Below are 72,089 nucleotides of genomic sequence, written 5' to 3'. Positions count from 1 at the left end.
AATTCAAGGCACTGTACAGTTGAAATAAATATGAAAATTTTGTAGGGAAAGAAAATGTATTTGATTCTACTGCTAAGATGCCCTAATATGAAACATAAAATTCCAATACTCCTCAAAGTCCCCATGCCATCTTCTATTCAAGTTTTTCTGCATTTCCTTCTCTAGAAAGACCCCCCCATTGTAAATGAGCAGGACCCAATGGGGCCTTCCCAGGACAGACCACCCCTCTATACAACACTTCCACTTGTCTCTTGTTTGTAGAAAAGCTTTAGCCTCCTGGGCCTTCCTTGAGTTCCAAAGAATAAACTTAATCAGAGAACTGAGAAAATGTAGAAATAAAGGAAAACGGTCAAGCAAGACAAAATAAAAATAGTTTAGTCATTAAACAAAGTCAAGGACCTTTAGTTCCTCTTCAAGGGCTATGGATAATATTCAGTGCTATGCCCTTTGAGCTATGTTGCAGATGCTGAAAAGCTCACCAGGTAGGAGAAGTTAACTGTACACGGCCGACAGCACATAGACCCCAGATCAGTTGGAACCAGAACATTGATGTTGCTGACTCCCGATTACTTCACCACCAACCAATCGGAAGTATTTCCCTGAGTTGATCACACACCGCACAACCCCACTCCTTTACCTTGTCATTAAAAGCCTTTCCCTGAGAGCCACCAGGCAGTTCGGGTCTTTTGAATACCAGCTGCCTGGACTCCTCCTTGGTGCCCTGCAATAAATGCTGTATGTTTCTTCACCACAACCCAGTGTCAGTACGTGGGCTTTACTGCGCACAAGTGAGCAGACCCATGTTTAATTCGCTAACATCATTTTGTTTTGTCTCCATGTTGGTGATTTAGCTGCAGACTCCTAAAGGATAATTCCTGGTCCATGATTCCTGCTTCCTAAGAGTTTCCTCCCAATCTTATCGTTTCTCTGATTGGGATAGTGTGGAGAATCACCCTCCATCCTACTCCCAATCAAAACCGCTTGGCTTCAGATTTTGAGAAAGCAAGGTTCTAATGAGGCCCTCTTGCAGGTTATGCTGTAATGTGCACAAAAATATTTGTATTATTATTTTTTTAATTTCACAGGACTTGAGTAATTTGAGCTATTTCAAAGATGCCAGAAACATTCTTATTACATTCTTTCCAGGTGTTATGGTTGAATGTGTCCTCTCAAAGACTACTGAAGTAACTAGTACCTGTGAATGTGGCCTTATTTGGAAATAAAGTCTTTGCAAATGAATTTAAAATGGGGTCATTAAGATGGGTTCTATTCCAATATGATTGATGTCCACATAAGAAGGGGAAATTTGGACATAGAGATGGACATGCATAGAAGAAGATGATATGCAGACAAGGAGAATGCCATCTAAATGCCAAGTAGTGCCTGAAGCTACCAGGAAATAGGAGAGTGGCATGGTGCAGACTCTCTCTCACAGCTCTGAACCCAACCCTTCTGACACCTTAATTTCAGACATCTAGTAGCTGCCAGAACCTTGAGACAATAAATGTGTATTGTTTAAGCCACTGAGTGTATGCTATTTTGTTACAGCAACTGCAGGAAACTAATACACCTCTGAATAAATGCTTTATGTGCCCCATTTAATTTTATTAGTCTCCCACACTTTTCAAGTAGGACCTGATAAATTTTTTTTAATTTAATCTACTTTTAACCTTAGCTTCATTCCTTCTCCACCTGATGCAGGAGAAACACTACTTACTATTTGAGGAATCATATTTTCCTTTTTTTCATCTTGCTTTGGGTCCAGTTTATTTTATTAATGTATTCTTTCTAATTCTACTTTATAAGTCTCTTGGAGTAAGAGATATAATTTTTGAATTCTGAGTGTGTGAAAAACATCCACTGCTCTTTACCCCTCACCAAAAAAAATCCCTAACTTCCCCAACTAGGCTAATTCCACTGAGAAGGTCATCAAACACTTGTCTAGAATTCCAAAAAGCTGGATTTAATGTATCATCTTATGTTTGGCTTAACTTTAGCATCTCATCATCCAAAAAGTCCCGCTTGGAGTCTGGTGTTCCCTTATGGCACAAGGATGACCTGCTTTCCAACTTAGGGTTCTATTTTTATTGTACTTTATTTAGGATTCTATTTTTTTATCATGAAACTGAACAAATGCTTGAATTTCATACTGATATTCTCAAACTTTTTCTGTTTCCAAATCTTACCTGATAAACTAGTTCAATTGTTCCTATAAACAAAGGACAGTGTTAGAGGATTATAGTTCTATACGTTTCTGCCTCCCACTCTTCTTATGGAAGGCTTCCCCTTTAAAAAAAAAATATATATGTTGCCAACATCTTGACTTTTCTTTCCTATATGAAATCTTATTGAATCCTGATCCAGAAAGAAAATAGCTTCAAACTTGCTAGTTTTTATTTCAAAGACAGTTAAGTATCGGCACATTATCTTTCTTTTTCCCTGTTTTATAGATTTCTGTTGTAGACCTTCACCTATTTTTCTAAGCAAATCTTGTTTCTTCTTTAGCCAAATTGACATGCCTTCCTTTGCTTTACTTTCATTTTAACACAATTTCAATTCTGACTAAAAAAAATAATAAACTGTATTTTAAACTCATTTCATTCTTCACTGTGTCTCTGTGCAATCTTAAGTGCAACTGACAAAGTATTATGAGAACAGTATTTTTAAATTATCACTTAGCCATTGTGCTTATAATAATTACAATATATTTTTTCGATTTCAGCTTAGTGGTATGATTTCTCATGGTAGCAAATCTCTGTTCCGCATTAACTGCTCACTGAACAAATCCACCCCACTGTGATGTTGATTTGTCCACAGACTGTGAGTTCCTGAAATCCACAATTGTAATCTGGGGGAATGTCAGAGCTAGTTTGAAAACATGGTGTGGGTGAGGACTACAGGTACTTCTGGGAATGCCACAAAGATTTAAAGTTTACTCTTATGACAGTGCCTTCCTCAGCCTTTAATGTTTTTCACAGATACAGAAGAATTTTTCTGAATTTCAGTTTTTCTCCCCCACTGGAATAATACAAATATGTATCTCATAGGATCATCATGAGAAATCAATAAAATAGCTCATGTAAAAAGTCTATTACAGAACTTTGTATATTTAAGTGTTCTATAGTTTTTATTTCCTTTTAGATAATGTTAAAGATGTCTAAAATTCATAGTAAGGGCGAAAAATGTTAACCATAATACAAAATAGCATACCTTTCAGCTGCGTCAAGTTCTTTGTTGCTATTAATATCTGCTCCCATAGGCTTCCCCCACATATTCTTTAGCCTTTTGTTTCAATCATACGAAAGAAGGAGCTCAGAAGCAGTTTCTTATTTCTAGGCACAGGTAAATACATAATTTCCCTAGTGTACTGTCTAGTTAGTAAAAACGAGGAAGAATGATGGATAGACCTGCTGGTAAATGCTCCTTTCATTCAGCATTATAGTCCTCAGTACATCCTTTCAACCAAGTGCAAGATGATATGCAGACCAGCAGAATGCCACCTAAATGCTGAGGAGTGTCTGAAGCTACCAGGAAAAAGAAGAGTGGCGTGGTGCAGACTCTTTCTCACAGCCCTGAACTCAACCCTTCTGACACCTTAATATCAGACATCGAGTAGCTGCCAGAATCTTAAGACAATAAATGTGTATTGCTTAAGCCACTGAGTGTGCAGTATTTTGTTACAGCAACTGCAGGAAATCTAGCATCTAACCTCAGCTGTAGCCGGTGTCTCTAGCTTTCTGAACAGGAGTTTCTCTGAGGTCTCAACCTGGGGAAACTGCTGGATTTTTGTGACAGCACAAACTGGACTATGAGGGTGGTAACATGCCCTGGGTGAATTTTGACCAATGGGCAATAGATACCAGGAGATAAATGATCCTCTTTGCATCCAAGCAGGTAATTTGGGGTTACATTTTACATGGATTGGTATATATATGTGTTGGGGGTGGGGCACAGGGCACATGAGTGCTCCCACCAGGACTGAGTGATAGTTGTCAACAGCATTTTCTTGCTCCATAATGCAATCTCCTATTAGTTGTAACTGCTCCCTGTTTCACTCTCAACAAAATAACCTGCACAAAAAAACATTTTTTTCAGGCTCTACTTTCTAGAGAAGACAGCCTAAGGCACCCCAATATCTTCCTGAAATTTAGTTATTTAAGCTCATGAGGGAAAACTGATGTGACATTGGCCACACTGAGCCAGCCCCTGACAACTTCTAACTACTTTTTGTCTCTATGGATTTGCCTATTCTGACTGTTTCATATAAATAATATCACAACATGTGGCATTTTGCAACTGGCTGCTTTCATGTAGCATGATGTTTTCAAGGATCATCTACATTGTGACATGTTCCAGCTTCGTTCCTTTTTATGGCTGAATAATATTTCACTGTATGAATATACCACATTTTTTAACCCATTTATCAATTAATGGACATTTGGATTATTTCTATCTTGTGATTATCATGAAAAATGCTTGTATAAACATTTGTGTATATGCTTTCACGCAGACATATGTTTTCAATGCTCTTGGTGTATACCTAGTAGTGAAGTTTCTGGTAACTCTAGGTTCAACATTTTAACTCTAGGTCAAACCATTTTACAATCTTATCACCAGTGTATGAAAGTTTTTCCACAGGCTTATCAATTCTTATTTTCTTTACGTTAAAATTTTACCCATTCTAGTTGGTGTATAATGAAATATCATTGTGGTTTTGATTCCCATTTCCCTAATGACATTGAGGACGATTTTATGCATGTATTGCCCATGTGCATACCTTCTTTGGACAAATTAGATGTATTATTTTTCTTTTGTTGCCTGTGTGAGTCTAAGAAAATTCTAAGACACATAATTCTTACTGTGGTTGTAGTGGAGAAAGGTTTTTTTTTTTTCTTTAATGGATTTTGCAAAACATTTGGTTCCAGCCTTCAGAACAGCAGGGAAGACCTAGTGAGATTATGCAATAATAATAAGATCAATTCTAGCTCTTTATTATTTGAATATGTTTTCCATATTAAGAAGGATGATGGGACAAATTCATTATGGGCTTCTGAGAGCTAATATTCAGGCCCTATGGCTCTGTTCTTTTACAGAGAAGGCAATTAGCTGAAGATATGTGGCTTGCCTAAGATCACCCAGCAAGTTATTGGCATAGTAGGAATGTGAACACATGGACTCTCAGTTTCCCATCTGCTGCCTAGTTCATTTGGCTGCTTTGTTAGGAGTGGGTGTCTGTATGTATATTTATGTAGTGTTTTAGGAACAAGCAAAGAAAGTGGGATGGTTTGTGCATTGTTTCAGAGAGACACACAGAAGGGGAATGATAACAATTTTCTTTTTTAATCCACTAACAAATATATTAAAGGTGATTCTAACACTGAGAGAGAAGCAGGGTAAATAAATCACACCCTATTTCAAAGCATTTGAATATGCAATTCTATATTACTTTAAGTATAGCTTACCAAAAGCTTCGGATATGTTAAAATATGTACACTATGTGTTATCCATGGTGAGGCAAGTACTGGATCTACTATAATAGGTAGTTATAATAGTGTGATGCATAACAGGGAGAGAACAATGTGTCTGTCTTGGATGGGGTGGAAGCTGAAAATAGAATCTCCTTATTCACATTTACAGAACGCAGTGTGCTCAACAAACCTGAAAACATAATGAAGGGACAGGTGGAAAGTAGAGAAAGTATAACAAGGAATTACAATTAGAGAGAAGAAGAATTGAAAGATGCAAAGGATGATGGAAAATAAACTAACAGAAGGAAAAGAAAAATCAGTATGTTTGCATGTCCTAATTCCTGCAACTTAGAAATAGTGTTCAGTGCTTTGTTTGGGTTTTTTTTCTTAATTTCTCTTGGGAAGAGAGCCTTTACATTACAGTAATATGAAATAAAAAGACTATATGAATATTGGTGGACTGGTCATCAATTGTTATCTTCGAGAGAATGATCAGCATAGATATGCATATGAATTTTTTGGAAGTTGCCCATAACTTCTCATCCTTTATCAATCCCCCTCCAGTCCTGAAAGTAGGTTCACAAATACAGAAAAGGAAGATTGTGGTCAATCCATCCATGCAGAATATTCTCCTCCTTCTCCAAGTGATGCCTCTCTCCCTCCAGCAGTGTGAAGACAACAAGTGGGAGAATGTTAATTGTATTAATCATATTGTACAAATGTAGGGAAATGTGATCTAAAAGCAGAGAACCTAACAATTTATAAGTGATTCTGCTCTGGTGTTTTTAAGAGAGATCATTATATTCATTTTCTGCTTACTCTTTTTAGAGTAAAAATACATTCAGTGATGAAACCATTAGGATAGAACAGAGTACAGACTCATGTAAAACAATGCCAGCTATACTGTTTTAATATGTTCTTAATTTCAAAAACCTCAAAGTAAGAAGTTTAAAAGGCAGAAAAGCTGAATGATATTTATGTTGATTATTCAGAATATATTGCAGTTCTGTTAATGCATTCTTTTATTTTAAATGTTTTCATTATTCTCATCTGAAATATTTCATTTTAGTTGTGAACTGAAAAGTCCAGCCCTATAAGTCAAATTGAAGTATACTGGGAATTTCATAGTTGATTTTTATTTTTTAATAGTTACTGATGACCAGATACAAAATTAGAAATTTCTAAATAAATAATTACCAGTTTAATACCTAAAAATTAAAATTGAATAATTTTCTTGATAAACTTACACATTATACACTACACTTTGATATAGGCTAAAAATGTATCCTTCCCTATAAAGCAACACCCAAATTATCAGGAACCTAAATTAAAAACAAAAACTCTGTAGTTATGTAGCCATCATGTGACTCTCCTCGATTTTTGAATAAAAAATAAAATAGAGATGTTATCATTACATCTTAATCTTTTTAATTACTTTGATGAATAAATTGTTGTGCAAATAATCAAAATATAAGAAAGTTTAAAATGATAATATAACTTGGGAAAATATGATATAAAAACTAGACATAATGAAGGAAAAATTCAACTCAGCAATATGACTCAAAAATTAATAATTTGTTAGACTCTAAGGGATATTATTTTATGTGAAGAACTACATTCATCTGAATTAAGAATCCAAACTAATTTGTTGGAGGTCTTCCGCATGATCCCTCTGTATTCTCTGGGCCAACCTGTCATTGATATGTCGTCTCCAGAGAATTCTGAATACCTAAGGTATTACTTAACAATCTCCTTGTCATATTATGTAGTTTCTATTTTTACAATGTATGTGTCAACTTCAAGGAGTTTAAGGTGATTCACAAACTTTAAATTAACCAGGTGAGCACAAATTCCAAAAACATGCCAAAGGGTAGAAATGAACATTTATTTTTGTTGAGTTGTAGCATCAAGCGCAAAGAAGTGATTTGGCAGCAGTGACAAGTGACTTAGCATATGACACTTTGAGGGCAAACAGTTTCCAGGGAGAGTAGGATTCCAGAGTTTTTTTTTTTTTTCCCTGCTAGATTAGGGGCTATGGTGCTTCAATAAATGACTTTCAAGCCTCAGGCAGCTAAAACTCAAGAAAACAGAAGATAAGTGGATTTGGCAATGATGCCAGATGAAAGAGTAGAGTTGGACTCATGGTAGCCTATTTTTATCTATCCCACTGTCTGCTGTTCCTCCCTCGAGATCTTCTTTCTTTTTCTCTACCATTTTCTATCCAAGACAGTTAATGGAACATACAACATCAATAACACAAGTAATCTGTGAAGTAGGCACAAAAAACTCTCTCCTAACAGAGGTCTAGCTTTACAGCACTGTAACATAGGAATCAAAAGTACAGATTTCAGTCCCAATGATTTTTTTCTTCCCAGGGAAAGTAACTGGATATCATTTTTTTTTTAAATGGAAGAGTTGTAATACTTGATATACAAAATAACTTTTATCTATATGATTCCATTATTATATCCCCCTTAATTCACCCTACTTTTTCTACATTTCTTGTTATGATGTATGTTACAAGTTGTTTCACTGTTTGTTTTTTTTTTTGCCATCAGCTGCCTTCTTTACATTAGTCTTTTTAGCTATTGCATATCTCCAAATTATATTCTTGCATGTACTAGAACTGTAGACTTCTTTCTATGTAACATGCTAGATATTTTTATTAAAGTATACACTCTAATTTTCTAGTTATGTATGCATAAATTGTATTCATGGGATATATTTCCAAGGATTACAAATAAATACTTTCAACAATCACATACAACCTGGCAATCCACATCAAATATGAAAGCTTGTAGCTCTAGAATTCATGGAGGGCATTTACTAAATTTATACAAGAAATCCTTAAGTGAAATCCCTATGTAAGAGCTCATGGAACAAAACAGTTTATTCAGTAACGCCCTCCCCCCTATCCTGATGGAAGAGACAAAATTGGTCCAATGAAGAGATGGTATGATAATTGCTACAGAAATAACATATAATAATTAGAATACAAAAATTTAGTTAAGTTGCCAAATAAGAAATGACTATCAGTAGTGTAAGAAGAACAGGGTGGAAATCAGTAGTGTTTATTTATACGATCAATAACCAACTATAAATATTAAAACATCATTAGGCTAATAATAATACTAAAAATACTGTTTGGGAATTACCCTAAATAAGAATGCATAAGGCTTTATTGTTCAAAGTGTTAATACAGTTAATCCTTCAACAATGTCAGGTTTAGGGTCACTGACCCCCCTGGGCAGTTGAAAACTCTCTGTATAACTTTATAGTTAGCCCTTTAGAGCTGAGGTTCCACACATCTGTAGATTTAACCAACCACAGATTTTGTAGCACTGTAGTATTATTGAAAAAAAAATCTGTGCATAAGTGGACCCACACAGTTCAAACCCATATTATAGTTCAAGGGTTAACTGGAATTTATTGATAAGTGGGAAAGAAAGGATTAGCAATGTGGAGAAAAATAAGCTACTTTTTATTATTAAGCATACTAACCATACCTCCTATTGCTATTTCTTAATGGAAAGACAATGGGGAGTTCTAAACTATATGATATTTTAGCAGGATGTATCTTATCTCTCAATATGTTTGTTTAAATAAAGCCAGAATGTATGTATTGTGGGACTTGGATTTCTGGAATACAACATATAAAATTATGGGATTATAAAAGGAAGATATTTCACAATTGAATATCTCACATTTTTCAAGTTATGCCCTACTTGAATCTTTTAAAACTGCACAGGTGAAGTCTAAATAATGGTGTATTCTGATATACTAAGAAAGGACCCAGGGAGCTGGAAAATTCTCAAACATACATTTGTTTTATCTGTGCTTTGCTGGAACCCTTTAAATTATCAGTGAAATTTTGTGCTTAGAAAATCTATAATTACTGAGAATCTGATTTGAATACTTGACCCTTTGTGTTTCATGAAAATCTTATTAAAAGGACCTCAATAGAAGGCAAAGCATATTCATGAATAGACAAACTTAAGTTTACATATGTCAACTCCACTGAAATGTACCTATATTATCTAGGAACTTTTAACATATTGCTAAGAGAAACTTTGGGGAAATTCAGCTTATACCATAATCTGCAGAGCATGATAAAGTTAAGGATATCTATTAAAATTCCAAAATGGAGAGAAATATATATGTAAATACATATCGCTAGTAGACATTAAAACACTTAAGAAAGTTATAGTCGAGAAATGTGTAGTTTTTGTACAACAAATAACAAATAAACCAGAGAGAGTCCAGAAACAGATTCATGAACATATGGTTTTCTCAAATTTGATGAGAGGTAGTATATTGGAGTTGGGAAAATTATACATTTTTTAGTAGATAATCTGTGGAAATTTGGCTCAGTATATGAACTTTAAAAGTTGGATTACAAAGTTGGATAAAAAATCGTTCCACATAGATTAAATAATCAAATGCCAAAATAAAATTAAAGTTAATAACATAAAAATGCAAATATTTATATAACCACATAATTAGGAAGGTTTTAAAACAAAACCTTACAGTATAAACAATGTGCAAAAAATTGTCAACTTTGCTTAGGTACAAGTTAAAGATCTTTAATTAAAAAAAAACCTCATCACAGGCAAAGTTAGCCACTGTATGACAGACTGGAGATAATAGATGTGATGTTAAACAAAAGCAAATGATTAATGTCCATATTATAAAGGAACTCATTCAACTTAGCAAGCAAAGGAAATATTTACAAAGATAGGCTGAGGCTATGAATAACAATGATTAACAGTTATATAGCTATCCCTGTGTGCTAGACACTGTGTCAAGCATTGCATACATATTAATTTATGTAATACTCACAAAGTTATGAAATAGATATAGTTCTCCTCATTACAAATGAATTGATTAAGGCACAGAGAGTTAAATAATGTGTATGAATTTATTTTTGTCTAAGTAAGTGACGGAGACAGGATTTGTGCTCATGCTCTCTTGGTCTGAAATCTGTGCTCTTTATTAGTTTATTATCCTGTCTTTGAGAAAATACCCACCTGGCAAATGTGTGCATGATCAGCACCTCACCAGTAAATGTGGAGATGTGTATTAAAACAAAAATTGTATACCCTCTTCAAGTAGTAGATTAGCAAAAGTGTACAGGCAGTACACTGTGAAATGTAAGAATGTGAGGAAATTGGAAACTTTAAGCACTGCTGCTGTTCCCATGTTTGAAAAGGTGTGCTGGCAATCTGGAGGTATTCAGTAATATCTGGTAGAAATCTATATGCAAATATCCCACATACAGCAGTTAGTCTCACAGCAGAATCTGTATCCCTCAAAAAAACCTTTCCTACAGTTCTGTATGGAGCTATTAACAAAGACATTCACTACAGGGTTGTAGTTTCTGGTAGCACAAAGGTGTAGGCAAATTACAAGTCTATTACTGGATAGGTTTATAACTGTGAGATGTATCCATTATGCACAGATATGCATATTATATGTATGTGTATAATAAAAGAATAAGGTACATATAATCAGTTAAATTTATTATCAAAACATCAATATATCTCAAAAACCTAATGCTGAGTGGAAAACATAAGAACACAATATGGTTTATAGGACAATACAGCTAATGAAAATAAAAACTCGCATTTCAAACAAATCTATATAATTTTTAAAAGATATTTATACTCAATTCAGCATAATATAGATGGGTTGAAAATATATGCATTAGATACATTAGGAAGGTAACATAGGTGTGTGTGTGTGGCTTAGAGTATGGAATTATTCTTATGCGAAAAATACAATGAAAAGAAGAGAGCAGTTGAAAATTTAAGAAATCTTAACTCATTATCTTGAGCTTTTTCTGTGTCGCTTACAGCATTCATGTTTATATTTGGTTAATATAAATAAAATATAATATAATATGAAATAATGTGTACACTTAATATATAAATACCCTCAAGTCTATTTTCTGTTATGAATTGAAAGATTCAGTATCTTAAGTAAGCTTTTATGATCATATTAAAATCCATAGCAGATGTTCTTCTGACAATTTAAAATTTATGTGTATATACTATATTTTGCAGATTTATTTTTGACATAACTCAGCTTAAGATTTTTCAACCTGAAGTTGCTAAAGCACTGGTCTTTCTTTAAAAAGCACACTCACGAATCACACATTTATTTTAATGTGTGTCTAGTGTATGTCAATTTGATTAATAATAAAGAAAGCATGTTTTAAGGGAGAGAAATTTTAAAAAAGCTTTTCCAAAAGGAAAAACAAAAATATTTTTATTTTGAGGTACTAAAGGTTTGGCATTTTAATATAAAGACATTATGAAAATGAGATAGTAAAATATCTACAGTCTTAATACAATTGAATTTATAATGTATTTTTCATTTTAATGCTACTTGAGTGTAAACCGAATGAGACTGTTTAATCCCTAACATTGCCTCTTGAGAGTTTCCCTTGATTTTAGATATGATGTGAATGCTGGGTGACTCATTCAATATGATTCAGTGCCCTTGAGGAAGGTTGAATAGAATAGCTCAAATAGGGAAGATGAATTCCCTATAGTATCTCAGAATGTAGCATTTTTAAAAGCTAGAAAAAATTTTCCACACAATTAGCACAAAATCACATTGTCAGGGATTTGCCTTCAGGTCATTAACTAATATGCTCACTAACAACTTGCACATAGTGGATTAAAACCAAAAAAAAAGAAAAAAGAAAAGAAAAAAAAAATCTTTGAGTCAGAAGTGTGACTGATTTGGAATTAGACCGTGCTTACTGGAATTCTATCAATAGACTTCAGCTTTCAGTATTTCTCTTGTAACCTTGCAATGACATTCAAAAAGTGCATTTTCTACCTCATCTATTTCTTCAATATCTAAATGCTCTTTAAACAAAATTCATTTACCTCTTTTGCATATGATCCTGCTTTTATAATTGCATCATTCACAATAGAAAAGAAAACACTATTTGTGCTTTCTTTGTAAAGCTTTACACATGTTAACGCTGTAGTTGCACCACGCATAAAATCATATTCAATAACACTGTGACAAGGGCTAAAAGATAATAGTCTCTATGAAGAAAAATTGTCTATAATTCATGATGAATTATGAAAAATGTCCCCCAAGTAGTATGAAATTTGAAAAAAGAAAAAAAACTTTAAGGATAATTTGGGTGTGTTAATGTGTAAATTCACTCACTCTGGGTAAGGTGAAAAATTCTCTAAAATCAAGTCCTAAAGGACTTATCAATATTCCTTGGATTAACTTGATCTCTTGGTATAAGTAGGGCATGGGAATAATTTGGAAAACATCCTTGTAAGGGTACAATTCCATGTGGCAGAAGAGCCACTCAGTTCTTATTAATGTCAAGGGAGAGAACCTGAGGGATTTACATATGTCAAAACTAGAATATAATATCTTCTCAGTTCACAGGCTTTTGTGAAAATTAAAAAGAACTCACATTTGTTAGAAAGAAAAAAAGCAATGGAGAGATGTGAATGTAAAGAATTGTAAGACTCACTCACTACCAAAGTTAGTCACTTGTATAATTTAGTCTTGTGGCTGTGGCATATGGTTTAATTGTGCCTTGACAAAATTGCAGTTTAATTTCTCTGAATAGTTAAAGGTATGAAAGTTTACAGCTAGTTCAGAAATACCCTTCACAGTATTACTGATACCTCAGAGAATTTGTGCAGGTAACTGGGAGCTTGACACCCCCTCTTTGCTATCACCTTGCTGTCTTCATACAGACCACTGATTGACATCACAGCCATACCATCTGGCAACAGGCAGCAAGTTTCCAGTTCCTAGAAGTGAACAAAAGAAATCTCCTCCCTGCTAACTGGGGCTTTTCTCCTCTGATAGGCCTATCAGTCATTTTGAGGGTTTCTGGAGAGGGGCTGCAGAATAAATCCTTTTTCTATACAGATTCTAGACTTTCTTTTTCATGATGATATGCATTTTGTTATATTTATGATGTAATATACCTAGAAGTATATCTATATCTTATGTATGGTAGTATGGGCTTAAACGTATCCTCTAAAATGCATTGTTTGAGGTCTTAACACCCAGTGTTTGGAAGTAGGGCCTTGAATAAGGTAATTAAGGTAAAAAGAAGTCATATGGATGGGCCCTAACCCAATATGCCTGGTGTCCTTATAAGAAGAGGATATTCGAACACAGACACAGACCCATGTAAAGACCCAGAAGATGGCTCTCTAGAAGTCAAGGAGAGAGGCCACAGAAGAAACCAATCCAACCAACACATTGATCTTAGACTTCTAGCCTCCAGAACAGTGAGGAAATAATTTGTTATTTAAATTAACCAATCTGTGATTTTTTAAAAATAATAACCCTAGCAAACCAATATATATGAGTATAGATATATTATACATATTACACAGAGCTATACAGAAATGTGTTTTTCTGGTAGTGGTGGTAAGAAGTGGAGGATACAGCTAACTTTACCTTATCTGAGATATTATTGTGAAAATTATTAAGTGGTGAATTCATCTTTTAGTCAATGTATTAAATGACATTTATTACTTATTAAATTCCTATATATACACCAAATCCTGGACTCATGTTCTGCACTATATAAGAGGTTATATAGAAGTTTGTTCTTGGGAAACCAAATTTTTGGACATTATCAGGGAAGGGGATTTGGAAACACAGTGAATGTAGTTGGCTTTAGTAGCTGGCATCTGTGGATTTTAACTTCAAAATTTCTCCAGTGGTTAACTGCCTACAAGATCAAGATTGGTTCAAGAGCCATGGGACACAAGACTTGGTGCTCTTATAGGAGAAAGTGGTAGGGCATGAAGCCATCCAAAGAAGGATAGATTATCTCTAATCTCTCAATGATTGACTACCTCTACTGGAAAAATAAAACTAGTCTAAAATAACCCACTTTTCTAAAATTATACTGACTTTTTAAAATCATATGATTTCTGTTAAATGAGCTTGAAGATTTTCAGGTTATATTTGTCATAATTTTTCTTAGGTTGAGTAGAGATGAGCAGAATGATTTAGATGCATTTTTCTTTACTATAATTTAAAGTACTTGTATTTTTTATTTTTATATGTAAACAATCATTAATATATATCATCTTTTCTTCAGTCTAAACTAATATTTTTTTATAATTTTCATTTACAAATAACATAATTGTTTATTCTTTCATATAAATATAACTACCTATTAATTTTTTAAATAGTATTAATTGCTACTGCAGTTATCAGTTAACCATGATATTTTACTAATGATTGAGTAAAATGTATTTATATAAAGTAATTAATTTAGGTCTACAAGTAAATTTATTTTATTACTATTATAAATGTATACAACAGAATATAAAATGTCATTGTTTAACTGAAAATGCCTTTGCATTTTTTAAAATCTTGGAATTTTCAAATAAAAATCATAAAGTAACAGAGAAGGAAGACAAAAAATTTGGTTTATCAAATGCTTATTCTCTTTATTGCCTCAATCATATGTGCAATAAGCATGACATCAGTGACTAAAATTAATAAGCATTTATTTGGCTCTCAAGATCTATAGGTTAGTGATTAGACTATAGGTTAGTGACTCTTCTGGACTGTTCTTCTGGTGTAGGATGGTCTCACGCACATACCTGTGGTCAGATGGCTGTTGGCCTTTGATGCATGACTGCTCAACATGTCTCTTACCTTAGAGCAGATCAGCCCAGGAGTGCTTTGAGGGCAGTGGAGAAGTAGTAGCACACAAGGAGAAATAGGCAAGGGTTTTCTGGAGGTTCTGCTTGAGTCAGCTGATCACATCTCCTTGGCCAAAGCAAGTCAGGTGATTTAGCCCAGATTCAGTGTATAAGAACAACTGGATTAGGAATAGTGACAAAATAAAATTTTTGAAAGTTTTATTGGAAAATAAGTATGCTTGGGAAATTTAATCCCTAGTGCTTACAAAAATGACTTGTAGAGGTCTTTTGGCGTCTCAGTTTTTACAGCATCATGTGTTATAGATACAAATTTTACCTCTAGCTTTATATTCTAATCAGTCTAAATCAGAAATTTTTAAAATAACTTTTATTAGAGATATTACATTGTTTATTTGCCAATGATAATGATACTCTCTATAAACTGAATGGTTCTAGATATTTTGGTGAGGTGAAAAATACATCTATATTTATGTACTGTTATTGTCTCAAAGAGGTATTCAGGAATTTTAGCATTTAAAAATTAAAGGTTGGAGCAGAATCAAGGATAATACCAGATATTCTACTTTAATATTGTTAAGTAAACCTACTATCTCTTTAATTAAAAAAATCAATATGAATTTCAAAATTATACAAATCATGATTATTTGCTTTGTGCTGTTTTTATTTAGCAAAGTAAACAACCATAAATACTTTCTCTTTTGTTGATCTAATTGTATGTCTTTTGGCTTTTCACTCTGAATGTAATTTAGTTTATCACAGCACCTTCAGTACAAAATCTATAATTTCAGACAGCTCTAATATCTTCCTAGCATCCCTGACTCTGCTGTGATCTCCCTTTGGAGTCCCCTAATGAGCCATTTTCTCAGGATTGCTGTCTGGTCTGTTACAGTCCCTGAACATAAGGTATAGTATCCTGAACATAAAATAACTGTCTATCTACTCTCTATTTCTTCTTGAATTTGTGTACTTTTTCTGTTACTTTCATGCTTTTCACTCCTTATATATAAAAAATCATATATTAATTCTATTTTTTAAGGACAGCAAAACATTAATATGTGAATCTTAAGTAGTTTTGTAAATATTTAAAAATATATATTAATAAAAATAAAATAATGGTAAGAGTGTCTTAGGGGGAAAATGCCTTGCTTCATTGTTTCAATTATTATGCCTTTATTTCTGTTTAAAATGTGAATCAGTTTCAACAAATCATAGATCATTAAGTCTTGGGAGATTTCTTTGAAAAATAAATAACTAATGTTATAAATATTTGAAATTAGTTGGAAAATATTTTCTAATTTATTTAAAACAAATATTAATGATTATAAAATACCTAGGTTTCATTGTTCTAATTTTCAAGTACTTTGACTTGAAGTAAGTAGGTAAATGTTTATCAACCAGTGCTACAAAAACAAACAAATAAATAAACAAACAAAAGCCCTAATTTGGAGTATGCAAAATTCAAGATGCCAATGTTGTTAGAGAAGGCAGACAGCTAAATATGAGCAGAGAAAGGGAGATGCAGGCCAAATAGCAGGAATTGGACAAAAGGAGGGTCACAGGCCAAATGCAGGAAACCTTACATCATGTAAGCACCAGGGATCCATGGGCAGAGAAAGAAACCTCTTGACTGATAAGAAATCATACATCTGGGGGTGACAAGTGGCCTGGAGGCCAACAAAGAAAGGTGGGAGAAGGCAGTAATTTCCAGTGTCTGAAAGTAACTTTTTGCTCATTATGCCATCATTTCAATAAAATTAGCCTCGCAGATTAGAAGTATCCATCATGCACCGATGTCATGACACGTCTGAAAAGACTAAATAAGGACAAAAATCCCTCCTCCTTTTGGGAAGGTGGAGTTTGGATAAAAATCAGGGAATATAATCCCAAACCCTTTCCTACCCAATGAATATTCCACTGATTCATTTTTACACCCTATGTAACCAACGTGCCAGACACACTCAGGGCAGCAGCTCACCTGAGCCTACCCGCTCTCCCCTTGAGAGTGTACTGTACCCTTAATAAATCCCCACTTTACTTTCTTAACCTCCGCATCTTATCTCTGAATTCTTTCTGGGATGGGACAAGAACCTAGACACTGGCAACATCTACCAGAAACCATGTGATGTTACGAATGCAGAGTTGGAAAGAGATGTGTGCAATCATCTCTTTAAGCCAATTGTAAGCCACCTCTGTGAGTGGGCTCCAGCATCCCTGAGTCCTTGAATAGCTTGTTTCACATTCATCAAATAATATAGCCATAAATATAGCTGTTCTCTTAGCTCTTCTGACAATCAAAAGACCTACAGGGATTGATAATAAAAATTATTTATGTGGACATGGGCCAGGACAAAGTTAGGTATATTCCAGCAACTACAGTTTGCAAAGATGAAGTGAGTTATTATGTGTAAATATTTAGATACTCTAAGTATATAGTGTTACCACTATGTTAATAATAGCAACACCTTTGGTTCAGCTACTCCAAACATCAGGAAGTAAACAAGGAAACAGGTAAGATACAGACAAGGAAAAGACACATATTTACAGAGAATCAGGGTTGAAATTTTTCAGGTCAGTGCACTGGAGAGTGAGTCAAAAAAAGTAAAGAACATTTTCATGGGTATTATAAAAAAAACAGAATCTAAGCTGAACAACAAGAGAAGTGAGAATATGAGGGGTGAGAGTAGTGAAATAACACTGATGAAGTTGAGATGGATGTCTACATGAATTGGGTAAATAGGGAAGTGAGACAGTGGCATAGAAAGTATATGCAGGAAATGGGACAGTTTGGATTCCTGATTCAATGTACTTGGAAATCAGAAAGGTTTTAAGGTATGATGATGGGGATGGAGATTGACATGATACGGAAGAAACAGTTTTCTGAGATAAGAAGACCCAAGGGACTGAATGGTACGTTTCTGGACTAATCATCTATTTGCAGTTTGAAGTTAGACAGAACAGTAAAAACGGAGGGGTGGAAAGGTAATGTCTGAACCAGAGGAAATAAGAAGTTGGAATATGAAGTCCTATGTGGGATAGAAAGTGGTATCTTCTATCATATGCTTCATTGAAATCAAATCTTTCGTAGGAAGAAAAGTTTGAAAGTGGAGTGAGGAATGAGGAAACGTACACTAGTTCCATCTTTTCTGGTGCCTGAAAGACTTCACCTGAGAGACACGTGAAAGGAGGCATTATCACTGAGTCTATCCAGGTGAAGAAGACAAAAGGAACTCAAAGAAAAGAGGTTAAAGTTACAGTTGGTTTGATAAAACATTCAGGATGGTGGGAAATGATGTCAAACTGGGATATTGCAGAGGACATACAGAGCATAATGGAGTATAAACCAAAGTGAGGAAGGCTGGACCTGGGAGCTGGGAGCTAGGGTTTGTGGCCTTTAATAAACTGAGCTTAGTACATGGGTTTAGGTTTCCTAAAGAAAGAGAAATAATCTCTCATCTTTAAGAAGATATTTGGAGCATCCATGCAACTATTCTCTCCTGCACTGAGTGACTGTTTGCTGGGCTAGATGAAGGGCAATCCCAGTGGGAGCTTTAGGCATTCAGATGACCCTGAGGTGACCACTCTTTCTGGAAGCCATGAGGAAAGATCTAGAAATGAATAACAAAGAAACAAAATTCACATATACTGAAGTTCCTGCATTGTGAGCATCAAAATGTGCCCACTTTTTTCATTCAAAAATACTTCCTCTTTTAACACGTAATTTCAATGAAATTGATATCTAACAATAATATGAAAATGTTGAAAGGCATGCTTAAAATATATCCACATTTGATTAGTCTGTGAAGGTCACAGACATTAGAAAGAAGAATATCAATATAAATTGTTTTAACCCTTTCCTTAATTATGTAATTTCTACTTGTATAGTGTGGCCTTGCCAATCGTCAGCTTAGCGAATTCAAAGCGATTGAAATTCTGATCAGTGTTGTTCTATGTCTCCAGGTTAACCTGATCTGCTGCTGATGTAACTAGGAGGCAATAATGACAGCTTTCTCACTGGGGAAGAGTCATTGATGACTATATCTCCTCCATGAGAACAGCATTTCCTGACCTCACTGCCAAAGAGTGAAATATTTTTTCCTGAACACAGCAGCAGGGAGTTTCCAGAGGAAGGACTCCTTTTTGTGAAAAATAACAAATCAAAATTCATGCCTAGGCAACAAAACCACAGATTCATAAATCCATAGATCAAGCTGATCATTTTTTTGTCTGCAGATTTCTTCCACACCTTTTGAGGTAAAAACAATGATAAAGGCTTTGTCCGAATTGGATGACACCTCAGCTGAGCTCATGTCTCCGGACATCGCTTTTTAAATGTTCTCCAAGGCTGAATTTTTTAAATGGTGGCTATATAAGTTTCAAAGAACAGTGGTTGGTAAACTGTTTATTAGGCAGATAAAATCTCTAAGGAATAATCTTTATCTTCCTTTTCAGGCTGTGGAAACTTTAAAATCAGGGGACATGTCTCCTTTCACTTTTTTAAATTAAATGTATCTGTATTGCTTGGTAGAGTGCTAATTAAAGGTATTTGGTAAGTGTAGGTTGACTTTTTGCAGATGTGACAGCATGTAGGGAAAATGAAAATCTTTCCTTTACTTTTTAAATACTCTTGTTACCTAACACTGGGGAAGAATCAAAATGAGAATTGACCTCAATAAAATCCATTAAATGCTTTATGAAGTGCTCAAAATTTACAATGATGAAGTAGAAACCACAACGTCAAGACTCTGGCAGTCTGTAAGCTACTGTTGTGCAATTACCTGTGTTACTCTGGCAAATCCATGAGTCCGTGTGACTTAGTTTTTGCAGAAACATTTTTGTAAAAGAGCATTCAATTAGATCAGTTGTCAACATTAATACTTCCAACAAATCCATTTTATCCTCCCCCAGTTTGCATCAAAACCGAACCGTCCCACAGATTCACACTGCAAACTCCACAAGCCCTATTATACGTTTAGAGACCTTTGTTTTTACTCCCTCTTTTCCTTTGTTAATCCATTAGAGAGTATAAAACCCCTACCAGCAAGTAAAATGCAGAGGACACTAACCAAGAGGAAAAATAAAGTGGGGAAGTCTGTAAACACTCATTGATTTTTGGACTATCACATATTTTTAAAAATTCTTATTAGTATTTTATTGTCCACCTCAACTAGATTATTGGAATAAGCATATTCTTCCAAATCTTTTTTTCCCAATATGAAGTATGTCAAACTTTATATTTCACTATATTGTTCATAATTCTAAGAACAGGTTTTAAGACAAGTATTCCCTCTGTGCTGTTGTCTTCTTACAATGTTCACCCAATGTCTCTGAAAGTAAAGGGCAAACTCAGCTGGTCCTTTCAGTGTCACCTGTTTGAGCAATACATCTCTTCCATTCCAAAATATTTTCCACAAAGAGTAGTGTACAATTTAAGAAAACGTAAAGAAACATTTCTCTTGTTCCTTTTCTTTTTTCCACTTTTCAAGACTTTATTTAGTTTCCAGGACCAGAGACTGAGCATTGTACAATTCCAGGCTTCTAACTTCAACCCCAACTGTGGTACCTCACCTTCAAAAGTCTGATGTTTTCTTTTTTTCTGGGATGTCAATGAACTTCATGACTTACCGGTTACATCTTCAAATCACACCTCTGTTCTATTTTATTTTTGCGCATCTTTTCAACAAGCCTGTTTGCTATCTTTCCCCTGAAGAATCTTATTTCACTCCTCGAGGACCTTGGCCTCTTCCAGAAGGGCCTTTTCCTCCTCTTGAAAAGCCCCGTTCTCCTCTCTAAGAGCCTTGTTTTCCTCGCGAAGGGCCTGCTCCTCCTTCCACAGAGCCTGCTCTTGGATTTCTAGCGCGAATCCCTCCTTCATCAGCGTCTGTGCCTCCATCTTGATGGCGCTCTCCTGATGCTGCAGGGCCTTGACCTCCTCCTGGAGAGACTGGATTTCTTCTTGAAGGGCTCTTGCCTCGTTCTGGAAGGCTTTCTCCCGTTCCCTGAGAGCCCTGATCTGAGCCTCCAGGGCTCGGTTCTGTTGCCAGTAAGACTTTCTTTCTGTGTTTGAGGCACTGATTTTTTCCCCCAGGTGGTTTTTGACTTTCTAAAATCACGCTTTTCAACTTCCACAAGACCTGGTTTTGCTGTCTCAGGGACTGGTTCCCTTCCCGGATTAACTGGTTGTCCATCAGGAAGGCTTTGTTTTCTCTTTGAAGAGCTTTGTTTTCTCCCCAGAGAGACTTGTTTTCCTCTCTAAGAGCTTCGTTCTCATTCCTGGACACCGTATTGTCTCTCTGAAGAGTTTTTCCCACTTCACAAGGTCCATGTTTGAGCTTGTTTTGATCCCGTGTGCAAGAGAAAAAAGAGGAAAACAAACGCAGTATCTTCCCTCTGTTTGATTCAGAAACAACCATTGTTTCTGAGTTTTATCTGAGCAGAACACATAAACACTAAGTGCGCTGGGTTCAACCAAGGGTGAACAAAAGATATTTGCAACAGAAAAGGTCCTAGATTTGTTGAGAACTGGCTGTTGTTTGACTTGCCCAAGGAGTAAACACAGCAGTGTTCTAAACGAGGCTCAGCCAGGCCCACTGCAGGAGAAACCTATGGAATATGAAGACAAGTCAATAAATTAACTATTGGCTTCATATACAAACAGTCAGTTTAAGTCTCATCACATAAATGTGATAAATTAGTAATTCTAGATGACATGTTGAATCTAGATATTAGATCAAGGTACCGAATTGTCTGTACTGATTATTAATTAATGTACTGAATTATTGTCTGTGTGAAACTAATTTAAACACTGTCTGAGCCAAACTAGGTCTAATCAACTATTACTTTTACTAATATATTCAATATTTGCAATTAAATCACCTGTTACTGGTGGAAAAATACCATTATTTAAAAAGAGATCTTTCTTTGTAAGAACTAGAAATTTTTTTTTAAGTTACACTATAACTTTTATCACTTTTACTTAGACATTTAGTAGTATTATTACATATTTAAACAAATATTCACACACTTACATGTCTGTGGTCTCTGAATTCCCTGCAAGCCTGATTCGTTTTGGTGCTAGAAAACAACTAGGCAAGGTTTTATGTCATCTCTACATCTATAGTGATGTCATACAGTGTTGGGTGCTGTATACAGTGTCTGGCTGTTTTTTGTATGTATTTTTAAGAAAAAATATAATTTTAAAACTAAGATTATTTTGATGTTTTCCTCTATTATAAATTAAATATATATTTGGTCCTTGCTTTCATCTAAACTATTAAAATTAATTTAAAAGATTGATTTTTGTTATTAGCAAAATAACTTGTAATTGTTGTATCCCAGGAATTGACAAATTCTAGTAAATTCTGCATAATTAAAAGTGAAAACATTTTAAATGATTTTAAGATCACTGCTGGGTAATCATTATTAGGTAAATTTGTGAGTTATGCCAAGAAAAATAGCACTGGCAACATTATAATACCAGTAATCCTATCTAAGTTCAATTTTATATTATCCCATATATGTCCATAATTAGAATATAAAACAAAAGAGTATTTTTATAATTTTTTAAATGTAAACTTTTTGTTGGATAGTAAAATATTTTAATATTTATATATGACATAGCTATCACAATGTTTTAACTATTCATACTTGTATATTTATAAATGGTTTAAGGCATCAACTTGAAAATTGAATATATAATAGCATGTATAAGCCAAAACCACTTACATTAATAAAGATTTGCCAGTTTATTCATCATGCTAAATTTCTTAGCAGCTGTTTATATTATATCTATTTAACAAGGTTGAAAAAAGTGTTTTTTGGTCACACATTCATAACACTAAAAAAAATAATAATGGCATGGAATGAGAGTTAATGTAAAATTTAGAAGACCTATGTTAAATTTTTCAATTTCTTTGTTTTTTACTGTGTGAAAATGAAATAACCATTTGAACATCTTCATCTATAATTCAGCTGACAAAGTACTTTATGTGACTAGGCACTGGCTCCTTCTTTGTACTAGTGTTTCTGCTGTTTTGCTACTGCTACCATGGTAGCTGAAGATTCAGAAAGAGTTGCAAAGGCAAAGAACTCTGGGCATTCTACTCTGGGCATCATAATTCTTGAGGTTTAAGGGCAAACTAGGAAGCAAGGAGAAAATTTTGGTTGCCCTTGATCTCCTAAATAAATTGAATTCATAATTTAAATCTTTCCCTCAAATAAAATGCAGGCCCAGATGGTTTCATCAATGGATTCTTTTAAATCTTTCAGAAAGAAAGAATATTAACATTTCTGTGAACCCTTTCAGATGACAGGAAAAAAAAAAAAAAGAGGAAGTTGTTGTCTTGTTTTGAGACCACAGTTCTTTCCATAAAACCCTGGCAAGGATATTATAAGAAAGAAAGACGATAGCCTGAAGTATCTCATAAACACAGATGCAAAAATCTTAAGCAAAAGATTAGCACACCAAGTCCAGCAATCCCCCAAATAAATAATGTATCATCACCAAGCGGGGTTTAATTCATGAATGCAAGATTCAGTTAACATTGGGAAATCAATTAATGTAATTCACTGCATTAACAAAACAAAGGAGAAAACTTTTCATCTCCTGCCAAGATGAGAAAAGTAATTTCAGTAGAGTCAGAAAAAGCATTTTATAAAACAAAAATCAACACATTTTGGTGATTAAAACGAAAACCAAACCAACAATACTATCATCAACAATTTTTTTTAGCTCACTAAAAGCAGAAAAGAACTTCTGTAATTCAATTATGAGTATTAAAAAAACCAAAAACCTGCAGAAACATACCAGATGAGAAATATTAATAGATCAAAAATACATAAGGGTGCCCATAATCATTAATTTCATTCTTCACTGTCCTGGATTTTTTTTTTTTTACTGCTGCAAGAGAAGAAATAAACTATATAAGGAGGGGAAAAACATAAGCCTCTCACTATTTGCAAATAATATTTCAAACATTTAGAAGAAAATGTTAAATTATTATAAAAAATAGTTAAACTTTGGCTTCACTTTTAAAATTGAATAAGATTTAGCAAGCTTGTTGGATATAAGGGGGGCAATCTAAAATCAGCTTTATTTGCATATGTTCAACAAACAACTGGAGAATGACTTTTATCATTATAATTTACATTGACATTCAAAACAAAGCACCTAGAAATGAATGTATGCAAAGCCCTCTATATAGAAAATATGAACATTATTGAGAGAAATTACAGAGCTGTAAACAGCAAGAAGACTAGACCATGTTTATGACTGGAGGGTTCAATATTGGAAAGATGTTAAATTTCCTCAAATTGATTTCTATAGTCAGTGGATTCTCTGGAAAAATAATCCCCATAGTCTGTATAGGCACATGTGTGTAAATCAAAAAGTTGGTTCTTATATTTCTATTGAAAGGCCAGGAAAAGCCATGATGACCTTAAAAAGACCATCTTTTTAAAAAGCTATAGTAAATCAAATAGTGTCATGTTAATTCAAGGATAGGTAAATAAACCAGTGGGGCAGAATAGAAAGCTCAGAATCATATGTACGTATTCATGGACACCCGCTACTTGGAACAAAACTGAAAAATCTCAATAAAGTCCAGAGAAATAAACAATACATCTCGTATGATTTTATTTAAATAAAGTACAAAGTCATATGATAATATATGATATTACAAATCAAAGTAAAGAGAGTCTCTGAGAGGTATGGATATGCTAGAGATGGGATGCTAGTAGTGTCCAATTTTTAGCTCTAGGAGAGAATTCCATGAATCTGTTTATTGTCTGATATTTCATAGAGACAACCACATAATTTGTATGCTTTCATGCACCTATGAGTCACTCAATTACAATATTAATGTAAGAAGGCCACAGGAGAAAATATTCAAATGTAAGCTGATATAACTTTGTGTGATTATTTTTATAGATGTCTACCATTTAATAGCAGTGTTTATCTTAGGCAAATTAACTTTTTCTCTCTCCATTTCCTCAATTGTATAATGAGGAATTATTGATCATTTTCTTATGTGGCTACAATGAATTAAAATACATGTAAAAAACTTGGAAGTTTGGCCTATGATAAGTGTGAGTCACCACCACCAACACCATTATCATCATCATTTTTTAGTTTTCAAAAAATTTTACTTATATTGACAAGAACTTGCTAACATTTCTTTACAGTATTCTCAACTGTCACTGACATTTTTGCTACAGTACCTTGCTTCACAAAACTTACTGTTTCAAGATTTCCTAAAATTTCTGGTCAAAAAAATTTTTTTCCATTATTGGCAAATACATTATTTCAGGTAAATCATAAATTTCAAGTTGGTCTTGCCTTTGATATAATTTTTAAAAATTAAATAGAAGAAAAGGAGAAAAAGTGACTCCTTGACTATTTATTTATTAGTAATATTAGAAGATGCAGACTTGATTAAAGGAAAACAAATATCATGTTTCATAACAACACCATTCTACAAAGAAAGGAAAGTTTCCAAGCTTCCTAACTTTTTTTCTAAATAAATATTTACCAATTTGTAGATGAGCTATATGGTTTTAGACTTTTAATTTCTTTTAACCTGTTGACTAGTTCCATGTTCTATATAGTAATGTAACAACAATGCTGATATAACTGTAGATTGTTGAGTAGAGCAAATATAGTAAAGCTTTGAAGTCATGTCCTCAGGAAATTGCCTGCAACTGGTCAGGAATCATCTAGCACCATTGCACAGTTACGGTGATTTATTTTCTGTGCTTTTTTTCAGTTGAAGGCTTAGCACATATCGATTGCATAAAAAATACATTTTATGAATGGATTAAAGAAAAATTGTGGTGTTAACAAAATCAGTATTCTAGAATTCAAATGTCTTAACATTTAAACTAGCGCAGCCTGTGCCTTGGCTCTCATCACCTTCCAGATCTGTGACCTTAAAAATCTTTTTCGAGAGTGAGTTGTCTGTTCTAAAAAGCAGCCTAAATGACTCTTAACTAAAGTAAAATCAGAACTTTGAAGATAAACAACTACAGGAATGTCAGGACCACAAGTCCAGAGAGAGTAGGGAAGTGGAGGGTGAAGTCATAAAACCTTAAATTGTTCTTAAATCTTAAATATTATTATGTTCCATAAGTTATTTGCTCTCCCTAGATTGGGAAAATAGCACAAGGAAAACAAAAGACAAGCAGAAATCAAGCATGACTTATGTGGTATTATAGAGATTTTGAGGTACTTTTCTCGATAGCATTATTATGGTCAAAGTTGTGTCCTCTCAAAATTTATGTGTTGAAGTCCTTAGGGTTTCAGTCCCAAGTAATTCAAAATGTGGATGTACTTGAAGATAGGGTCTATAAATAGGTAACTAAGTCAAAATGAGATCATTAGAGTGGCCTCAATCTCATATGACTCGTGCCCTTGTAAGAAGAGGAAATTTGGTTGAGACAGGCACAGAGGGAAGATCGTCTGAAGATAAAGGGAAAAGACAGCCATCTCCAAGTTTCAGAAGAAATTAACTCTGCTGACACCTTTACCTTTAACTTCTAACCTTCACAGCAATGAGAAAGTATGTTTTTGTTTAACTCATCTAATCAGAGGTACTTTGTTATGACAGCCCTAGCCAACTAATACAATAATCATTTTTCTCTGCTTAATATCTGAAAAAATTGACCTGTGAAATTACATCCATAAGAAGAAATTGACCTCCAACAGGTTGATTTTGACCCTTCTATAGTACCATTTCACACAACCTTATTTGTATTTCCTTTCTGAGTCCCTGGTTTCTGACAACCAGTCTATATTCATTTTGGGGTCTACCTAGAAACCCAGCAATTACACTCTTGTGAGTAGGTGTTTTTAATTATGCACCACAGTGGTTGTTTTTTTCTATTGTCATCTATTAAACTGTTCAAGATTAAGAAATCTGCCTCCTATGAAGGTTTCTTTCTTCCTTCCTTCCTTTCTTCCTTCCTTCCTTTCTTTCTTTCTTTCTTTCTCTCTCTCTTTCTTTCTTTCTTTCTCTCTCTCTTTCTTTCTTTCTTTCTTTCTCTCTTTCTTTCTTTCTTCTTTCTTTCTTTCTTTCTTTCTTTCTTTCTTTCTTTCTTTCTTTCTTTCTTTCTCTCTTTCTTTCTCTCTTTCTTTCTCTCTATCTTTCTCTCTTTTTTCTCTTTCCTTCCTTCCTTCTTCCTTCCTTCCTTCTATCCTTCCTTCCCTCCTTCCTTCCTATTTAAGTATAGTTGATTTGCAATATTATATTAGTTTCAGGTATACAATATAGTGATTCCATATTTTTAAACATTACACACCATACAAAGTTATTACAGCATTACTGACAATTTTCACTGTGAGATTGTTTATCTTCAAAAGTCCTCTATTTTAATTGAAGTTTCTGTTTATTCATGCTTTGTAATAAAAAGTTCATGTTTTAAGTGAGTCTAAAATAATATAGTACTGGATACTAAGAAGGTTAAAGAGTCATAAGTAAGTTCACAATGTGATCAGTCCTGGAGAACATAACATGTACATTTGAAGAAAATGTGCATTCTGTTATATTTGGATGGAATATGCTGTTAATATCTATTAGGTGTATCTGCTTTAATGTCTCATTAAAGGCCAAAGTTTTCTTATTGATTTTCTGTCAGGGTGATCTATTCATTGATGCAAGTGGAGTATAAAAGTCCCCTACAATTATTGCATTACTGTCAATTTCTCTCTTTTTGTCTATTAATTTTTGCTTTATGTCTCTAGATACTCCTATGCTGGGTGCATTATTATTTATAAAAGTTACATCCTTCAATCTCTTTATCACTAGGGAATGCCCTCTTTGTCTTTTGTTGTAGACTTTGTTTTAAAGTCTATTTTTTACTGATATAAGTATTGCTAGCCCATCTTTCTTTTCATTTCCATTTGCATGAAATATCCTTTTCCATCCCTTCACTTTCAACCTGTGTGTGTCTTTAGCTTTGAAATGAGTCTCTTGTAGGTGGCATGCAGATGGGTTTTGTTTTTTATCCATTCAGCCTCTGTCTTTTCATTGGGACATTCACTCCATTGACATTTAAAGTGATCGTGGAGAGGTATGCATTTATTGCTGTTTTATTAATTATTTTCTGGTTGTTTTTACAGTTCTTCTCCATTCCTTTGTTCTTTTAGTATTGTCCCATTTGGTTTGATGGGGTTTTTTGGTATTATATTTGGACTGCTTTCTCTTCATTTTTTGTGTTATCTATGGTAGGATTTTGGTTTGTGGTTACCAAGAGATTCATATATATATCTATCTATATACATCTGTTTTCAGCTGATCATCACTAGGTTCACACACATTTTAAAAACTACATTTTTCACTCCCTCCCCCATGTTTATGCTTTTAATGTCATATTTTATGTACTTTTACTTTTGTGTATTCCTTAACTAATTACTGTGGTTATAGTTGATTTTGTGTGTTTTGTCTTTTAATCTGCATACTGGCTTTATAAATGGTGAAATTTCTCTTTCATATTTTTTTATTACTAGTTATGGCCTTTTCTTCTTCACTTAAAGCCAACCCTTTAACATTTATTATAAAGCTGGTTTAGTGGTGATGAACTCTTATTTATATTGTCTGGGGAGATTTTTACCTCTTCTTCAATTCTGAACAATAACATTTCTGGGTAGAGTACCCTTAGTTGTAAGTTTTTTCTCTTCACACTTTAAATATATCATGCCACTTCCTTCTGGCCTGAAAAGTTTCTGCTGAAAAATCAGCTGATGGCCTTATGAGGATTTCCTTGTCTGTGACTTATTTTCTCTGGCTGCCTTTAAAATTCTCTCTTTATCTCTAACTTTCATTTTAATTATGGTATGCATTTGTGTGGATCTCTTTGGGTTCATCTTGTTTGGAACTCTCTATGCTTTCTGGATGTGAATATCTATTTCCTTTCCCAGGTTAGGGAAGCTTTCAGCCATTATTTCATCAAATATTTAGTCTACACCTCCTTTTCTTCTCTTGTGGGACCTCTATAATGTGAATGTTAGTATGCCTCATGTTGTTCCAGACATTCCTTAAATTATCTTCACTTTTTAAATTACTTTTTCTTTTTGCTGTTATGATTGGGTAATTCCCATTATTCTATCTTCCAGTTTGTGTATGCATTCTTCTGCATCATCTAATCTGTGGTTAATTCCCTCTAGTGTGTTTTTCATTTCAGTTACTGTACTCTTTGCTTCTGATTAGATTTTTTTATATTCCATAACCCTTTGTTGAAGATATCTCTGTGTTCTACCATTCTTCTGCCAAATTCAGTGAGCATTTTTTTCACTTTGAACTCTTTATTGTGTAAATTACTTATTTCCATTTCTTTTATGTGGGGGATGGTAGTTTATATTATTCCTTCATTTGGAACAGATTCCTTTGTCTTCTTATTTTGTTTGACTTTCTGTGTTGGTTTCTATGAATTAGGCAAAACAGTTACCTCTCCTGGTCTCAAAGGCATGGTCTCATGTAGGAGTATCCCTATGTAGACTGTATATGCCCAGCAGCTTTGGTGAATGACTGGATCTGGAGCAGGTGCAGGCTGGGGCTTTTCCTGGGGCACAGCAGGGACTGCCACCTTGCCGCAATGGCTGGAGATGGATCTGGGCATGAGCCTGGGGGCTGCTAAGGCAGTCTTGGCAGTCTACCCAGAGTACCAGGTGCTTTTCAATCTGCTGCCTCTGTGCGGTACTTGAAGCAAGTGAACGTGTGTGTGAGCATTTTATGAGCAGAGTCTTTGTTTCCAACAGTTCTCAGGCTGTCCTGGACGCAAGCCCTGCTGGTTTTCAAAGTGAAGTATGGGATCTCACCCTCCAGGTGCTGGATCCTAAGTCTGGGGTGCCCAGCATGGAACTTGAACTCCTTGCTTGTGGGGGGCAAGTTTGTAATATCCCCTCCCATTTGTAAGTCACCACACCAAGCGTGTGGATCCTGACTAGATTACATCTTTGCCCTGCCTACCCATTTCAATGGTGTTGTTTCTTTACATCCATAATTGTAAAAGAGCTGTTCTGCTAGTTGTCAGGTTATCCTCTGAGTTTTTTAAATGCATAGTTGTAGTGTTAGTGTGTCTGTGGGAGGAGGTGAGCTTAGGATCTTCCTTCTCTGCCATTTTGATCCCACTTCTTCAGTTTCTGTCCTATATGAAGCTAACCAATTCAGAAACAATTTGAGTTTCTGTGGTGTTTTCACCACCTGGAATATGCAGGTATACCTCGTTTGTGGTTTCCTTCTTCATCAGGGACAAAAAAATGTATTTGGGGGCTGCTAATCTATTCCTACTTGTACAAGCTTGGCATTAACAATTAAAAGCCAGAACGTCTCTAGTACAGTGAAGTATATACAGAATTCAGCTGACACATCATAGAAAAGCAGGGGATGTTCTATGAGTAATTTTGTAAAAGAATTTTTAAAATGTAAGGTGGTGTTTTGCCTAAAGCAGAAACTTTGCTTCAACCATACCTACTTAGGAAATGTAGAAAACATGCAAGCTAAAGCCACCTGTACCAACTAAGGGTACAGTTGTTAGCTTGCCGGGATTACAGGTAATCTAGCCTTTGCAGAGGGTGGCCTTGAGGTCTCCATGCCTTTTGCTGGCTAACGTACTTGCAGTGAGATTTATCAGATCTAAATCATGGAGTTCAGCTGGCTATTAAGCCCTGTGAGCTCTTTTTTGCAGAGCGCTGCAGCACCTAACGTGGTCCTCTGTGAGCTTTCTCTGAGGTCTAAGCAACTCTGTCAAGCTTAGAGAGGTCCAGAGCTTACTCTGAAGCCCAGGCAATTTTCCTGAAGGTTATGTCTTTGTTCAGGTCCCTGCAGTCACCACAGGACTGGTTTAAACATCTTGCACAGGCCTCAGGAATAAAAAGCCAAATGCTCAACTGTAAAAATATCACCTGGATACACATTAGTATCTCCTAGGTTTAAAATATCTTGCCCACAAACTAAAACCCAACGTCCAAAGCCATATACATTCTGTACACATGGGCAGCCTTAATCACTTCCTTAAATTACTTTTTTGGTTTTATCTTTTAGAATATCTAAAGAGTATAAAAAGTTTCAGGTATCTGAAATTAACTGCTCAAAGCTGCAAATGTCGCAGGTCCTTAGAAAACATAAAATTCTCCTTTCTGTGGCTAAGAAGAGTGGTGATTATCCATACAAATTTGAGATAAATCACTTCACCCGCCCAAGACAGGATGAGTAAAGAGGTGCAGAGAGGTCCAAAAGTACACCAGCTGAGTACCTTTCAATGGATGTGAAGAAGAAATGCCCCTCCCCACCCCCAAGATGTAACAAGTGAACAGAAACCTACCACTGGGGAAAACTATTGATGGAAGAACATGCAAAAGGAGGTAATAAGAGCTTCCAGTTCTGTAACACTAGGGGATTAAGGATAAGTTACACAAACTCAAGAAGCTAAGGGCAACAGCCAGAAGTCCAAGGAAATTGGAAATAAGATTTAAAGTCGCCAGACCAGGCAACAACAGCCTTTTGCTGTATCTGTTTGAAAAGGTCAATGATGAACTCAGTTTTGGAGATCAATTAGGACACGGCCCAATTTAAATACCTCTTTTCACCCTTAAATTCCATTGTTGCCTTGCAAAACAAAACAAAACAGAGGACAATCAAAAGCAGTAACAACCCAAAACAACCACTTAATTTTAACTTACATTCAAAGAACATTTCCAAAATTATAAAAGCAAAGCACAATCACTGCAGTGGTTTGTTTAAGTGACTATCTAATTACTTCAGAGAAAATTACCTTTCTTCCTTAAAGCAGCAGAAGGCTGCCAAATTTTCTCCTGTTGTAGTGAGGGGCCTCATACTATTTGGCTTCTGGGCTCCATCTGCATTTGTCTGCATCTGCTTACCACCTCCTAGAACTCCTCTCAAAAGGAGCATGGAGAATCTGCAGTTCATGTCAGGGCACCCAGCCAGATTAGAAGTTGCCAAATATCAACATCAAATTTTGTGAGAAAAATTAAGTTACTTCAGCTTTCTCTCTACTGCAGCAATGATATTGGATAAAAGGTTATGTGGTTTGAATCTCCATTTGCACCCTACTGGGAAAAGATCATTTGGAAGTGAAAAATGTGAGGTTATGATGTGATTTGGACCTTTTACGGTGACCTAACCTTTTCAACTGTTTTTCTTGCTGTGTCTGGTTATCATGTTAGTGATTTTTTAAAAACTGCTTTTCTACAGTTGTCACACTGCAACATGGAGAGCAGAATGTGAATAACTTCACATATGACATTTTTAAGGGTTTTGTGGTTCTATCCACATCATCAATAATACATTTACTTGTGCACAAAAATTGCTGATGTCCATGTGTTTTTACTCTGATTATTGTCTTTCCAATAAGTGATTTTGAACAGATTTATGATAAAAACATTTCAAATTTGAGACTGAAAGCAATAAGAAACCTCAAGTGCCAGTAGTGAATGGGGAATTTGATTAATATTTTCAGTATTATTCTCATCAGTAAATGATAATAATAGTATATCTTCATAGGTTTACTCTAAAGTTTAAAGAAATTGATGTATGTAAAATTTTAAGAATTTATAGTTAGTGATGAATAAAATTAGCTACAATTATTACATTAATGCTTTTTTTGGATCTCCAAATAAAAATTGAACTGGAGACACCCATTCTCCTTTTCAGCCCTGCAACAATATTATATAATTATATTGTATAATATAATATTACATAATTATATATTGCATAACGTATATAATATATAATAGTATAATATAATAAATATGTATATTATATATATACACACACACACACACACACATATATAATTTCTCTGCTCCAAACTGATGTTTCAGTTTGTTTGGTGTCACTGCAGGCACATGGACTTGGTTTTGAGTGCACATCTAACACTGGCTGTTTCTTAAGTAAATTTAATTCAAAATAATCAGTATGCCAAAATGGTGCATTTTGGGGCAGCATATTCTGCTCCCCTTCAGACACTTGATTACTATGGAAAGGCAGAATTTCAGGCTTTGGGCTACAAATCTGACTGTTCTCCACGATGAGTTCCCACCTATCAAATGGACACCAGAGTCTTAGAATTGGAGGGATTTTTCAGACTTTACTAGACTCCACTGAGTAGAGTTTTTTTGGTTTGGTTTGGTTTTGTTTTGTTTTTCTTTTGTTTTGTTTTGTTTTTTTCCTGTTTGGCTACTAGGTATAATTAGTTGATATCTCCAAAAATTCTTCACCATTGTATATTTGAGTATATATAGGGTTTTATAGTATATCCCAGGAAAGAGGACTGATGCAGAGTTTGAGATGGAATAAAATCAGAGTATAGATATGCCAACATGCTATAAACCAAGTGGCTCAGCCATTAAATAATAATAATGATGATGATAATAGGATTTATTTTATCTATGAGTGTAAGCAATGAGTTAATATCAGAGTGATGGTAATGAGGGAATTAATCTGGTAACTTTATCATTCAGAATATCCCTTAGGTTCTTAACTGTGTCCATGAGTGTGACTGTGTGTTTTCCTTTTCCTTTACATACACTGATGAGCACACTGTTCACACTGTTTCCAGAGCATAGTTTCTTGTCTCAAGCAAGAAAGAATTCAAGAGCGAGACAGAGTAAAGTGAAAGCAAGTTTATTTAGGGAGATACACACTCTACAGAGTATGATCCGTCCCACTCAGAAGGGAGAGCGGCTTAGAAGACACACACTCCATAGGCAGAATGTGGGCCACCTCAAAAGACAACAGGGAGAGAGACTCAGAAGTCCAGGAATATTTAGTTTAAAGTAAAAGAAGATACACCTTCCATAAACAGAGTACAAGACATTTCTCAGAAGACAAGAGAGAGAAAGTGACCATTTGGTGTGGGGTTGTTAGTTTTTACGGGCTTGATAATTTTATATGCTAATGAGTTGGAGGATTCCTCCAACTATTTTGGGGATGGTGCAGGGATTTCCAGGAATTGATCACTGCCCATTTTTGGTCCTTTAAAAGTCAACCTGGGAGCTGTCATGGCACCCGTGGGTGTGACATGAGGCTCAAGGTCCACTGGAAGTCAAACCTTCCACCATATTGGTTCTAATCAGTTTGTCCTAAGTTGCTGTGCCACACCTTCAGTGGTTGTGCCCTGCCCCCTTCCCTACTGTCTCAACACCTCATTTACTCTTTAAATAAATTTTCTCAATATTCAGGGGTAGCATCTCCATGGGAAACTTTTATCATTTATGCAGCCTTCTCTAAATGTTAGAGCAGGCAGATAGCTAGAAATGAGCAGAGAAAGTGGGACACAGGGCAAATGGCAGAAATTGGGCAGAAAAGAGGGTCACAGGCCAATTGCAGGAAACCATACATCATATAAGCACCAGGGGTCCCTGGGCAGAGAAGGAAAAGCAGGGACTTTTGGGCTGATAGGTGGTCACACCTTTTGGGATGATGAGCAGCCTGGAGGCCAACTAAGAAAGGTGAAAAAAGGCAGAAATCTACAGTGTCCAAATGTAAACTTTTGCTCAGTAAGCCCTCATTTCAATAAAATTAGCCTTGCAGATTAAAAGTACCCGTCATGCACCAACAGACTAAATACATACAAAAATCCCTCCTTCCTCTGGGAAGGTGGAGTTGGGATGAAAATCAGGGAATAAGACCTCAGACTCTTTTCTCTCTAATGAACATTCCACCCATTCATTTTTACACCCCATGTAACAAACTCAGCCAAAGAAACTCGGGGCAGCCGCTCACCTGAGCCTGCCCACTCTCCCCTTGAAAGTGTACTATCCATTCCTTAACAAATCCTCACTTTACTTTTTTAACCACTGCATCTTGTCTCTGAATTCTTTCTGGGATGGGACAAGAACCTGGAAACTGGTTACATCTACCAGCAACATAAATATATGCAATTAAGGAAAGATCCAAAGTTATTTTCAGTAAGTCATAATTAATATAGTTCACCATTTTGTTAGCCACAGATCACAGATCTTATGGCCCTCAGAATTAGAAGATCTGAGACTGCAGAACGGGTCTCCCAGAGTCTCAATCAAGAGAAGAGATACACAGAGGATTTTCAGATAAAATATTGCAAACATTTCTCTGCATTCTTTCTAAATAATTTCCATCCCACAAATTCATATGATGAAAGGGGCAGAAAGACAGGTTCATTGTGCTGTCTTGTCCAGGTCCCGTGTCTCCACTCATGTTTCATAATAGGCTACAGCATCAATTGGTTCTGCATTGTGCTTTTAAAGAATTGAGTTTTTATATTTACATCTCAATGAAACTGTAGCCCTAAAAGTGAGATGCAGCAAATATCCTATCCTAAAGCAATTGTTAGGGCAATTTAAATAATAAAGGAAATTAATTATGTAAATGTCCAGCTATTCCCACCATTCAGCCTTGATGAGCTTCAGCAGAGAATAGAAAAAGTTGTCCATCTTTCCTTTTTTCTTTTAATACCCAATGAGAATAATATTCACAAAGGCTAAGCAGTTCAATGAAACTGATACACTTCTAAAAATAAATACCTTGGAGTATATATTGTATAGAAATGAGTACATGAGTCTGACATATTTATAAAAAAAAAGCATAGCTTTTTAAGGGTTAAAGAAATGGAGATATACTTTTAGCAACAGAAGAATGGTTTATAGCTCACAATGTTCATAAGAAAGTGTATTTTTATAGCACCTACCATAGCTGGAAGGAGTTTAGAGGTGATTGTCTGTAAAATCTTCACTTCAGATGGAGATGCTGATATGGAGAAAAGGCCAGGCGTCATGCCTAAGGCCATATCACTGGTTAACAACAGAAACTTTACCAAATCCAAGGTATTTGACACAGAGTCCAGATCACTTTCAGTATGTCACTGCTGACTTCTATTAAGTGATAAAATTGCTTTATTTCTTTTTAAAGAGTGAAAATGCTAAGAGCTTTTATTTTGTGATTTAAAAGAGACATTTTCTGATTCCTAGTTTTACATGAGCCTGAAAAAGAAAATTCTTCCATGATTTATCTAGGCAATCCATGAATTCACTTCACTATGTGATGTAGGAGCCCTTAGGTCACAAAGAACATGCTTGTGATTGTGAGACTCCTATAAAAACCCTTAGCTATGACTTACTCATTCTTGTATTTCTATGAGAGAAGTAGAGAAGAAACAAGCAGTAATTCTGAGCAGACCTGCGATGAGAATGACACCGACAGGAGAGTGTCGTGGGATCTGACAGGCTGGTGTGCAGGTGATAAAAAAAATTTACCAAAGACAAAGGATGAAAATAGAAAAGGAGTTTATTAGATACGCTGCCATAGACAGCAACGGCCATGCAGAAGAGAGGTGTCTGTGTGTGCCCCGACGGTGAAAGATTAGGGTCTTTTATGGGGAAAGGGTTGGTAAACACAATGTATTAGGGGCTGTGTGATCAGCTCATGAACAAATTTTTGATTGGTTATTGGGCCAGTGAGAAAGTTAGGGTCCGTGGAGGGGCAGAAGGATTTATAACTCTGATAAGGAGGAGACATAAGGCTATTAATTCTACTAGGGCAAAACACACTTCAGAAAATAATGTACTTTATCTTTTGAAGAATTGCCGGTCAATATATGGGAGCTCAGGAATGGGGGTCGTTGGACTTTGAAGGGCACCAGTTGGCCCCACAGAGAGGAGGGTAAAGGAGAATGGAGACAGTTTATTTTTCCTTTATGGTATGAAAAAACCTATTTCTTTCAGGAACTAGGGTTTCTTTAACAAATACACATATCAAACTTTGATCAAAAGCACACAGGATATTCTTAAGTGAACCAGATGTGAACATCCTCACCTTTAAGTTATGAGCAATCAGTTGAGGGTATCCAGAAAAACATGAAGCAGCACAATAACTGAAAAAACTCTGAAAAATCACTTAAAGAGTACATGGCAACATACAGTGCTGAAAAGATATTCTTAGACACTAAACTGAAATGTGATGAACACTGTAATAGTGCTTGTGAGCTAATACAAAAAAAAAAGAGGAATTCTGGGTAGAGCTTGAACAAATAGGTAGGATTTTAATACATCTTGATGGAATGAATACATAAAGGAAGCAGTGTGAGGAAAATTAAGGTGGCAGAATAAAACCAGTAGGCACTTCACTAAGCAAGGGCGAATATAATTCTGCAAAGACTTGTTCTTTTACATTAGTCATAAACACTCATGTAAAGAATGGAGATATGTCATCCCCCACCTGAAATGAACAATACGTTGGCCCAGATTCTTTGGTCTGTTTGTTTTCATTTCCTCTGTAAATTGCCTTCATTTCAAAATTGTGCCCTTTTTTGATAATTTAGACCTAAGTATATAATAACGGTCTTTTATACATACATGGTTTTTGCATTCCTTTCTCATGCTTCCTATTCTTATCATCTGTATGTCACCAACATTTGCATTATTTATATCTTTAGAGACTAAGCATGACTTGTAAATGTTCGTTTGCTTCAAGACAGCTGCCTGAATGATAGTAGACTTGTTATAAGCAAAGAAAATCAACACCTTCTTACCAAAAGAGAGATTGCCTTAAGTAGAACAAGTTATAAAAAATTAGAAATAAAAAGTAAAAGCCCTAATCTAATAAAAGATTTTGCTGTTTCTGCCAGATATTGCTCTGTCTCTAAGCCCCAGTTCTGAAAACGTACGAAGTTCATCAATAGAATATAATTTTATTATATATTTATATTGCTAATCCCTCACAGTGTAATTTAAATTCTTAGAAATTGATCTAAATTATGAATATAGTTACAAAATGTCTTGAATTCAAAAGTTATATGTGGCCTTGTCATTTGACAATAAAATTCTTGACAGAGAATTTTCCCCCATTCCTTAATTAAATTGATTGCAAAATCATGTAGTAACTATATTGTTTTTCTTGAACAGACACAAGAGAGTTTTTTGACGTTGACATGCCATTTTCATGAAAAAAATCTTCACAAGGACTACTTAAACCTATCTTTCCCTTATAAACGTTTACAAGTTACCCATTACATATAGATAAATGTATGGGTACAAGTATAGATGTAGTTACAGATGGGCATCAATTGATTATATATAAATATAATGAAAGATATTTCTATGCACTCATATTTATTTCGATATATGCAGGTATACATGTATGTGTATATTAAGGTGGGTCAATGTCATGATGTAATGTGGTGTTCAAAATACAGTGAAATCACATGGCAGGAGTCTGGAGATCCATCTGGGTATGGTTCACTTCAACTTTACAGAGTTGACCTCAAACAGACTGCCAGCTATTTCTCCAGCAAAACTAGGTAATTTCAGATCAGCAAATTAGCACAATTTGAGGTCTGTAACTATGGCAAGCCATGTGCAATTGCCTGCCAAAAATGGAAAGGAGAACTCTTTCCTAGAATAGAACAGGAAGTTGGACAGGCTTAAGTAAACAATAAGTCAATGTCTTTTCATCGGCTGAGTTGCAAGGGTCTCTTATTGGCCACACTTTTGCCAAGCAACATGCTGGAGTCTTTCGTCTTCTTGTTGGGCTCTACCATCACTGTAGGGTATGAGAGCTCCCCCTTCTGGCCTCCCAAATCTATTTTAGTTGAGTTTTCTGTTTGTTTGATTTGCATTTCCCCTTTTAATCAAAATCTTTTTCTGAAAGCGCTGCTGATCAAAAGTCAGGTTTTCTGGTTTCAATGTCTTTTTGTCACTCAGTGCCAAGAAGGATCTACCTGGGTGACGTGTCTCACATTAGAAGGAAAGTGCACAGATGGGGAAATGTATTGATGTGACTTTTGAGTAACAATGAGGGTAGGAGGGAGAATTCTCAGGATTTTTAATCTAAAGTCCACAAGTTACCATGATCATAGAACAAACACTGAAGATTATCTGAAACATTACGCCATCATCAAAGGTTTGGCAGAGAAACTACCAGTAAGCCTCATGAGTATATCTTGGGAAAACTGACTCATCAGACATCAAATGCCACCTGCTTTGATTCAGGGACATTTTTACTTTCAGTTCACCTGACACTGGGGAGGTCCAGTCAGCGTTCTCTGATTTCTTTAGTTGTGTTACATGAATCCAAGACTCTATTCTCTGGAGTTTGGTGGCATAAGGCACCTGATAGGGATCTTTTCAGCAACATTGAAGAGAATCTTTCAGGAGATAACTTTTCCAATGGATGAAAACTCTAGGTTGCAATGATGCTTAAGATATTCATCTTCTGCGAATGAATGCACTGTGAAAATTTGCTCTACCAAAATATAATTACCTTTAATAGAAACAGTTAAGTCTTTGTGATAATTGGAGTGTGTCTCCTATTTTTCAGTTGTGGGTCAAAGGAGGCAGGAACCAAGTGCATTAGATGTCCTGTGATTCTCTCAAAAGCTGAAAGCTTAGGAGTTCACAAAGGGGTAGATCTGAGATTTAGAAGGACCAAGGGTATTGTTATTGACTAAGGTATATGGAGGGCCTCTACAGATTTTGTTGTTGAGACTTAATAATATCATGAGTACATTTGACTAAACCAGAGATTTGAGTGTTGTAAGCACAGTGAAAGTGTTGAAAAACTGGCCAAACAGCACAGATTTGTCCAAGTACCTGACCAGTAAAATGGGTTCCTTAATCACTATGAAGTGATCAAGGAATTCTTCAGCTAGAGATAATCTTTTCCAAAAGGATGTTAGCTATGAAAGAGACAGTAGCCTGATAGTAAGAAAAGGCTTCAGTCTAGCCTGTGTGAAAACATAGAGACCATGACTAAAACATATTTATATTCATTAGACAGAGGAAGTTGAAAGAAATCTATTTGCCAGAACTTGAATGGTCCATTATGCAACTTAAAATGTCCAGGAGCAGTACAATCAAGCCTCATAAGATTGTGCTCTGGACAAATGGAATAACTGATGTAGGGGTTTTTTTGTTTTGTTTTGTTTTTTGTTTTTTGTTGTTTTTGCAGCCTTGTTAATGTTTCCCCAGGAACAGCGATACCTGAATGCTATTGTTTTGCTAATAGATCAATGGTTTAATGCATGTACAGTGGTTAAGAGTGGAAATTGTTGAATTTCCAGTTTTGTTTTGTTTTTTCTTTTCTGAGGCTAGATGTTGGGCTTCTTTAGGCAGTTTTCCTAAGTTATCATTTGAGGAAATGTCCCTTTGGAGCATGACAGAGGATTGGCTGCTGTTGGTTCCTTTAAGGGCAGCATATCTTGCAGAAATGTCAGCAAGGTGATTTCCCGTAGCTTCCAGGGAGTAAAGTTGAGAAAGTCCCAGAATCCTAATAATAGCTAAAGGTGCAGGTACAAATATTACATCCAATAATTCCTGAACATAGGGGCCATTTAAGATTTTATTTCTACTGCAAGTAAGGAAGTCACGTTGCTTCCACAACATTTCAAAATCATGAGCTACTCTGAAAGGATTACTACTATCTGTATAAATACTGGCAGTTTTGCCCTTTGCTAAAGTGCAGACCTGTGTAAGAGCATATAATTCAGGCTGTGGGACCAAAGTTTTAGAGTTGGTAGATAGCTAGATCTGACAGAGAAAGTGGGGCTTGGGTCAGGTGGGAGGAGACCATACATCTTGTGAGCAATAGGGGTCTTTGGGTAAAGAAAAGCAGGAACCTCCAGACTGATAGGAAGCCACCCCTATTATATTGTGAGGTGACAGGGGTCCTAGAGGCAGACAGAGAAAGGTAGGAAAAGGCTGGAGTCTCTGGTATCTGAATGTGACCTTTTGCTCATTATGTCCTCATAGTAATAAAATTAGCCTTGCAGATAAAAGTGCCTATCATGCACTCATACCATGATGCTTCTGATTCAAGACTAAATAAGGACAAAAATCCCTCCTCCACTTGGGAAGGTGGAGCTGGGATGAAGATCAGGAAATAAAAGCCCAAATCCTCCCTCTCCAATGAATATTCCACCTATTTATTTCTATACCCTATATAATCAGCTTGCCAAACAAGTTCAGGGCATCTACTCACCTGAGTCTGCCCACTCTCCACTTAAGAGCATACTATCACTTAATAAATCCTCACTTTTCTTTCTTGACCTCTGTGTGTCCTTTCTGAATTCCTTCCGTAATTAGAGAAGAACCCATTCTCTGGTAACAAAAGTAGCAGTAGGTAAAGGTGGTGACTCAACGATATTAAAAAAAAAAGTTTTAATATCATACCCAGTGCAATTTTTGCCATTGTCAGCTGTTAAAGTGAACCATGAGAAGTCAGCATTACTCAAAGAAATTTCCTACAGATTATTACATGGAGTCACAAGGTAATCCATCAGTATTAAGCAGGGGTGATGGACTTCATCAGTGATGGAGGGGAAAAGAGTCACAGGGTCAAAGTTATTACAATGTAAAAGAGTTATATAAGAAGCAGCTAACAAAAAGACTTCATAGGAAGTGAGGAGACTCACTGAGAATGGATGAGTATAATGAGAATTCAGAAGGGCTTTACTGCATGAGGTACAAAAATGGTTAAAGAGGACCCCACCATGACTTTATCAGTTGCCTTAACCAAAAGGGCAGTGGCACTTAATGGTTCTAAGGTAAGAGGATATCCCCATGCCACAAAATTTAGTTGCTGGCTATAATATCTTATTGGTAGGTGGCAGTCCTTGTGTTTTTGGGTGAGTTCCCCAAAGACATTCCCATTTTCACATACAAAAAAAAAAAAAAGGAGGGAGGAGAATCTGATCATTGGTATGCCTAAAGGCACAAAAGTTCATCAAACTCTCGTTTAAGATGTTAAAGGCTATGCCATCCAGTACTTCTCATAAAATTGAATTGGAGTTATTGAGCAAAGCACACAGAGGTTTGGCTGTAAGAGAGAAATTTGGAATCCAATTTCAGCAATAACCAACTATCCTGAGACTATCTCACAGTTGGTGCTTGGCTTTGGGTTTTAGGAAGCTTAGGACACAGTGAAACCTATCTGGATCTAGGTTTAGTTCTTATTTTGTTGTCAGATGCTGTAAATACTGAAATGGATTTGGGAAAACTGCAATTTTTTGATGACCTTATGTCTCTTTAAGGTTAAATGCTTGAGCAAGTGGATACTGTGTCCCTGCGAGGAGGCTTGAGAAAGAGAGCAAAGAAGAAAATCATGCACATATTGCAACAAAGTAGTACCTCAAGGAAACTTTATATCACCCAGTTCAGCTTTCGAGATTTGTGAGAAATAAGGGCTCTCAGTAAAACCCTGAGGAGTTACTGTTCAGGTGAGCTGTTTTTCTTCCTAAGTGAAGACAGAAAGGTATTGGCTAGCTTTATCAACTGGAATACTAGAGAATGCACTGCATAAATCAGTTGCAATAAAGAATATACTTCAGATGGGAATAGATGTTGGTAATGCTTGAGGATTAGGAACAACAGGTTGCTGACAGATAACAATGTTATTTATTTCTCTGAGGTCCTAGACAAACCTCCAACCTTAGACCTTAGATTTTCTCACCATTAAAATGAGTGTTATAATAACTAGTACAAGGAATAGTGAGACCTTCGGCCTTGTAATCTTCCATAAAGAGAGAATTTTTTGAGTGGCCTGTTTGAATCTTGATGGGAGGTGTGCTGTGAATTTTGCCAACATCAGTTGGAGATGTTTGCCCCTAAGGAAGATTGTAGCTGATTCAATAAGGACAAATAATCAGTGTTTCCAGAATCAGCTCTAATACTGTCAGGCATGAAACAAACACAAGATGTCAAAGCATTATTTACCTCTTTGGCTCATGTTTTTGGTTGCTTTGATGACTACTGTCAAGTTCTAGAATCATTTCCCCCTTTTGGGAGAAAGGAATTCTGGCATGGTACTTCTTTAAGAAGTCCCAACCTAATAAATACACATAGATGAGGGAGCTAAAGAGAAAATGGTTTGTATATACCAAAGGGCCTAAACAAAAGTGAATATCTTTGCAGACAGAAAGCTCTTGAGGCTCATTAGACACCCCACTATTTGAACAGTTTTAGCAGTCTGGGGCAGGGACTCTTACATTACGGGGCTCTTTTATATGTAGTGAGTGCTGAGAGCGTGGCTCTGGTTTTAGTAAGAACTGGAGAGACTCATCCCCAATCTGGAGAAATGTTTCTCCAAGCCAATGAAGAGGGAGGATTGGAAAGAGCCCCTGAACTTCCTCAGAGCCCTGCTATTGAGAATTGAGAGGATGTTGGAAAGGCTGTATGGAGGGCTGAAGGCACCTACAGTGCTTGGATTTTTAACCATAATTTTTCCAATGCCCTGGCTCTTTTCAATAACAGCATACATTTGGAGGACTTTTGCTTTTGCTTAGGGGCTGTCTTCTTTTTTATGTGACTCATCCAGAGTGAGAGGGAGCTAGTGTGCCAGATTAACTAAATCAGAAGTGAAGAGTTTCCCATTCCATCCTGTCTTTTGTTTGTTTGTTTGTTTGTTTACTAGAAGGGAAAAGTCCCATTTCAATCCATAAATAAGCATGGAGTTAAAAGTCACCCTGGTAGAATCAACATCTGAAGGAAGATCAGATTTTTTTTTATAAAAGCTAATAATCTGAAGGCAATTGTAATATTCATAAACAAGTTCATCAGATTTTTGTGCAGAACCCTGAATTTTGATCCAATCAAGGAGCTTTAGAAGAGCCCTAGGAATTGCCTCGTGAAGTTGGCAAGTGATTGCCTGAGCTTGATCATATAATAAGTGAATGGCCAGTCTCTCAGCTGTAATTCTAGAGAGCTTTTGAGATTTTCCAAAGAGCTATTTTTATTCAATGCTGAGCCTAGCCTTCATTGACAAGCATGTGCACTAAGCTGATAGAACTCAGAGAAATCGGGTTGATAAATCTGAATGTGTATATTCAATTCTTCAACAAATCTGTGAGGATTTTCGGTTACGTTGGGAGAATCTTTGACTATCGTTTATATTTTAGCTTCAGTCCAAGGAATATAGGGAATTAAGGATTTAACCTCTGGATCTTCAGAGGCTTAACTTTGCAGTGACAGGTTTTGATAAATTTAGAAGAAAAGAGACTATAGAGAGTTTATAAGAAAAAGGGAAGTTTGGCAAGAAAATTAGTAGGAGGAAACAGAGGGCATCAAGGAGGTATAAGTATCATAAAAGGAAAGGAAGAAGATTGTACCAGAGGCAGAGCCAGAGCACAAGAAGCCAGGGAGAAAGATAAGATGGTACTAAAGGTGGAGACTGAGGCAAGGAAGCCACAGAAGAAGAGCTGGTGGCTTCAAAAGCCATTTCATCTCTCTTCAATTGTTTGTTTGGCTCAGATAATTTTAAAATTCTATTTTGCAGAAAAGATATTTTCTGCTCCTGATAATATTTGGAAGACTCATAATACTAACTGAAATGGTATTCCATTCAATTTGGGGAATTTTTGAGCAGTGAGGGTTCAATTTGGTCTTAAGAAAATTAATATGGAGGATTTCAAAATTCCGCATAATGGCATTTGGTATTCTACATTGCCTTTGGTCAGGTTGGTCCATTTAGCTAGAAATATGCATGAGAAAGGACTGTGGTTTTTTAAACATACAATCAGCCAAGGTCCTGGTTGGGGCCACCCACACAATATTTAGATAATTGGGATCCCATTGCTTAAGAATTTTTTCTATAGAGAAAGAGAATAATTTTCAAATAGACTAAATAGCTCAAATAGCTAAAACAGTTGACCAGCTCAAACAGCTCAAACAGCCTGCAGTATTAATACTAGCCAGTTCTACATGAATAGTCTGGTCTTAAGGAAGCCAGGTTGAAATTTGTGTTTAAATCAATTTCAGTGGAACAGCCCCTTCCCAGAATGAATGGGCTGAAGGCTAGCTAGTTCCAGATGGAAGAGTATGATTTCAAAATCAGGCTGAATTGCCCAACAAGTATTCATACCCAGAACAAGGACTTAACCAAAAAGTACACAACTTTAAAATAGATTTCAAATAAAACTGGAGAGCTTCAGAATAAAAAGAGTTTGGAAGCTCGGATCCATGAGAAAAGTTTACCCTTCAGCTCTAGGAATAATCCCATGAGCAACAATGGGGCTCAGCAAAGCCTCAGAGCCATCAAGGCCTTCTTTGGATCCCTGTACAGGCCACCAAAACATCAACCCCCCAAAAAATAGACTGCTGGTTATTTCTCCAGCAAAAATTGGTTTATTCTGGATCAGCAGAGAATTGCATTTCAGGGTCTATGACTACAGCGAGCCACGTGAAACTGCCCAGCAAAATTCTAGAGGAGAAATCTTCTACAGTGTGAAAGAGCAAATTGGGAGGGCTAAGTAAACAGAGTCCATGGCTTCTCATTGGCTGAGTTGTGACAGTCTCTGTGCTAAGCTCTTGTCAGCTTCTTCTTTTCCAGCTCTCCTATCATCAGAGTGCATGACACCTCCCCCTCTGCCCCTTGACTCTGTTTTAATTGAAGTTTCTGTTTATTAATTTTTTCAATAAAACAATCAATGTTTTAAGTGAGTATAAAATAATATGTTACTGGATCCTAAGAAGGTTAAAGTCATAAGTAAGTTCACATTGAGTGTCAGCATGAGTGAACTCTCCTACATTGATGAATTGCAGTGTATGGCTTGGGTATGAAGGACTAGTCTGAAATAAGGGGGGAATAACCCAACTGTGGAAAGAGAGAATCTTTAGTATGTGAAGGTCTGTGTGTAACATATAGAAATATTTCTACATAACTCGGTTTCATTATTTGAATATTTTTCTTGAACAGATATAAGATGTCTTAATTTTCTGGAAACTTATTTATTTATATTATATATATATATAATGTATAATATATATAGTATTATTTCATTCTTTTTTATGGCTAAGTGATATTCATATATATTATATTATATATGTTATATGTGTGTGTGTGTGTGTGTGTGTGTGTGTGTGTATGTACCACATTTTCTTTATCTATTCATCTGTGGATGGACATTTAGGTCACTTCCATGTCTTGGCTATTGTTAATAGTGCTGCTATGAACATTGAGGCACATGTATATTTTTGAATTAGTTTCCTCTGGACACATGCCCAGGAGTGGGATTACTGGATCATATGGTAATTCAATTTTTAGTTTTTTAAAGAATTTTTATGCTGTTTTCCAGTCTGTAGGTTGTCATTTCATTTGGTTTATGGTGTCCTTTGCTGCACAAAAACTTTTAAGTTGAATCCAGTCCCATTTGTTTACTTTTTATTTTATTTCTTTTGCCTTGGGAGACTGCTACAATTTGTGCCAGAGAATGTCTGTTTTGTGCCAATACCACATTGTTTCGGTAACTGTAGCTTTGTAGTAATGTCTGAAGTCTGGGAGGGTTATGCCCCTCCAGCTTTATTCTTTTTCCTCAAGATTGCTTTGGCAATTTGGGGTCTTTTTTATTTTCATAAAAGTTTTAGGATTATTTCTTTTGAAACCCACAGTGGGATTGCCAAAAGTCTACTCAGATTTCAGCCCTGCCTCCATGTATGCATGCGCACAAAGTTCACAGAAACCTCAGTGGCCAAAGCCACCTCTGACTGTGAGCACACTGAGAAGGAGGCTGCTATGGTAAACACACATCTCTCCCATTTCTTATTGACAATGGGACTTCTATGGCGGACCTTCTATGGTGGTCCTGTATATGCCCCCAGTTGTGGCCTGGGCCATACTCCAGGCACTCTGGGCTGTCTAGGTATGGCCAGACCTAGTTCTCTGCCTATATCCATCTGCTGAAACCTGAGTTTCAGCACCCAGTGGCTGTGCACACCTGGGAGGCACGTGTCTCAGTCAGGGAAGTGCAGTAACATGACCAGGACCATCTGTACTGGTCTCTCCCCACCCTGTGGAGGCTGTGGGCCAGCTCTTGCACTTTCCTCCCCAGCCTCTGAAGAGCCCTACCTGTTCTGGTGGATCTTCCAGCTGGTGAGTGAATTTCCCAGGGCAAGGGAAACTTTCCTCTTTCACAGTTCCCTCCCAGGGACACAGGTCCTTTTCCAATTCTTCTTGTCCTCCCTTTTCCCTTTGTCTTATCTGGTTACATGGGGATCTTTCTTGTAGCTTTGGTTTTATGAGATCTTCTGCAAGCTTTCAGCAGCTTCTCTGTGAGAATTATTCCACATGGAGATGTATGCATTTGTGGGAGGTGGTGAGCTCCACATTCCTCTACTCTACCAACTTGATCTCCTCCTGCCCGCTTTATACATTTCTCAGGACACAACAGCTGCTGACAAAAGGCTTAGCAGGGACCCTAACAAATATGGCCACTAAAAGCCATTATCATTTGAAACTAATCCAGCAAATAAGAATAGCTTTTGCCATACGCTTCCACCAGGAACATCTGAGAGCTACAAGAAGCAGCCACTGTGAGTTGAGAATCACAGTCTGCTATCTTGAGGAGAACAAGAGTTTAGTGATTCTGCAAGCCACCACCATCAGGAGACATTATTAAGAACCACAGTGGGGAAAAAGTAGTGACCATAAGGCTCCCCTAGGAGCAGAAACTTCATGGTTTGAATAAGGAGATTTTCTTGCTCAGAAAGCTCTGCACTTCCAGCAATAAGGAAAGGTTAACTACTAAAAGAGATGGCTGAAGGTGTTGGGCCAATGTTCAGCAGTTGTCCTGAGCAAACAGGTGGACTGCAGGAATCTTGGACCAGTTCTTGGACCAGAGAATTGAGTTCTTTCCTCAAACGCAGGTTGACTCTCAATTTTTCTCAGCAGTCTTGTCAGTGAGTTGGCATTTCTCCTCAATCAGTGCAGCCATCATTTTTGCCATCTTCTCTTCATGTCTTTCCATAAAGTCAACTTCTACAAGACTGAGCAAGCCTGAAACTACATAAGACACCAACCAGTATGCTGATAACAGGCAGACATGCCGCTGCTTGCCCTTCTACGTTCTGGAAAGTGAACCATGAACTCAGGCCATTGGGCAGCAGCAATACCACGACCTCACTCAGCTTCCCAAGGAAGAGCCCTAAGCCAAGCTCCACAGAGGATGGCAGCCCTTCCATGGCACTCATCCACCTACAGGTCTCTGCCCGGTTGCTGTGGATCCACCAGCCACAACAAGCCCTGGAGAACACATCAATATTCCACCTGGAACCCAATCAGCAACTGACATCCTGGATTGGTCAGATTTTGTGAAGACTCTTTCTGGCTCTGGAAATAAGAAGTTTTTGGCCAATAATCAGCAGGTGTCCTGAGCAAAGGGACTGCAGGATTCTACCTTTCTTCAGTTCTTGGACCAGAGTATTTGGTTCCTTCTTCAAACTCAGTTTGATCCTCATAATTTTTTCTGTTCTGGAAACCAAACCATGCACTCAGGCTATTGGGTAAAAGCAACACCCCAACATCATTTAGGTTCCCAAAGAAGAGCCCTCAACCAAGCTCCACAAAGGATGCTAGCCCCTCCATGGCACTGATCCACAACAGGGCTCTGCCCCGTCACCATGGATCCAACAGCCAAAACAAGCCTCAAGGAACATACCAACATTCTACATAGAATCCAACCAGCAACTGATATCCTGGACTGGTCAAGAATCTCCCTGTCATCAGTCCTTGGGCCAGATAATTGAGTTTCTTCCTCAAACTCAGGTTAATCCTCATCATTTTTCTTGCAGCCAGCATTATGGCCAACCTCTCTTTGTGTCTTCCATAAAGTCAACTTCTACAAGTCTGAGCAAGTCTGAAAGTCCAGAAGACACCAACCTATAAGCTGATGACAGGCAGACATGACACTGTCTGCCCTTCTTGGTTCTGGAAAGTGATCCATGAATTCAGGCCATTGGGCAGCAGCAACAGCACGACCTCACTTAGCTTCCCACAGAAGAATCCTAAGCCAAGCTCCACAGAGGATGACAGCCCCACCACGGAACTGATCCACCAGAGGGCTCTGCACAGTCACTGTTGATCCACTAGCCACAACAACTGGGGAACACACCAACATTCCACCTGAAACCCAAAAAGCAATTGACATCCTGGATTGGTCAGGTATCTTGTCAGTGTTGGGGTAGGGGCTGTGTCAAAGGAGAGGCTTATAATGAAAATGTGATTCTCTCCATTATGGTTTAATGGTCACTATTCCTTCCATCATTTGTGTTTATCTCCATACAAAATACAAAAGGAGTGAAATGGAGTGTGTGTGTAGTGGAGGGGAGAGATAGCCCACATTGTTTTCTTTTAATTCTTACAACACTCTAGTTCTTTATTATTATTATTTTAGAGTAGTTGTTTTTATTATTTTTAATTCTATTCACAGGTAATAAAACCTATTCACCGAAAAGCGAAAGACTCTTTTTCTTAAGAAACTTGATATTTTATAGTCTCAAATATTCCAAATGTTAAAAAAAGTGAGCCAGAGACTTTGAAGGTTGAGTTCTTGAAGGATCACATAGTCCAAAAAAAGATTTTCCAAACTCCAATACACTGATAGAAATGATGTAATGTTTCCATGTGTTGTATGCAGTATAAGTACAAATATTAGAGATTATTTTAGTTCAAATACATTTCAAATCTTATATGGAAAATGTGTTCTTTTTAAACATTAGAAACTTTTCTAAGGGGGATTTCTTCTGGTTATAAAGGAGTAACTTGTAGCCAATTAATACTTCTACAAAGAGCGACTGTAAAGCTTGTATAAAATTAATTTTAAAAAAGCTATTTGAAGGTATCATAACAAAAATAAAAGTCAGTATTAAACAAATCTGAGTTTTAATTTTCCCATTTACAGAATGGAACTAAGAGTTTATAGTTCACAGAAGGCGATGATAATGATGGTGATGATAATGATGTTTATACAATGCACATTGTGTGTCAGGTACTGGCAGAAGTACATTTGCTTGCTTTTGTTCTAATATGTCATGCTATCCCTATTCTTCTAATCTCTGTCTCACAAAGGGGAAAACATTTAATAAATGTCAGAACCTGGATTTGAATATAATGCTCTCTGTCTCCAGGGACTTAGTGTTTAACCAGACTACCATGGAATCTATCTGCATACCAGAGATAAAACAGGTCAAGAATCCAGTGAAGTGCCTGGGTCAAAGAAGGGGCTCTGGATTCTCAACAAGCCGGTTCCATCTTGTACCCCCTTGCTCTCCTGTTCCTCTGCTCAGCCCTTGGTCTATAATGCTATTTACCCCTTGGTTTTCAAGGTTTATTTTCTCATTTCACTCAAGTTTCTGTGTAAATATCACCTCTTCAAAGAGTTCTTTTCTGGCCTCACTAACTAAGATAGCATCTTTATTGTTTCCAACTTCTTACCTTACTTTCTTTGTTTACATGACACCAACAATTAGTATATTACTATTATTATAAGAAAATATAAAAGTAAATATTAAGAATATGCTGTGTGTCACTCACACACCGCAAGCTCTGTGGGTTAGGGATGTTTCAATACCTAGAAGAGTTCTTGATTCCTGATTTATAGAGCAAACTTACAATATTTGTTTATTTTATTACACTAGTAGTAGCTATTGTCAAAAATCTAGAAATAGCAAAATTAAAACCACCTGCTCAGTATAATGGTATTTAGTAAGAGTTTATGTTGCATATAAGAATAGTTCATGAACTGGGAGCTTCCAAATTTAAAACTGATAAGTAGTTCAGGGTCATGACATTACAGGATGGTTTATAAAATGAAAGTGAGGAAATTGTTTAATCGTTACAATGATTGGTGATTACAATGGGGGGCTTCAGATGGCAAGACATTGGTTAAAAGTGATTCTCTTATACCATTTTTAGGAAAATGACTTGTTTCTTTTATAACTATCAGAAGCAATTACAGGAAATAATCTAAGTTTAGTTTCACTTTTGTTCATGAAATAAGTTAGATTTAGTTTTGCTTATGTGGCTTTAATGGTTTGGTTCACTTACAATTTTCAGGTCTGTTCTTCATTTTGTAGTTAATTTTAAATATACTACTTTTATTGCTCAAGTTATTATAAACTGAATTGAGAAGTGATAAGGTTATATTATAAAGGTATTATAAAGTTATAAAGTTATTATAAATTGAGTTAAAAATTTTAATAAAATGGAAACACTATAAAGTAGAGTGATTGTATCAGTCAAGGTTTCTCAGAAAGCAAGACTATATTTGAGAACACTTATAAGAATTTGCTCATGTACTTTTAGAAGTGAAGTCCCACAGTTTGCCATCTTTGTAAGCTGGAAAACCAGGAAAGCTGTTGCTGTAATTAAGTCTGAGATCAAAGCCCTGAGAACCGGAATAGCCGATGGCTAAGGGCAGGAGAAGATATATATCCCAGCTCAAAGGGAGAGATCATATTGCCCTTTTCTCTGCCTTTTTGTTCTATACATGCTCTCAATAAATGGATTGGATGATGACCACCTGCACTGGTGAAGGTGATCTTCACTCAGTCTACTGATTCAAATGCTAATCTCTTCTAGACACACCCTCAAAGATACACCCGGAAATGTTTTACCAGCTATTTGGTCATCCTGTTAGCCCAGCCAAGTTGACACATTAAATTACCCATCACAACAGTAATACCATAAAGTGTAAAAAAATCATAATTCAATTTCTAAAATGAGTAGGGGAAAGTATAGATGTTAAAATATTCTCAGTGGTTTAGGGTTAAGAGTTGTTTTATTGGTTGGCTCTTTGTTTATTTGTTGGATCCCAAGCAGAATAATTAAATGAGGGTCATTCATTTTACTCATTTTATCGTCTGATTTTTGATAATACTCCTAATTTACATATGAGGAAACTGGAGTTTTAGGTAACTAAATAATTGTGTATGTTTTAAAAAGTTTAACCAAAATTAAACTTGTAGACATAAAATGAGTCTAAAATCTTCTTTAATTTTGAAAAGTACTATAATACCTTTATTAAATAAACAACAAATCTAAATATTTTATGACTAAAATACATGTTAAGCTTATTTAGACATCTTTAGTTTTCTGCCTCCTGTGTATTATTTTACTAGATATTCAAGACACATTGTGTCAATATAGCATTTTCTCTCTCCTGTGGTTACGAAATGTGGTTTGTTTCTGAAGGGGACAGAAAACTGGGATCAAGTCACAAAAGCATTTCACCTGTCACAGACGAGGAGCATACCACAGAGAGCAAAACTGATGTTACTGTGCATCTGTGCGTTCAACGTTTCATGGCTCGAAGCCACCAGACTCTTTTCTGCATGACCAGCTGACTAATTGCTGCACTTGGCCTTTTCTATTCTCTTCAATTAATGCAATGCACAATTGCACATAGCAACAGAGTCACCCATACAGAACAGAATCTGGGCCAGAATTAGGCTCTAAATCCCAGAAGCACCTGTTACAAATATAAAACGTCCAGATGGTCCAGTCTTTGTGGGGAAGTGTCAAGCATTGACTATCTGTCTTTCTTACTTTTGGTTTAAGGTCAAAAACATGATCTGTTGGAAGCAGGGAGCCAAATAAAAATCACAACAAAAAAAAATCTAGGATTAGTGTAGAAACTACTCAATTTGTTTATCTAAATCTTTATCGCCCAGTGGAGCTCATTGTTATTATTTTTCTAAGCATTCAAATGGGATTAGACCATGATTACATGGCAGGCTTCAGTATAATTGGAGAGATTTACTTAAACACAGCTGTAAATCATAAAAAAAAAAAGTGAAATATTTGGTGATTGTAAATTCAGCAGTTTGTGTATATTCAAACTTTAGTCTTCAATCAACTTCATTGTTTTGATTCTGTTTGGGATACTAGAAAATGTAAAATATTACCTTAGCTTAGCTCAGCTTTTTATTGTTTTCATTTATTTCAAGCCTACAGCAAAAAAAAAAAAAAGATGTTATGATACATTTGAAGTGAATCTTAACGATATATAGTATTTGTGTTCTTGCTTTTCTCTCTCACTGACATGTTTAAATTGTGCTTTTGTCATATGCATAATCTTTAGCAATGACAATTAAAACTTTAGTGAACCATCTAGATATTTTGTGAATATTACAAAAGTTGTTCACGTGATACATCAAAATTTTGCTCCTCCTCAGACTCAAATTCTACATGATTTATTATGGACTTTCTCTTGGAATTAATATTTTATGCAATTTATCTGCAAACAAAGAGGAAAAATTATTTTCTGAAAATAATCACTTGCTTTTTTGTTAAAAATGGAGTAACTCCCAAATATTGCAACTAATGGGAAATGTGAGTTTTGTGTGTTTTCCTCCTTGTGACAAAGCTTTAAGGAATTTTGCTAGCAAAGTGATCACACTGCCTGCCTTTCATCTCAGACTTGGGATGGACCTGACACATGTAGTACATGCTACAGGTTTTATTCCAGGTCACAATTACCAGTTGACTTAAACTTATTTCTTTTCCCCTTTGATTATTTTTTTCTTAAAAAGGGATACATTTTAAAGATAATAAGGTCTAGATTTGTCGATGCTTTCTTACCCAGATTAAGTGATGGTATTAGTTGTCACACAGTATTCAGATTCCAAACAGATACACTTTATTACCACGTGGAAATGTTACATATTCTACTGAAGTGTGTTATAATTTTAAGCAGTTGAATTTGAACATCCATGGACACTGAATTGTTTTTATTAATAGATTTTTCCTATCATAAATCCATTATGTAAAAGCTCAAAAGATTAAAAAGTAGTTTACTTAAAACATGTAAAATCTATATATTCTTAAAAAAAGGAAAATAATTACACTGAAAACTTGGTATCTTTGATGATACATTTATATGAGATGTTCCAGTTTCTAACTAATATTTATTTAGCCACAATCTCTTTTTTGGGAACTGATTATGGGATAAGCAATATACTTTAATATTAATATTTTAAAGTTATTCATGTTCATAGTGAGCTTAATATCATAACAAAAATGACAGAGCTTCTATATTGAAAGGTCAGATTAAAATTTCAACTCAAGTAAAATCAAGGGTGTATTTTCATTTTATTTTGAAGGTTAATGCGTGAGCTGGATACTTATATATATACCAGGATAATCAGTATATCAGGATAACAAGTGTGTCAGGATAACTTATGAGCATAGCTTGATAACCTCACTGTAAAATAACAGAGAATGTTTTTTAGTAATATTGCTTGGTACACGTCTTTAGTGAAAATGAAAAAAATAGAAATTTGACCTCACAGAGTAACTACCTACCAAAGAAAGAGGAAAATAGCCAAGCACCACTTCCAGTAATGGCAGTCAATATATTTTAGCCCCAAATTCCTATTGGAAGTAACTATAAAAACTGCACATAATGTATTACAGTATGTTGAAAAAATCAAGGAGGTAAAATTTAGGAAGAAATTTCAGATGGAAATCTGTGAAAAGAGGAGGCTACAGAGGTGAAGCATTTAAAGACATATCTATTCATGAAAGCACAGCTGAAAAGGAAAAATGCTGAACATAACTTGAAATAGTTTTGGTTTGGAGGCTCAAAATATCTCTAACATTTTCACAGTATCTAGTGTTCATGTAAAAATTTATTAAAACTTTAATAGGATAAGATTGTATAGTGAAAAACTAGAGAAACAATTGATACTAGGGAAAGATACAGAGAGAATTCAGGTAATATCAATGCCATTAACAATAAAAAAATTAGATTTGATATCTAAGAAATTGAGAGGTAATGTTGACACTTTTGGCAGAAAACTAGTAACTATAAAAACATACAAGAAAACTAAAATAAAGTACCTATTGTATGGGTTTATCAATGGATTAGACAGCACTGAATATATATTATTACATTATTTACATGGTATATACAATCAATCCACATTATTCCTAGATTTCATATTTGCAATTTCATCTACTTGGAAAAATTTATTTATAACTCCAATATCAATATTTGTGGTGCGTTTGTGATCATTTGTAGACATGCACATGTGCAGGATAATAGGGATTTTGAATCACTCATGCACACATTCCCAACTGAGATCACATAAGACAGCACTCTGCTTTCTTGTATCAGCTGTAATACTGCAAACAAGTGTCCTTTTGTGCCATATTTATTAGGATAGTCCCAAAACATTGTTCTTAAGTGTTGTGTAGTATTCCTAAGTTTAAGAAGGCTGTGATACACCATGTGGAGAAGATATATGTTACATAGGCTTTGTTCAGGCATGACCAATAGAGCCTATTAGCCATGAGTTTAGTGTTGATGAATCAACAATGTAGATTAAATAAATTATCTCTAGGCAGAAACATGCATAAAACAAGGTTGTTTATTAATTAGTTGATGAAATGTTTTCAGGAATATATCCCTGTATTTTCCCTGGGAGCAATGATTCAGTGTTCACTAGTTTGGTGCCCACAGCAAACTCTATATAAGACATAACTATCTCGAATAAAAACAATTGCCTGTCTTAGAGAGGAAAATCCAAAATAAGCATCAAAAGACAAAAAGCTATAATATACAGGAAATAATTTAGGAGAGATAAGAAAAAATCAATAATACGTAAAATGTGAGATCTCGACGAGAAAGAAATAAGAATGAACTTAAAAGAAGAGGTGATAGCTCAGAATTCTATCAAATATATGACATGCATCAAGCCATAGATAGAAGCAGTACTCTGAAACCAAATTAAATAAAAATAGACTTAAAACATGTAGACTATTAGAATACAGTTACTAAAATCAAAGAAAGAGGACATATTAAAAACATTCAAGAAGTGGAATTTTTAAGACATTAACTTCAAAAAGCAACAATAAGTTTGTCAGCCACTTTTTCAATGAAAAAAAAATGGGACAAAAAAACAATGATACATCATTTGAAGTACAAAGGAAAGTAAGTGATGTAGATAATGGAACTACAGTGCAAGTATCTGGATAAAAGGAGTGACAGCATAACAAAATAATCAACTTATATCATAGCTAATTTCCCAAAATGAGAGAATGAGAGAGAGAAAAACAAACTTTAAAATGAAAGACTAGTGATTATAGATATATATATATATTAACATTAGTTATCTATTTCTACACAACTAATTGTTCCAATGTTAGGCTCTTTAAACATAAACATTCATGATCCCATGGTTTCTATGGGTCAGAAGTATTGGCATAGTTTTGCTGGGTGGATCTGGGTCAGGATCTAACTAGTAGTTACAGTTAAGTTGTTGCCAGGGGTGAAATTTCTCTTATGGCTTTACAGGGGCAAGAGGATCCACTTCCAGAATGGCTCACTCACATGTCTTTTGCAGAAAACCCCAAGTCTTCACCATGGGAGGCTTATCATAGGTCGCTTGAATCCTCACAAAATGGTGGTTAATATCTCTAAAATGAGCAACTCAAGATGGAGCAAAAAAGAAGGAATTCACATGATCTAGTCTCCCACATAGCACACCCTCAGTTCCACTATATTCTATTTGTTTGATGTAAGTCACTAAATACAGACAATACTAAAGGAATCAGGGTCAAAGAATCTTTGGCCACTTTTGGAACCACAACATAAAAATGGCTAAAATGGAATAAAATTATGAGTAACTATGTCAATGCATTGCAAAACTTGAATGAAGTCAGTTAATTTACAGAAAAAGAACATGCAATATGGGAACTCAAGGCATGGTAAACTTCTAATGACCAATAAGTATTAAAATATTTGAAGGAATACTCATAGAGGACATCTGTTACCCATTCCCACTTTATTTGTTTCCACACTGAGACAAATAAAACTGGAATCACAACATATCAAAACTTACAGGAGGCAACAAAAGTGGTATTAATAATTAAGGTGAAATTTCCACATTGAAAAAAGAAGGAAAATCCAATCAACAACTTACATTTACACCCCCAGGAACCAGAAAATGTAACACACTAAAAATAAATTTCTCAGAATGAAGAAAATCATAAAGATTAGAGCAAAAATAAGTGAAATGGAGAAACAGTAGAAGAGAGTCAAAGCCAAAATCTGGTTCTTTGGAAAGATTAACAAAATCATCAAATGTCACATTAACTCTGTTAGGACACATTAACAGAATAAAGGACAGAAACCAAACGATCATTTCTGTTGATTCAGAAAAGAATTGAACAAAATTAACACATTTTTAATGATAAAAATACTGAACAAAGTGGGAATAGAAGGAAATTACCTCAACATAACAAAGGTCATATGTGGCAAACCCCTGGCCAATATCATAATCAATGACGAAAAACGTTGAAACTTCCCCTCCAAGATCAGGAACAAAGTAAGAATTTCTTATCTTGCTACTTCTATTCAACACTATAGGAGTTAATATATAACTCCTAGTTAGAGCAACTAGATGAGAAAGAGAAATAAAAGGCATTCAAATAGGAAAGAAAGTAGAAAAATTATCTCTTTATAGATGGCATGGTCTGTATGTATAAAATCTCAACATTTCCATGAAAAAAGTGTTAGAACAAATAAATTCAGCAACGTTTCAGGAAACAAAGTCAACATACAAAAACAAGTTGTTTTCCTATATACTAGCAATGATCAATCCAATAAGGAAACAAGATAATTATCTCATTTCAATAGCATTTAAATATATTTGGAAATAAACTTAATCAAGGAAGCAGAAGACTTGTGCACTGAAAAATCTAAAACATTGCTGAAAGAAATTAAAAAAGACACAAATAATTAGAAAGGCTTTCTTTTTTCAAGGATAGAACGACTTAATATCGTTAAAATGTCCATACCACCCGAAGTTATCTAGAGATTAAATGCAATACCTGTTAAAGTTCCAGTGGCATTTTTTTTTTTGCAGAAATAGACAAAATTCACCATATAATTCATACAGAATTACAATGGCCAAAACCATCTGGAGAAAGAAAAACATAGCTGGAGTCCTCATATTTCCTTATTTCTAAACATACCGCAGACCCTCAGTACTGAAAACAATGTGGTACTGCCATAAAGACAGACATAAATCAGTGGCACAGAATAAGGAGTCCAGAAATAAACTCTCACATATATGGCCAAATTGTCTTCAACAAATATGCTGAGAACACATTTCCACAATGGGAATAAACAATCACTTCAAAGTTATGTTGGAAAAACTGGATATTACCTGAAAAATAATGAAGTTGAATCTTAACACTGTGTATACAAATTAACCGAAACAAAATATGGACCAAAACATAAGACTTGTATCCATGGAACTCCTAGAAATAAACATAGGGAAAAGCTTCATAACATTGAATTTGGTAATAATTTGTTGGATATGACAACAAAAGAAAAGTAAAACAAAAGCAAAAACAGACAAATGGAACCAAATCAAACTCAAAAACTCATGTGCAGCAAATTAAACAAACAACAGAGTGAAAAAGCCAACTATGGAATAAGAGAAAATATCCATGTATCTGATAAGAGAATATATAAAGAATTCCTACAATTAAATAACAACAACCAAAATCAAATTAAAAATGGGAGAGAACTTGAATAGACATTTCTCCAAAGACAATGTTCAAATGGCCTACCAATGTATAAAAAAACGGTCAACATCACTAACCATCAGTAAAATGCAAATCAAAACCACAATGAAGTATCATCTTACACCCATTAGGATGGCAATTATTTAAAAAAAAGAAAGAAAGAAAGTAAAAGGAAAACAAATAGAAAGAGAAAAGAAAAAAGCAAGTATTGAGAAGGATGTGAAGAAATTTAAACTCTTCTGAATTGTTAGTGGAAATGTAAAATGATGCAGCCACTATAGAAAACAGTATGGAGAGTCCTCAAAAAATTAAAAATACAACTGTCATGTAATTCAGCAATCTCACTTTTGAGTATATATCCAAAATAGTTGAAAACAAGATCTCAAAGATATAAGGGCACATCATATTTATTGAAGCATTAGTCACAATAAGTAAGATGTGGAAGCAAACTGAATGTCTATCAACAAATGGATGAAGAAAATGTGACATACATATACACGCATGGAGTACTATCCAGCCTTAAAACATGAAGAAATTCTGTTGTGTGCTACAACATGGATGGACATTTAGGATATTATGCTAAATGAAATAAACCTGTCACAAAAAAGACAAAGACTGTATTAATTCACTTATATGAGATATCTAAAATAACCAGAATCAAAAATAGAAAGTAGAATGGTGGTTGCCAAGTAGAGGGAAAAAAAGGAGTTATCCATTGGGTATAGAGTTTCTTTTTTGCAAGATAAGAAACTTCTAGAGACCAGTTGCACAACAGTGTACATACAGTTAACATTACTGAATTGTATATATAAAAGTAGTTAAGCTGGTCATTTTTATGCTGAGATTTTTAACCACAAAAATAAATTAAAAATAATTTTGATTTTCTAATCTCTCAAGGAAATTTTATACTTGCTTTACCCAACTGTCTAGAAACAATAAATTTATGGAAACCCATAAATATCAATTGTTTACATGAGGTTGATATATTTTAAATCACATCAGTTATAATCATGGGGACATTTTACTTAGAGGTTTAATGCTAGCAATGAACAAAATTGGTGGTAAATTTCAGCTTTAGCAATAGCACTATGATCATAGATGTCATTAAGCTTATTTTTCTCATCTTTAAGCCTCAACATCCCAGAGTGGTACAATGATTGAAGAATATAATAGTAATACAATTGTTTGTACAGTTTTGGTATCTCAGAAACCTTCAAGAAAGTTAGATACTATTATTCCTTCTGTTTTTATTTCCCTCATTCAGACTGGATGACAGACAATGTAAGGAAAACCAGATTTTTATAGATTCAAATATTTTTATTGTTATATAAGTAACATTATTATTCTTATATAAAATCCTGATTTAATGAGGCCATATTTTACAAGGGGATATTTTTCTTGGAAAAAAAGAACAAAGGAAAATACACTTTACAAAGTGCATTTGAAAGAGTAGCTGCAAGTGGAATTTCAGGAAAAAAATTGTTTACAATTTCCCCTTTACAAACACAATTCTGTAATTTCTTAATTTAAATAATAACATAAATCATGACACTTCAGCCCTCATCATGTGCATTTCCCAAAGTGTGTTACACTCCTATTGGATATTCTAGTGAATCTAATGAGTCAGTCAACTAAGTGTCAGAAATACTGTATAATGCATTCACTCCTTTGAGATTCACACTATATTTATGCAAGGTTCTAAGAAGTCCTAAAATAAAGAAACAATGAGACATTCTTTCCTCAAACACATCATTTGAATTACATACAATTTGAATTAAGTTTTTCTAAAACACATTTAGAACACTCTTCACTGGAAAGTTAAAAGGAATCATTGTGTAAAGAAATAGTTAAAACAACTTAACTCAAATGTTAAAATGTTTAAAGAAGTTGAACTTTAAAGTGTCAAGTACAAATAAAGAAAAACAGTTAAAATAGAAACAAAGTAAGATGAAGACGTGATTTAAATGGCTAAACAAATAAGATGTAAAGAAATTGATTTTAGACATTAACATTTAAAAAAGGAAACTCCAGAGGACTAAACACTAGTTTAGAATAAAAGTACTTATGTGTTTCAAAGTTAAGATTTTCTATTAAATATAAATCTTAATTTTGTCTTCTTAGGAACTCCTTCAAAGAAAAAAAAACTGAGTAAGATGAAATGTATTTCTGAAAATCAATAGGTTTAATTAACGGAAGAACACTCTAAAACCAATACCCATCTTCTAGTTGCTCATTCACCCAAAACCCTTGGATAGGCATATAATTATTGCACTTACTTTAAGAGTATTGACTGAAACATGCGTGTTGTTGATGGCTACACATTTGGTAGCCTTTAGTTTTCTAAATTCTGTTATAAAATTATCCAATCCATTAATTTCTACCTGGCATGATACCAAAGTGATGGACGACGTGCGGAGAGGTCAGTCCATCAGCTTGGCTATTTTTATCTGTAAGAATCTGATAGTTATTCAAACACTCTCAGAGTTCCAGACTCACTTGTGTGCTCCTTGATGAGAGTGACCATGTCATGGCATTTTATGTCAGGAATTCCACAGACTATTTTGTAATTAGTGGGCATTTGAATAAATATTAAATTAATTATGAATTTTGAAAAGCCCTTTCAGCACAATAGTCACAGCCAAAACTACAAATCCAGATGTCTGGATAGATAGGGGAGAAATGATTGTGGATACATAATTGAAATTGTTATTATAATGTAAACTCAAAGAAAGGCTCTAGGTAGTGTTTCTTAAGTGTCCTGTGTCTTGTCATATTCATCTTTCAAAATATGTCTATTATGTACTTTCTCCCCAAAATATTAGACAAGAACATCTTAACTACCATCTCCATTTAGCATGTTGGCTGGTTGAACTTGCCAATGTAACTTTCAAATGGAGAATCTGGGGCAAAATTACACATATTCCCCTGGTATTAAAAGCAGTAAAAGTTAAGGCATTCATAAGGGGTTGCTAGATAACATTTAAAGTCATTTTAATATGTCTATATGTATATTTTATTGTAAAATTTATGACACACTAAACCAATACTGTTTAGAAAATTAATGACACTAAATATTATTATAAGACCATAGCTGAAACATATTAGAAAATCATTGCTTTGTTTTATTTATATATTAATACTATATATATGCTGCCTTTGCCAATTCATATGCTAGGGAAATGGTAAGGACACTTTTGGTTTAATTATTCATTTCAGTAAATTCAGAAAAGATACAGTAAATCTCCTTGATAATGAATATGCAATCTACATGTATTGTGCAACATAATAGAACACATGTATCGTTTTCAAGTATGATTTGCAGATAAAATTGGTAACAACAGCTTGGTATAGTAAGAGTGCTCTCTTTTATGTTCTTCCCCAAAATGACATTCAATCCTTAACTTCACAGATGTGCTTTTTTTCTTCTTGTTTCTTTTATACTATTGAATATTAAGTTCTTTTCAGCGTGTATAGTCTGATGATTAAAATGGTATATGCTATTTCAGAGTATAGTGTGAAACCAGTTAAGTGGCTGCATGTCAGCGTACTTAGAACAGGTGGTTCCTGTGATTAGGAGAAAGATTATCAATTATGATTATTTATAGGTTTTGTGCAAAGAAAACAATGTCTCTGCAACATGAAATGTAAGGTTAAATGCTAATACTTAAAATGATTAGTTTTTTTATGTTTGTAAAAATACTCAAATTGGTTTCTGGTTACATTTATGACTGTGAATTGCAGTCAAATGATCAATTAAATGAAGAGTTTGTTTGGTTTCAGTTCTAAGTAAACCAATAAAATCACATATTCAGTGATACATGTGCTTAGTTCATTCAAAGCATCCTTTTTCTCAGCCCTTTGTTGCTTTTTCTTTGATACAAAATAATTTAGTGGTCAGGAAAGAAAATGCCCCAGGGGACCCTGGACTATAATATTATAGCTCTATAATTCTCATATACCTATTGAAAATCTTGTGGTTAGTATGCTACCAACTCAGTGTATGTGAGTGGTCAATTTAATAATAATGACATTTGGATCACCATATATTTTCAAGCTATCTTTAAAATGTTGACATTATTTTATCTCAAAGTGACATACATTCAAGTAGAAAATTTAGAATACTACAAAACAAACAGAAAATAGCAACAGTTACAGTCCTTCCATAGAGATGATATTTTGGTGTATAGCATAGGTTTTATGTTTTGTTTTGTTTTTTTTGTGGGGAGAGGTAATTAGGCTTATTTATGCATTTTTTTTCAAGAGAGGTACTGGAGATTGAACCCAGGACCTCATGCATGCTAGGCACACACTCTACCACTGAGCTATACCTCCCCACTTAGATTTTAAAGTAATCACATACACATTATCTAGCTTCATGAATCTTACACTACTGTGGAGAAGGTTTAAAGGAGACAAAATAATTGTGATTTTGAACAAAATACATGCAAAACACAAAGTGCTAAATCAGAATGGAGAGGGGAACTTGGATTTACATGGAAAGGCTTTTGTGTAAAGATGCTATTCAAGCTCGTAAATACATGATAAAGAAAAAAATATCCAGACACACAGAAGGAAGAGAGGTAGAACATTAAAAGTTGCCAATGTCCTGTGATGTGAAAGTTCTTGACATACTTGAGAAGGTAAATCTAAATGTCAAGTAGCAGGTAGAAATGAGGGTAAGAAAGGTAGGAGACAGAGGTAATATAATGCCGTCTAGGATGTGGTAAAGTTAGGATTTTATTCTCTGTGAAACAGAAAGCAGTCTTATGGAGATGACATTTATTAGGCTTGTAAAGTTAGGTTCAATCTGGCTGTGGGTAGGACTACAGCAGAAATGGATCTGATTTATTTAGTAGGATGAATCGGTAGACTGTATAATGAATAGGAAGCTGATTAGCAAATAAGAGGGGAGGGTGATGGCTTTTCTATATGTATTGTGTGAACAAGAGGAAGGATGCTAATCTTATTTAGAAAGAAATGAAGTACTGGAGTTTGGAGAGGGATAGATTTTGTGAGAAAGAAAAAATTAAAAGTTTTAATTATACCAAGTCTGAAATATCTCCAAGATATCCAAACGGAGGTGGTAGGTGGAAAGTTGAAAAATACATGTCAGAGGAGAGGTGTGACCTGGAGATATAAATTTGTGAATCACAGCATAAATATAATATGCAAATAAAGTAAAATTAAAAGCTCACCTCAGGAGAGAGTGTTGAGAAGAAAAGAGGACCGAGTTTGATAACATGAGGAAATCCAACACTTAGAGGAGGAGGATGCAGGGGCAGCAATGCTGATAATAAAAGGTCCTCTAGTTATGATGTTAGGAAGAAAAGAAGCAAGAGAAGAAAACGGTACAAAAAGCTACAGTTTATTTAAATATATATTTTAAATTTAATTTTTGTGTTTGAAAACATTTGCACTAACTTTGCATAAGGAAACTTAAGAAATTCACACACGGTAACTGACATAATAATCTCACTTCCATGATTTGTATGTGATTTATCTTCTCCTTTCCTTTATTTCTATTTTGGTATATTATCAAGTATGTCTCAGAAATAGAGCATTATTTAAGACCATTCTGATTTTGTCTGAATCCAAAGAGCTGTTCCTCTTCCATTGAGTGTAAATTCTTAAATGATTTGAGCTCAAAATAGACAAATTGAAAAACAAACCAGATTCTCTGTTGCCTTTCACCCAACAGAGATAAGATTTCCATAAAACAATTATTGAAAGAGATCAGTAAATGATTAGACTATAAAACCAAAATAAGCTGGCACCAGAAACAAAAATAAATTCTTGTCATATCTATTCTGTCTCTCTGAGTACTCACAATATCAAAGTCAGTCAGTGCGAGTGTACATCGGTGTTACTCTTAGATAACAGTGTGTAACAGGAGATCCACAGTATTGTCACCGTGTGCAGTCAGGAATGGAGCACAAGGAGGACCTACACACCTTGTTAACTGGATGAACATTAATTGCTTATTAGAATGTTCATTAATGAGGACTATCTTGAAAGAAAGGAACATGGCCCTGGGCTTTGTCAAAGGCAGGTAAACAAGGAAATCATTTGAGAATCTTATGCGAATCATGAAGAAAAAGGAAGAAAATACTCATCTTAGATTATGTAAGGACAAAGTGGTCCTTTGTGGAAAGCCATTTCTCTGGAACATAAAAGGATGGCCATAGGGAGAGTTTGGAAAACAAAAGTGTGGGATAACTTCTTATCATTGTTTTCTTGGAGCGCAGAGTTTAGGTAGTGTTCATTATCACCACAATGGGTAACAGTTTGACACATTCTTTTATAGTTAAGAATTTACTGGCTGTGTGATGCAGAAAATACTCTCCTAGATATTAACACAAAACTTTTAAACTACAACTCTATAAAAACACTAGTATGTGAATATTCATTAGTGCTTCATTTTAATAGCTGTCAACATGCGAAAGTATACAAACAAATATATTCTTGTAAGAGAACACTACTCAGCAATAAAGGAGACCAACGAAGTGCAGTGAGATGGCTTAATCTCAAAACATTATACTGGGAGAATGAAAATAGGAAAAAGTAGTGTGAACGGTATTGTTCCATTAACATGAATTTCTAGAAAAAAATCTAACCAATAGTGGTAGATAGTGAAAGTAAATTGGTTGTTGTCCAGGAGAGAGCTGAGAAGACAAAATGCTAAAGTACACAAGGAAAATTTCTGGGGTTATCGAAATGACTAAGGCGGTGGTTATTACATATACACATATACATATAAATTTGTGTGTATGTATAATACATGTATATACAATGTATATGATGCCATAAAACTATAAATTAAATATTTCTATTTTAAATGAAAATTATACCTTACTAATACTGATTTAAAAACATATTTCAAAAAATAAAATATTTTATTGTATTTTAAAACACTGATATGCTGGGGGAGAAAAAGATTTTATTCTGAAATTGAATACGGACAAAAAAAATCATTTCCTTGTTCATTCTCTGACAATAACTGTCTTTCCTTTCATATGCTTTTATTTTTCAATAAATAGTGATACATCATATTTTAGTGTAAGGCAGGGGAGGCCACATAGAGACTAGTAAAGAGTAAAGTTTTAGAGTTAGATTACCTTTAAATCCTATTTCCACCTCTAATTTGCTGTAAGACCTTAAGCAAATCTCTCAAGTTTTCAGTAAATGGCAATGATAGTACAATCTATCATATATTATTAGGATTAAATGTTTTATTAAGTGAAAAGCACTTGCTTATGTACCTAGCAAATACTAAGGTATATTTGTGTTAGCTCTTTTTCTTGGCCCTATTCTGCATTTTATATTATTGAAATTGGTTTAAAAGCTACAGTACAGCATTAAATGTAAAGAAAAAAAATTGGCACAAAGTCTCTCTCCATAAGTATACGGTAAATCCTAGAAATATTAGAAAACAAAAATAATGAGGTACAGCCAATAAGCTAATAGAGGCAAAAATACTCAATTAATTCGACATAAGCCATTTGATCCAACAAAATTATATTCTTAGGTATTTACCCAAGAGAAAAGAAAACATATGTCCACAAAAACATTGGAAGTAAGCCAAATGCCCATCAACAGATTTTGTATAAACAAATCCTGGCAAATTTACACAATGTATTTCTAACTAGCAATAAAACAGGAACAAATTAATGATATTGACACAGCAAAATGATGAATCTTAAAAATGTAACGCTGGATGAATAAAGCCAGAACCAGTTTTATTGTTTCATTTATATGAAGCTCTGGAACAGGCAAAAGCATTGTCTCATGAAAGAAATCAGATCATTTTAAACTGGGCAGTGGGAGTGGGGAAGGCTTGACTGCATGTAGATATAAGGGAATATTTCTGTTTGGTGGATATGTTTTATATATTAATTCAGATGTTGATTATATAGGTGCGTACATTTGTCAAAACTCACTGAATATGCAATGTGTTCATTTTCTTTTATGTAGCATATACCTCAGTAGAAATTATTAAATACACACACACATGCATGCATAAGACACAGTTTGTATAAGCAACTTAGATTAATGTTTTACTAGTGTATTAGGGTAAAATAAAGCCAAGATCATAGGTGATACAGATTAAAGTTTTCCTGTCCAATGGTAGACAATGAGTGTATTGATATTGGCCCCTATGAGACATTTATGGTAAAAGACTGAAAAGAAATCCATGAATAAGTTTCAATAAAAACAAGGGATATAATAGAAAACCAAGAAAATTGGTGTCAAAATGGAAAAGAAGGTAAAATTTCATGAAAAGTAGATGTTGTATATTTTAAATAATCCAGACATGTCCACATTTATGGTATTAGACACTTAAATTATTGGTTGTTGTAAAGAAGGTATTAACATCATGATGGGTCAAGAATTCAAACTTCCTTGGCTTAGAGTGTGAATGAGAAGCTTGAGCAAGGCTGAAAGCTAGGACAGCTTTAGAAGAACAATTGTAGTTGTGTAGCTAGAGTGCTATTTGTCAATTCAAGATAAGAAAGAGATTGTGGACAACTGAGCATATTGATATGCTGGGCGGAAGAACTCAATACAATGCCTGAGGCTAAGAGTTCAGGAGACAAAGAGTAAATGGCTGAGCACTTGAGCACTTGAGCTCTTGGTTAGGGAAAATGTCTAGCTCAAAATAGAAAGACTTCATGCTGGCTCAGAGGAATTGCACTTTATTGGATGTGATATAAAGGAATACACAAAGTTGTGAAGGCAAGATCTTTTCATGTATCTTCTATCATCTATTTTCTGTGAATTCATTTTTGCTCTAATTATTTCTTGGTTAATCTTTTGTTTTTTTGGTTAAAAGCTTAAAGATAAGGAAAACTGCATTTCTTCTCTGTTAACTGCAGGTAAGTTTTATTTGGGACCATAAACTCTCCATGTTATTTGTTAACCAGAAAATTCCCAATTTAATAGACTTGAATAACATTTACTGAATTCCTACATTCTTAAAAAGATAGGTAGAACAGTGATGGTCCCCAGAAACATTAACTTAGTAATGGTGATAAATGCACAAATATATATTGTTAACACTAGACTGGGACTAGTGCCATTATATAAAGAGAGGTTGCACCAGTGAAAGTATTGGAAGTTTATTCCTAGATAAGAATTAAAAGAGACTGTATGGAAATAAATTATATGTTAAAGACACGTAGGATGTGAACAGGCAGAAGAAATGGAGAGAAAGAGAGGAGAATGAGGGGTGGGGAGTGAGAGGAAGTGGGAATGTGTTTCAAGATTAACAGTGTGTAGGCAGAAAATGCTGGGATATAAAATAAATAATAGAAGGCCAATATGTGTTTTTTTTTTTTTTGAACTAAACCTGATGTGAATACTTCCAGTGATATAACTTGGAATGACTACACTTTTTGGAGTTCAGATTTCCTTTCTAGAGACAAAGTTGCAATACTTGTTATACATGTAGGTACTATGAGATATTGTAAATAAGAAACCTCCCCTGAAACATTCTCTGGAACAGAAAGTAATTATGGGGAAGGATGTTTGTTAAGACTGAAATATTGTGCTACAAAATAGATGCTGATTTGGGGAAAAAATCTGGAAATTTATGAGTAACAACAGACATGATTGAATATGCCTTTGGGAAAGATTAAGTGAACAGTAAAACAACCAGTAACCTTTTCCTCCCAAATAACCAATTAGTCATTAGAGTAAAAATTATTTACATTAATGTTAGAATACATTACTTTCTACTTTATTCAATAGTAAGTCTGGCAGACTATCAGTTGCTGTCTCATGCCAAAGAGCTCCTAGAAACTGATGTATTTTGGCGTGACAGAGGACTATGATGGATTATACCCAAATAGCATGACCCTATTGAGTGGTAAAAGGCACTCACTGCAGGAGAAGCTGCTTGGCCATGGGAATATATTCAGTCTCTTATTCACTCATAATTGCCCCTGAAGTGTCAGAGTGTGTTTTCTTTTCAACTGGCAAAAATGTTGATCATCTAAGTATGTCTAATTGACTTGGTTTTACTTTACATATCTCATCAATTCAAATATTGCTATGTTTACCAATAATGGAAAATTTATATACTACTGAATGTGCTTTTGAGTTGAGTATAATTAACTATTGAGTTAAAAGTCACATGTATCTGAGAATTTTTGGTAGCATCATTGCTTTTGTAAAATTATTAAATATTCCTTCCTGTAAACTGAATACTCAAACTTGTTCTTTGTAGAAATCCTCCCCAAAACCTTTAAGAACTATTTTTTTAATTTCACTTATATCCTTTTCTCCTTTTTATTTTAGTCTCTAGTTCTTGTGTCAAATACTAGATTATGAGAATAGCCAATAGAGCAAAGCAGAAGTCAAGAGAGTTGACAGAGGAAGTCCCTAAAAAGAAAACAAAAAATAGCTCTCAAAAAGTTTATACCTTTAAAATTCAACATTAAGAGAACAAACTTGATTAAAAAAGAGACCAAAGACCTTAACAGACACCTCTCCAAAGAAGATATATAGATGGCAAATAAGTTCATAGAAAGATGTTCCACATCATATATCATCAGGGAAATGCAAATTAAAATAGTAATGAGATACCACTACACAATGGCCAAAATCTGGAACACTGACAAAACCAAATGCTGTTGAGGATGTGAAGCAACAGGAATGCTCATTCATTGCTTTGAAAGACAATCAGGAGATTTCTCACAAATACTCTTATCATGTAATCCAAATTATGCTCCATGGTATTCACTCAAAGGAGTTAAAAACTTAAGACCACATGAAAACTTGCACATGAATGTTCAAGGCAGATTTACTCACCACTGCTGAAACTTGGAAGCAACCAAGATGTCCTTGAGTAGGTTAATAGATAAACTATGGTACATCTAGATGACAGAATATTATTCAGCACTAAAAAGAAATAAAATATCAAGCTATTAAAAGGCATATTCCTAAGTGAAAGAAGGCAATTGGAGTGTCTACATAGTGTATGATTTCAACTATATGACATTCTGGAATAGGCAAAACTATGGAGACAGTTAAAGGATCAGTGGTTGCCATAGTTTAAGAGGGATAGAGGGATGAATAGGTGGAGCACAGAGGATATTTAGAGCAGTTAAAATACTCTGTTTGATACTATAATGATAGACATACATCATTATACATTTGTCAAAGCTCATAGAATGTACAACACTAAGAACAAGCCCTAATGTAAACTATAAACTTTGGGTGATAATGCTGTGTCAACATAAGTTCATTAATCACAACAAATGTACCACTCTGGTGGGGAATATTGACAACGGATATGAATATGTGTAGGCGCAAGGGATCATGAGAAATCTCTGTACCTTCCACTCAATTTTGCTGAGAACAAAAAAATGTTCTAAAAATTAAAGTCTACTTTAAAAATGTTTATACTTCGATATTTGTGAAATATATTACAGAGAACATCTCAGAACACTAAGAGCTGACTTGCTTTTATTTAACAAGTTTTACAAAGTATCTGTTTCCTGATGTTACAACAGAATTCATATGACAAAAAGAAAGGTTTATTGATCATAGACAACTCACAAAGTTATTTATTATGAAGGTAAATACATTAAAAAACTTTTAATAACTTGCTATTTACATTATCATTTGTGCACAACAGAGGGAAAATCGATAGTTTTTTTATGCAACTCTTTCCTCTAACAAGGAATTATATGATATCCTTATTCTCCAGGATAACTGCAGAGTTGGTCAAGATGTTGGTTTCTTTCCTCCTTCAAATACATCAATCAGCTTGCTCCTTACAGCCAGGTATAATTGCACCTTATGGCTTACTTTCTTTCTGAGTCTTGAGTTAGCTTTCCAACCTCATGGCGAGAATGGATCTATCAAAGAAAATTAAGAATCGATTAACTGCTACATTCTAACAGTTCAAAATTTCTGGAAAGCTATTTGATTCTCACCATATTGAACAAAATTAGGACTTGGAATGGCTTGTGAATCCCTTAACTATGTGTGAAAATAAGGGGGAAAAACTATCAGTATTTTTTGCTTTGTTACAGGATTCTTTTTACATGTTTCTATTCAGAAGTTACATATGTTAGTAACTACCTTCCTTATTGCTTCACAGTGAACTATTTCTAATAGCACTTGTAGAATCATCAAGATTCTATTTGAGTTATAGCTGACATGCAATAATATGTTAAACATGAAAAAAATTAGTAAAATTTTCATTAGCATGTATGATTAGAAATGTGTATTAGTTCAGTCATGCAAACAAATAAGTGACTGTTGATTTGTGTTATATTTGGGGAAAGTACATGGAATTTAATCACTATATAATACTGCCTCAAGGGAATTAGCTATCTATCATTTTTGAGCTGGAGCAATCAATGGGTCTATTTTGATTGTTAACATATTTAGGTTATTAAAAATGAATCTATAGAAATGTTTTCATAAGTACCTTACCCTGTTATATAGTTCATATTATGAATAAATCAAGATTTTGGGACTTATGCTAGGAATATTTAAACTTATTTTCTGATGCTATTAGTTTCAGTTTAGTATCACCAATGACAAATGTTTATCAGTGGAGCAGGCTTTTAGTCTGTCAAAGATAACACCAGATTATCTCATGACTTTTACAGACACGCATCTGATCACCTCATAGTCTTTTGCACCTTATGCTACTTCAGAGAAATAAAAATTATGTATGTTTTTTGTTGTCACATAAGGGAATTGTTATGTGTCTCACTTTAATATGCCTTAAGGTATTTTACATACTCCTTTTATTCTAATGCCTCTATAAATGCAGATGTTACATCTGATAACAAACTTTATCTTTGTCAGAAAATGAAGTAATATAAGAAGTTTCTCCTTTGTTCAAGAAAGGGAGTTAAAACACTCGAATATTATGTTTAATATCCTGGAAATGTAAAAAAAAAAAAGAAAGAGAGAGAGAAGAAAGAGACTTTAATATTGATGTTAATATTCATTGTAAAAAAGATCTATATTACTTGAGAAAGAATGATGGAGTGGAGCTAGATGTGCGTCTAACAAATTCTCTGTTTTACTGTGCATCTTTCTTACATTACGTAATGGTCATCACTGCTGAAGTTATATTATTTACTACTGATACTATCCTCACAATACGGACATCTGAACTTTAGTTTTTCAAAACTCATTTCTTCTTTTGACTAAGACTCATTGCAAGTACCTTCCTTTTAACATTAGATCAAGCAGCCCAACTTTCTTCCACATTGTAGACCCTGGCTCCCTCCTCAGTCAAATTCTAAGAGAAGGCTGTTTGTAAAGATTTGTTGGTGGATTGATTTTCCAGTTACTTAATAGTAATAACTTTGCTTTTTGTTGTACTTTGTCGTTCATTTTTTTAGGGAAAATAACAAGGTTAAGAATATATAAACATCTCATGTACATGCACACATGTCTGTATGTGGGTAAATAACTATAAATGTATTTGCAGATTTTGCATTTAATATATATGTATATATAAACATATATGTGTGTTTATAACTTATGTGTATAGACTCTGTTTATATTATATTGTAAAAATATACAGAAAGAAAGACAAAAATATATGTGTCAAAAGTTATCTGTGACTTCTGTGGTTTGGGTCTTTGTATTATTGATAAAGAAACAGATTAATTTACTTT

At 34.9% G+C, this 72,089-nt stretch overlaps 1 long non-coding RNA gene across 1 annotated transcript; it reads right to left on the bottom strand.

Annotated features, from left to right (window-relative positions):
* Positions 1-20,273: 20,273 nt before the first annotated feature.
* Positions 20,274-47,855, bottom strand: LOC140685519 (uncharacterized). The gene is made up of 2 exons (XR_012058769.1): positions 46,975-47,855; positions 20,274-21,751 (listed from the first exon to the last, which is right to left on the bottom strand). It is a non-coding gene; the product is annotated as an uncharacterized lncRNA (long non-coding RNA).
* Positions 47,856-72,089: the final 24,234 nt, after the last annotated feature.

This window comes from Vicugna pacos, chromosome 14 (genome assembly GCF_048564905.1).
Source record: "Vicugna pacos chromosome 14, VicPac4, whole genome shotgun sequence".
Taxonomy (NCBI): Eukaryota; Metazoa; Chordata; class Mammalia; order Artiodactyla; family Camelidae; genus Vicugna; species Vicugna pacos.
Note: the sequence above shows the minus strand (reverse complement) of the source record. Positions and strands in the feature narration are given on the sequence as shown.